The sequence below is a fragment of the Porites lutea genome, chromosome 11, assembly GCF_958299795.1.
Source record: "Porites lutea chromosome 11, jaPorLute2.1, whole genome shotgun sequence".
Classification (NCBI taxonomy): Eukaryota; Metazoa; Cnidaria; class Anthozoa; order Scleractinia; family Poritidae; genus Porites; species Porites lutea.
In genome coordinates, this window is record NC_133211.1 from 17,130,974 (window position 1) to 17,191,921 (window position 60,948).

At 38.8% G+C, this 60,948-nt stretch overlaps 7 protein-coding genes across 7 annotated transcripts; 1 reads left to right on the forward strand and 6 right to left on the reverse strand.

Moving 5' to 3' along the window:
* Window positions 1-1,156: 1,156 nt before the first annotated feature.
* On the reverse strand, window positions 1,157-9,120 carry LOC140952371 (bleomycin hydrolase-like). Its single transcript, XM_073401792.1, has 8 exons — window positions 8,950-9,120; window positions 7,529-7,909; window positions 6,727-6,819; window positions 4,237-4,392; window positions 3,775-3,927; window positions 3,081-3,148; window positions 2,656-2,773; window positions 1,157-2,089 (listed from the first exon to the last, which is right to left on the reverse strand). Exons 1-8 carry the CDS (start codon window positions 9,115-9,117, stop codon window positions 1,781-1,783), a joined length of 1,446 nt encoding a protein of 481 aa, XP_073257893.1. The 5' UTR covers window positions 9,118-9,120; the 3' UTR covers window positions 1,157-1,780.
* Window positions 9,121-10,645: 1,525 nt separating this feature from the next.
* Window positions 10,646-25,518, reverse strand: LOC140952370 (uncharacterized). The gene is made up of 9 exons (XM_073401790.1): window positions 25,158-25,518; window positions 23,570-23,668; window positions 21,599-21,802; window positions 19,565-19,654; window positions 17,696-17,776; window positions 16,808-16,876; window positions 15,455-15,601; window positions 12,795-15,077; window positions 10,646-11,531 (listed from the first exon to the last, which is right to left on the reverse strand). Exons 1-9 carry the CDS (start codon window positions 25,394-25,396, stop codon window positions 11,309-11,311), a joined length of 3,435 nt encoding a protein of 1,144 aa, XP_073257891.1. The 5' UTR covers window positions 25,397-25,518; the 3' UTR covers window positions 10,646-11,308.
* Window positions 25,519-27,592: 2,074 nt separating this feature from the next.
* LOC140952561 (carbohydrate sulfotransferase 3-like) lies at window positions 27,593-30,167 on the reverse strand. Its single transcript, XM_073401988.1, has one exon. The coding sequence runs from the start codon at window positions 30,123-30,125 to the stop codon at window positions 28,884-28,886; it is 1,242 nt and encodes a 413-aa protein (XP_073258089.1). The 5' UTR covers window positions 30,126-30,167; the 3' UTR covers window positions 27,593-28,883.
* A 3,568-nt stretch (window positions 30,168-33,735) lies between these two features.
* Window positions 33,736-36,611, reverse strand: LOC140952749 (carbohydrate sulfotransferase 1-like). Its single transcript, XM_073402191.1, has one exon. The coding sequence runs from the start codon at window positions 35,696-35,698 to the stop codon at window positions 34,460-34,462; it is 1,239 nt and encodes a 412-aa protein (XP_073258292.1). The 5' UTR covers window positions 35,699-36,611; the 3' UTR covers window positions 33,736-34,459.
* Window positions 36,612-37,830: 1,219 nt separating this feature from the next.
* LOC140952046 (uncharacterized) lies at window positions 37,831-43,510 on the reverse strand. The gene is made up of 4 exons (XM_073401454.1): window positions 42,556-43,510; window positions 41,998-42,053; window positions 40,208-40,625; window positions 37,831-38,962 (listed from the first exon to the last, which is right to left on the reverse strand). The coding sequence occupies exons 1-4, from the start codon at window positions 42,710-42,712 to the stop codon at window positions 38,742-38,744; spliced, it is 852 nt and encodes a 283-aa protein (XP_073257555.1). The 5' UTR covers window positions 42,713-43,510; the 3' UTR covers window positions 37,831-38,741.
* A 140-nt stretch (window positions 43,511-43,650) lies between these two features.
* Window positions 43,651-54,783, reverse strand: LOC140952045 (ribonuclease 3-like). Its single transcript, XM_073401453.1, has 10 exons — window positions 54,655-54,783; window positions 52,273-52,366; window positions 51,968-52,179; window positions 50,444-50,519; window positions 50,228-50,312; window positions 48,785-48,889; window positions 47,452-47,600; window positions 45,768-45,850; window positions 44,486-44,520; window positions 43,651-44,004 (listed from the first exon to the last, which is right to left on the reverse strand). The coding sequence occupies exons 1-10, from the start codon at window positions 54,770-54,772 to the stop codon at window positions 43,912-43,914; spliced, it is 1,050 nt and encodes a 349-aa protein (XP_073257554.1). The 5' UTR covers window positions 54,773-54,783; the 3' UTR covers window positions 43,651-43,911.
* Window positions 54,784-54,846: 63 nt separating this feature from the next.
* Window positions 54,847-59,831, forward strand: LOC140952523 (large ribosomal subunit protein mL63-like). The gene is made up of 3 exons (XM_073401947.1): window positions 54,847-54,966; window positions 58,078-58,192; window positions 59,524-59,831. The coding sequence occupies exons 1-3, from the start codon at window positions 54,911-54,913 to the stop codon at window positions 59,698-59,700; spliced, it is 348 nt and encodes a 115-aa protein (XP_073258048.1). The 5' UTR covers window positions 54,847-54,910; the 3' UTR covers window positions 59,701-59,831.
* The last annotated feature ends 1,117 nt before the right edge of the window (window positions 59,832-60,948 follow it).

The following is a 60,948-nucleotide window of genomic DNA, read 5'->3' on the forward strand; positions in this document are numbered from 1 at the left end:
ATAAAATGAAAACGAAAAAATTGATTGCACGCCGATGAGTTTTGAAGCAAAATAAATGGCGCGTCTCATCGATTGTTATACGATCAAAGCTTAATTTGCTAACAGAGCCAGAAAACAAAAACAAACAAGATGCTTGAATTATTTCACTACTAAGTGTAAATCCTCCTTTTTTATTTAGAGAAATATTTTTAAAAAGCAGCCGCATTTTGTATTTAAAAAACAACACGCGTTGGCATGAAGGTTTCAAATTACCACTTTGTACTTTTCATGTTGTTATGCAAATTCAGGCCAATTTTACCGCGATCGCAAAAAGTATTATTTTTCTACGACTTTTATTGGCTCTTTTTGTGCCTTACTTCTTTAGCTTTGTTTTTGTTATTATGGCTTCGACTTTCTTTCACGATTTCTTTTAGAAACGAAAGAAAGCGAGTCTATAAAATTGCATGGCAATTGAAAAGGTTCAGACCGCATACATCGCGTGTGTAAACATGGACTGTCGAAGAATACTTTAATTTTTCAGACTTTCGGCGCGGCTCAAAACTTACACTTCCTATACTTCTAACTGTATCGCGTTTGATCTGAATTATTTTTGTAATTCGTACCAAGTTTGTTCTTTTTTAAAAAAGCCCCTTAAGGGTAGCCTGTCCTATTTTCTCTTCAGAGATTGTCGAGCGCGGTTATGAAAATAAAAACCATGGGGGATTTATTGATGGCTAGCGTAAAGGGGGTGGGGGTTGGGGAAAAGAGAAAATAGACTTTATCGTGCTCCGCGCAAGTTTCACCCTCACGCTCGTCGATTTTTGAGAAGAAAAAGAAAACATCGTCTATATACAGGCTGCCTTAAGTGGAGAGGATAAGCATGCGTGCTTTTAAATTCCATTGGCATTGATCCTGTTTCCATACGAGTAAAAAATAATTTAAAAAGACGCGTCTCGGTGAAACTCAGAGAAAATTTAATTACATGCCCGTTAAGCCCCGTGCAAACAGACGTAACATTGTTGGCAAACAACTCCCAACATTATTGGATGTTATACGCTGTGCCCGTTTGCACACCATGTTGCATGGTGTTGGGAGTTTTTGCACAAAGTTTGAAACCGGTTAGCGTTAGCTACGTGCAAACAGACGCAACAACTTCAAACAGTGTTGGGCCTTTAAGCAGAGAGAGATACCTTAAGGGGAGAGAGATACATTTTGCCTGCAGTGTATGGGCTATGTGGTTTATAAAGTAAAGTACAGTAAGGCAGGTTTAAAGAGGACAGTCTAATTTCGACATCCAAAAAAATGCCAGAAAAGGTAAAAAAATAGCGACATCACTGAACTATTTGCACAATGACTCTATTTATATCCCATGCCGGCATAAAATATACGATAATAGTTGCACACTACATTATATATATTGTTTCACAGGCTCAAACCGTTTGTTGTCAGTCATGATCAAATCAAATCCACTATTCGATAACATAAATAAGCCCCGTTTTACAGATTCCAAAGAGTACAGTAATAAAATTGCTCTAGTCGAACATGCGTACCAGGTGCCAGAAAGGAAGAAGAAGGATATCAGCGAGTAAAGAGGAAAACAATTTTAACTTTCATCCTTGTGAGTTTCCTTCATGTTTTGAGCAATTCGTGGGTGAAGAAATCACCTTATTTCCCTTTCTAGCATCTGATACAGAGGCTACTGAGCAAGACACAGAGAAGACATGGTGTCTTCTTTCATGTGCTTGATTGGTGTGATGCACTTATCATCAGTTAACAAACTACCAAATGTTTATCTAATATATCACAAATGAGCTAGATGTTCCTCTTTCCCACACACTATGCAAGCAAGGGAGCCCATTGGGTCCCAGGCGGGTAGAATCACTGGGTCCTGCTTTAACACAGCCATGATGTCTGCTGGGACATATTTCTTGTCCACAACAACTTCATAAACATATTCCGAAAACCAGCTATCAGTCATCATTAGGTAACCTGGCTTGTCCTTTTCCTCGCCCCAGGAATTCTCCACGCGCCATTTGGTGGTCTTCAACTCTGGAAGGTTCTCATCTGCCCCTGTTTTGGGATCCTCTGTGTCACCAGCAGGCTCATCTCCCTGGAAAAAAGTAATAAAAAAATCACAAATACCTTAAAGGGGCTATTCCATGGGGATACTACTGTTTTAGGTCAATCCTGTATTGAAGTCATTACTAAGCGACCTTATCCAAACACGAAATGCTCCTGTGGAGTTATGAGAAAGAAAGCAAACAAATTTCATCGGAGAGCACTAACTATAATAATATTTTGGTGATTTTTGTAGGCATAGCATTAAAACTTGAAAAGATTGCCCATCATTTTCCAATCCATGTCATCTGTAGCGAAAGACAAAAGGAAACAATTTCAATGCCAAAAATAAATAACAAAACTGGACCATTATTTTTGAAATTCATATTTTTAACAGGTAGCAAATAGCATGACATAGCCCCTTTAAACAGCGTTCATTTGGCTTTTAAAATCGCAAATTCGTTCACTGTAACTGAACATTGACGTTCTGTTTACAATAATATAATACCAATCTATCCTCACAGGATAGCAACTATGAGTAGCCAGCCTTTGTACCAAAATTTTAACTTAGAGTCATAAACCAGGAATTCATGTTTGGGTTTTTTCTTTTCAACCTACCTCCCAGGAGAGACCAGTGAAAACCATGGCATGAGTCATAAGTGAGTCGCCATACAACAAACGCTGAGCTTTGTCTAGCGTTACCATAGAAATACCAAATGCCAACTCATAGTTGTGACTGCAAAAAGAATAATGAAATGAATTTAAACGGAAAAATGCAAACTTTTTTATTGGTTTGTAACTAATGAGGCTTTGAGTTTACACACTAGTTCAAACTTGACCTTGCAAGAGCCTTACATAGGAATCAACCTCTGCTGGAGTCAGTTATGATCGACATGAAGTCTTCCTTAACGTGGCCATATAGAACCAAGCACACAGTAACCCAGTTATTTTTCTTTTAGCAAGTAACTGCCTCAAGTCAGTAAATCCAATAACTGCCTCATAATATACCAACGTTTTCGTACACTAATATAAGGCTAACTCACACATCAAGATGGAGTGCTCCAAGTTTTCTTTCAAAGTGTTTGCCAACATCACATCCAAACCAAACTGCCTGAGGAAAATAATGAAAAACAGTAAAATAGGACTTAAGAATAAGCAGCAATACATGAAGTAAAAAATAATCTAAATACAAAAACAAGTACTGTACAATAAAACCAGTTTTGCAGTGCCAAAGAAGTCTTTAGCTTATAGAGTTTATTCATCCAGTGTAGGTCATCAGTGACATGACTCATTAGAGATGGTATTCCTGACAATGTAGCATGATGTGACAGGCAGAAATAAACATTTTGCCGGAAAGGGCCAGAAGACTGGGTCTCTTAAAAGATAAAATTATGGGTTGCTTTCTGAGATATGCATTGATGTTCACTGCAAATTCAAAATCAGCCTACATGAGCATTAACTCAAGCTCAAAAATTAATTCTTATTTTTTGTTAATTTTGTTATATTTGTCTATAGCCAATTGGCAGGTACTAGTTTCCAAGTACAAATGTACCTCTTCCAATGAGTTGTTGGCAATGCAGCTGATTTCAGCAGGTGGGGGTATAAGTTCCCTTTCTTCCAAAAAAATGGTTTTGCCTTTTGGATCTGGCGGATATCTATGCAATTTTTTCTAGTCCAAAAGGATCCAAAGGTGTCCATCTTAGAGAGAGTTGACCGTACTAAAGAAATAATCATTACCTCATGATCTCTAAGGGATGCTGCTGCAAGTTTCTTGAGGACATCCACAGACTGGTTGTTGTACAAAACAAGTCGGCCATTCATCATGTTGCTAAGGTACTCTACAGTTAGGAGTCTATTGTAAGGATTACGAGGATCATTTACAAGGCACACCTGAAAAGAATATTATTTACAGCAAACATGATTTTAAATTTCTACTGTTTGATATTTATTTGGGACAAAGTCTCATTCAGGCACTAAAGTGGGGATAATCTGTATCAAAAATTTGCATGATTATGCAGGCCTTTGTTTTATTAATTGTAGAACTGTGGAAACATTGGTCTCCAGAAACTACATCAGTTCTATAAATCCACCAAAGACACATCTTGACCGATATTTTTTGACAAAAATGTCTCATGCAGAAAGAGGGCCATGCCCTGCCCTTTGTCCCCCTGTAAATCTGCCTTATCATGCTGTAATCACCTTGTCAAGTGGGTTGTATATTGGTTTAACATGAACATTGTAGAACTGGAGGGGGGTCACTCCTGACAGCTTACAGTATGCTTTACTCTTATCAGAATATTCCCAGTCAAATGTCTTGGGTGGAGTGCCAAGGCAGATGCTAGTAATCCTGTAAACCTGAAATCAAAAAGAACAAAATTCATATGAAGGAGATACAAAAAGGAAAGAAAGAACAGGCTGCATGGATGTAACTTGTTCACTATGGAGAGGATTATACATAATATTATCGTTGCATGCAAATTGTTCTCCCCTTTCATTGGCCAAGAGCTAACCACATGACCTGAAAATAACTGCCTACAAATAGTGGGTTGCTCATGCACAGTGTCGTTCAAGTATGTTTGGCTGCATATAATATTCTGCTCAGGCATAAATGAAACCACGCTTTTCTCCTTCTTGCGATTGCATTAGTGACCGAATGATAAAACAAATTATTGAACTCAGTTATTGCAAAATATTGTGATTTGTCAGTGTCTCGCAGATCAATTACTTGCCTCAGCTGAATAATTGATCTTCTTGCCACTGGCAAATACACACACCATATTTTGCTCAACCTCATCCAATAATAATTGTTTATTATTTTCCGCACTCTATTTAAGAATTTGCTCATGTTTAGCGTGCGTATATCGAGTTATGGATGCACGCGGGAAGTTTGGAGAGCACGAAAGATGCGTGAGAGTTGCACGAGGCGATAGCCGAGTGCAACTCTAGCTTCTTGAGTGCTCTCCAAACTTCCCAAGTGCATCCATAACTCGATATACGGACAGCTAAAAGCATGAGCAAATTCTTTTATAACATAGCTGACAAAAATGCTTGCTTTTTGATTAATTGCAAAATTCTTGCAACACGCGACACAATAACAAACGGTTCTATTGCCTGATTACGAACACGCCACAATGGTCTAGTTTGAATGAAAAATATTCTTTCCGTAAAAGTGGGAAAGACGAAAATTTTCTTCTTTATTCGTTAACGATCAATGGAAACTAAACAGAAACAAAGGTAAAAGAGTCTTAAAGTTCACCTAAAGTTAAAATACTAACATGTTTGTAAGAAGTCGTGAAGTATGGTTTGGATTTGCTGAAAAGATGTTTACGTTGTGCTCGGCGAAATCCAGAAAACATGTTTTTGGCGAAGACGACTGTCATCCTTCTTTAAACTTAAATTCATTTACAAACATTGGCTGGTCATTACGAGAGAAGACCTGGCAGCAGTTGTTTTTGTGAGTAATAAATTTATGTCTTCTTGTGTTATTTGTGTTCATATTGCGAGAGAAATTTTCCTGCTTCATTCGGATTGTCCGGAGATAACAAAAGTGCATAACAAATTTAACCCATTCGCTCCTGGAGATTTTGCCAAAAAACGCGTTTTAAAGCTAGTCGAGTGGTTTTCTGGTCACTGTCGTGCTATAAAGGGCTAAAACTTACCACAAACCAGTTTACAGGTCGTACACTTCATGGCCTTCTGATCCAGATACAAAATATCAGCTTGCGAAGTTTGGGCATGCGCAGAAAGCAAAATTTTGACATAGTTTTTGGGTTTAAAAGTGACACAGCAGTCTTGACTTTTACTTTTCGCTTTCTCTCCTCCCCTCTTTTTTCGCTTTTCTTGCCTCATTTTTTTTTTCTCTTGCTGGGCATTTAGTAGGCTTCATTTTAGTGGGAATAGTTTTTAGGAAAGCTTTTAGGATCTTAGGATAAGGTGAAAGGAAAGGTAGGTGGGCAATGGAACAAGATTTTCATGGAGATTTTCAGGTCAATGTTACATGGTTTTTTGCCTCTTTCTCCGGTGTCCTTGACTGAATTGTGCTCATTCTGGTATGGTTTGAAAGATCTCTTCACTCTGCACAAGTTAGCGGACAAAGTTGTCCTTGACCGTTAAAACTGATGACGTCACAAAGGGTAGAAAGCACGTGGATCCGCACGGGCGGTTACGGGCGGTTCAGGGGCAAATGGGTTAAAAACAACAATAAAAACGGAAATTTTACCTTTAAATGTTGTTGATGACCAGTTGGTGTCTGTTCTGTTCCCAGCGAATGTCTTTCGGCCAAAATTTGCTACAGCTGGTCTTCCGACAAATTTGCAAAACGCACAAATTGCAAGTTTTTTTAATTCGGCTTTATTTTTGCTGCTTGTTGGATCAGGACCTAATAGGTCAATGCTGATAGAAAAATTGGGCAGTTCTTCGCTGATTTCTTCCACATTTTAAAGAGAAGGAAAACTGCACTGCAGCTTAAAAGATGACAACTTTGCAGCCAGGTAAAAAAAAATGCTCACGTCATCTTATTTACGCACGGGCGTGCGTAAATAAAGATTTTGTTCATAGCGGCTCAATAGGACTTATGTAGGGCAAGCACGCACGCTATGTAATAATTAATAAATTTATTAAGGTACAAATGTTGGTTAAATATACTGAGGAAACTTGAAGGTCATGAGATTCACAAACAAATCTACAAACCTCAGTCATCATTTTGGCTTTAGCTACTTTCATTTCTTCATCACTACAGTTCTTGTCAACTAGTCCCTTCAAGGTTACTGCATATTCTCGTAGCTATAGAAAAATTAACATAATAATTATCATTTTTGAGTGAAATAATACACCCCAGTAAGAGGAAAACCAGAACACACACAGTACCCCTGGGAGTAATAATAATTATTATAGTTTTATCATTATAACTAAACTGGGGAAATCCAAATATGGAGGGACAAGAATATTCATCAGAAAATTAGAATTGAGCCTCGATCTAAAGAAGAGCAATCTGGGGATGGCTTATCCCTAAAGGAGACCATACTAAGACTTACAGACAGAGAACGCTAAGTAAGAGCTATGGTTGATTGTGGTGTTAATGATTGCTAAACATGCTGACATGAAATGCTGTCTACAAACACAGTTTCAATGATGACTTTTGGTCTTTCGTATGGATAAAAATATTCGATCTTGGACTAAAAAATCTAAGTGAGGAAAATAACACCACTTTATGACTCAACACAAAATGATGAACTTCGCCATCCCTTCTAATGATATGGAAGCTCCCCTTCCCCCTGTGGTAATTAGAAGGTGAATTGATTTTGGTTTTAATCATACTCGTCTGTTATATTCTATACCTTGGCAAAACAAAAACACAACAAAACATTTTACGCACCATGTGCTGATATAAGCAAATTAATAAATACATGTAATAAAAAACAATTGATGTGTACTTGTGTTATTTAAAAAACAATAAAAGAGAGAGTATAAATTCAACAAAACCTTTCCATACCTTGTAGTTCATTATTTTTCTCAGCCGCATTGATCGGCCAGCAGTAAATGCCTCTGGCCAGACTTCTTTGGGAATCAATCCATATTTTTCCACCAAGTTTATAAGCATATCCCATTGGCCTCCATCATTCAGTGGATTGGACAACAGAAACATCATCAAGCGGCCATCAGGCTTCTCTCCTTTCCGGGCCAAGTCTTCATATACATTTATGAAGAAATAGGACCTTTCTATTCTGTCCCAGAAATAGAGATACTGTTGACTAAATTCAAAGTCCTCCAAGTTGAAATGTTGGACAAATTTCTGACGGATTGCATTCAAAAATGCAAAAATCCAACACCTTCCTGATGCACGCTGGTTTGTTATTGGTTTGACTTCTTTGACCTAATAAAATAATCCAGGATAAGTAAAATGAGAAATTTGGGATATTACTAAAAAGTTACTCACATCAGTAAATATCACTGTTTTTCTGCCAACACACAGTGGTAAGAGTACCCATTAGTACAATCCTATTTCATTTTCTTCTTGTGTTTTCCCTCTATTTCACTCTATTCCCAATATCCCACTTTTTTATTACCTGGTTCATGGGCAATCTAGCCCAAAAGGTTTTTTTTAATACAGGGTTCCTAATCTTTTAAGTGAGTAACTTGGAAAGAATGCACCTTTTATTCTGAACTATAATGAAATATTTTAATATTTTACAGCACAAACGTGGATAGGTTAAATCAGGTTGGTGACATTCATAATTAAAAGTATTTGAAATAAATTATTTATTTTGCTTTTCGTTTCTTATTGCGACCCTAATGGATGAGGATTTCTGGCTAAATTTGATGAATTTATCCTCCCCGCTTCAAGACTCGGACCAAATCTTTTCTCCATCCTTTGCCCACATTCCTCACCCCACCCCTACTTCCACAGAATTACATTGATGGGTGCAATAATTTTTGCCCACTGTTGGTGCTTTGAGACGGTTATAAGCCCCCACCCCCCCCCCCCCCCCCCCTCCCCGCGGCCGAATATAAGCCCCCTTTAGCATGTATTGAAATGAATTTGACTTTTTACGACTCAAATAGTATTTTAATCAGCACTGCTATGTAGCTTGTCTTGAAACACTTGCTTTTGTCCGGTTATAGCCCCCCCCCGAATATAACCCCCCCGTTTATAAGCCCTTCTAAACCCTTCATAACTGTCGACGAAAATTCTCCCAAAAAATCTTGAATAATCGGAAGCTTACGGTAGTTTAAATCTTGAATATCTGAGATCAGTGAGAGTACAGGCTCGACACGATGGGGTGAAACAGAGGTGTAAAGAGTAAATTCAGGATGGCAGTCTGAGGAAAAGTATGTATCCTTAGTTCATAATCCTTCCTTTCTATTTTTTCTCGCCGAACAAAAAGCTTAATACTGGAGTGATCGTTATATTACCTTGTGTTTGTAGACGTGATTTACAGTTTCTGCCACATTTCTATCCAGACAGACCTCAAGAGGATCGTACTGTGTCCCTACATTTTGAGCGATAAGATTTTTCTCGTCGTTCAAAAAAGCGTTCTGCATTTCTGCCAACAAGTCGGTTCCCACACCGGCATCAGCCATATTGATGGATCAGGGAATGCCCGAGTATCGCCTGGCACTAGATCAATGTCCGTTACGTCATAGGTCGAAAATTCGCCTTGCAGTCAAAGGAAATAGGAGACGTATTGAAACCCTGCCATCCTGACCCTGTTTAGAACAAAAAATTCCTAATATACATACCCTGTTTGGGACAACATCCTCAATTTTATTACCCTGTTTAGGACTAGGGACAAAATTCACGCCGTCTTGTCTGGTAAAGCCTTTTATTGGCAATTGCAATAGAGCAAATTCAAGTTATTCTTATTTTAAAAAAAATAAATTTTGAAATAAATCGTGGATCGTGGTGATGTCATTGTGGGCCGCAGACTGTGATAAATTTCACAGAACATAACCCCGTTGGCTGTACTGAGCACAAAATTTAAGTCAACTACTCCGAGTCTGACTGAGTCAGTGACTGTTTTGACGAGAAAGTGAAATTTTCCTGGAAAATGAAAAGCTTTATCCCAGTGCTACTATGATAAAATGCACGCTGTGTGCTGCTCTAAAAAATGTACTCCGAGATCACATAAACATCAACTGTACGGAGATATCAAAAGAAGATACTAACGGCTATGGGAAATGTAAATACTTTCTCGAGATTTTTATATCTTAAAAAACGGACAACAAATTCGACAGGAATACGCGCGAAAAATCTGTCTGTTGTATAAAGTTCTGCTAAACTTACACACATTTTTCCTGTACTGAACAAAAACAGTACCTAGCCGTATCTTGGTCCGCTACATAGAAGCTATACCAATACTGAAAAATCATCGTTCACATTTTTGAGTGTAAAATCCCTGAGTTCCCCTCACTGGAGCAATATCAATATGTAAAAGGTTTTCAAAGGTTTCACGCCGGTGTGAAGCTAAGATATGCGGCCTGTCTCTCCTTGCTATTTTTACATTTGAGCATTTACATTATGATTACAACGCTCGTTTTGTAATAAAAACGAAAAAGTAGCATAACAGCACCAGCGCCTCTGACAACAAAACTTATCTCCAAGCCGCATGGGCTCCAAGCGACACTCAACGCTACTAAGAACGTTCTTGTTTGTCCTGTCATAGGCCAAGCACTTAACCTCGTTTTGATACAGAGGCCCGGGGAAACTCGGAAATAGCCTATTTCATAGACGTTTTTTCAATTCCATAATGCTCGTTTTCGCATAAGAATTGTTTTCAATTTCTCTTGAGGCGATTGTAAGTCCCAAGAGAAACTGAAAACAATGTTTATGCACAATTTTGGAGGGACAACAAAGAGTATTATGGTATTTTGAAACAGGCCTATTCAAGGGCAAAGGGGGGGGGGGGGGGGGGTTGAGGAGGAACGTGTGACGATGCTTTTAAATTGCACATCGTTATTCTGTTCGCAAAATTAATCCATTTCATTCCTTGTTCGTAGGATATCCATTGGTGCGACAGACAGACAATAATAACTTTATTCAGTTATTATTATAACTTTATTCAGTTACATTATGGGATAGAAAAAACACTATTATAGTCTCATAAGTTAGCGATCTCACTTGTCAAATGGAACACTGACTATAAACACAACATGTTCGCACGCATAAGGATGTTGGACTGTTATGTCCGCTCTGTTATAATTAAAGCTAAAAAATTTCTATTCCATTCCATTCCGTTCATGCAAAGGACTTTAATGATCAAATTCTAGAGTACATTCTTAAAACTAATCACATCGCTTTTTTTATATATTTTAGAAGATACCGTAATCGGGTTCTATAAAAATGTTAAGTTGGATAAAAACTTTTCGAATGATCGAGTATACAGTCACATCGCAGCCTGACAGAAAAATGTTTCTTGGCAAGAAACCCAAAACTTATCTAAGATCTTAATTTTATCAATACAACTGACATTCAATTCCTGTTCAGTGATTAGCCGGCATTCTAGGAACGGCGACTTTTCCTGACTCTCTAATACCGGAAGTGTTTGCAAAATTAATCTTCCTTTTTGTATAGCAAGTTATCAGGTAGAGTCTCAAGTCTACAATAATAAGGTATAAGGTTTAGGCCACCGGATACCGTTTCGTCTGCGAGTCTAGACCTATTCCTAAGCACGAGATGTTAACACTAAGCTAGCATACAAACGAGAAAGGAATCAACTTTGTGCCACTCAGCAACAGGCTTTGGCCCGTACCTAACACACTATCAGTTAACTCGTTATCGTCTTGGTTTGTCGCTTTGTGAACTGCTGCTGTCTGAGTCAGACTCCTCCTCGCCACTACTGCTGGACTCGCTGCTGCTGCTGTCGCTGCTACTTTCACTCTTGCTGCTGTCATTCTCTGAACTACTTTCACTTTCACTGCTACTTTTCTTTCGAGGTTTACTCTCAGTGTTCTTTGTTTTGCTCGCCTTCTCAACACGAGGCTTCTCCTGAACCGCTCTAAAGAGAACAAACAACAGAACAGCGAGTGATCAAGACATGTACTTGATACTGATACTTTAGTTATAAAGCTGAATTCTATTTTACCTTTACATCATTATGATAACTATTATTATCATTATTGTTATCATTATTACTCATTTATTTGTTTTTTGTTGCTATGTGTTGCACGCCGAAGAAATTATATCAATTTCTGCGACTTCTTAGCTCGTTTATTTTTTACTTTTCTGAATAGGTTTCTGCGCCATTAAGTAACCTGTGATGTTCTTTTCATGTACCTTGTAATAGACCTTATTCACTATACCAGCCATCTTTGCACGCCCTTAAGGACAATATCACGTGATTTCTCAGGGGGCAAACAAGTCATAAAATCTACCACTACTTGAAATCATGGTCGAGTTTGTTCATTCTAGAAGACAGAAAATGACGATCTTTTTATCTTAAAGACGATAACGGCACATATGGGTGGACGTGATCATTGCTACTTTTTTTAATGCAGTAGCAACCCTAAATGTCTTTACAGCATGCAATAATGACGTAAAACTTGCCAAAAACTAGAACTGTACATTTTGCAAGTATAAAACGTTGTTTCGTTTGGAAAGAATAAACAAACTCGACCGCCATCACTCGTATTGGCAAATGTTATTACTTGTTTGCCGCCTGATATACCATGTGACATTGCTTTTATATCATCAACCCTAAAGCGCGTGCAAAGATGTCGAGTATCGTGAATAAGGTCTGTTTGAGGCAAAATAAAAATGTGGGTTTTTACTGTTGATTCCCAAAAAGGGGTGGGTGCCCCCACTAGCTACACGCAGATCACATGGCATCTAACAGCCCAACTGTTTCCCGCCAAGTTTAAACCAACTATGCCGCTTGAAATTCTCGGAAAACAGTATTACTTTGGTTGATTCATTTGGGGTAAATGGTTTAATAATGTTTGAAGTAATGCAAATAAATAATAGAGACTTGGAATTACGTTTAAGGAATACGTGATATACAAGCTGACAAAATCTCATATTTGGATGAAAACTGTCCAAAAGAATTCTTATGGATGAACTTGACATGAAACTACATACTTTTGAGCAGATACAATGAGTTGTAAACGACCAGTAAAGGGAAAACTTCGGGTAAAGTGGTGTAAACAGACGTCTGCTCTTTGCCGTAAACGTGATTCTTTAAGTCTCTATTGACGCGAAAGGATTTTACATATCTTCTTTGGTTTACCCGTTAAATACTGTTAGTGACAACTTCATATTTTACCTTTTGGGTGGAGATTCATGGTCATCTGTATCTTCCGATTCAGGCGAGGTCTGATGTTTTCTCTGATCAGGTGTGCTTTTCTCGGGTTCAGGCGATGCACTGGGAGTTCGGTGACGTCTCTGAACAGGGCTTCGTTTTCTGGCTAACTGACTTGCTGAGGGAGGGTTTCTTGCAGGCGATGGACTTGAAGACGATCTACGCCTACGGGACTGCCTGGGAGGAGCGCTCTTAGGGCTGCCTCTCTGTCTTCTCGCGGGACTTCTGCTCTGCTGCTGAACAGAGCGTCGTTGATGGATGGGACTCCCTGACTGGTTTCTTCGGGCAGGAGGGCTTGGACTTCTTCTTCTGTTTCTCACTGGGGATGGGCTCCGTGAAGGCTGATGTCTACGAGGTGCCCTCGGAGGGGAATGGCTACGGCTGCGACTTCTCTGATGTCTTCTTTGCTGTTGATGTGACCCACGTGGAGGACGTGGACTTTCAGATCTCCGTCTCTTGGCAGGAGGGCTCGGCCTTCTTCTGTTTCTCACTGGGGATGGGCTCCGGGAAGGTTGGCGTCTACGAGGTGCACTCTGAGGGGAATGGCTGCGGCTGCGATTTTTCTGGTGACTTCTTTCCTGTTGGATTGAGCTGCGTGGAGGATTTGGACTTTCTGACCGACGTCTTTGGACAGGACTTGGGCTTCTTTGATTTACTGGTGGGGTAGCGCTTCTAGTTTGTTGACGTTTTTGGGAGGGAGCGGGTTGTCGGCGCTGTGGAGTGCGACTGGGACTTCTCTGCTGACGCACATTGGACATTCTTGATTGATTTTTTCTCGGAGGAGACGAAGTCGGTGTTCTGTTTCGTCTTGGAGGTGTAGTGCTTCTGGATCGCTGACGTCGTTTATGTTCCGGGCTTTGCGATCTTTCTCTACTTCTTCTTCCTCGAGATCTACCGATGCTCCGACTTCGATTCGTCTGTCTGGCACGAGTAGTTCTTTGAGGTGACCTCCTACGTACGGGAGATGGACTCGGGCTTGCACTTTGCTTTTGTTGTCTCAAAGGTGCAGCGTTGTCCGAAGACCGCTTTGCCGGCTTCGCTGGAGGACTCGGAGTGTGGGGTTGTGGGGACTGTTGCTGACCTTTTCGACGCGAGGAAGAAGCACCCGTCTTCCCTGGGGAAGATTGTTGTTTTGCCTGTTTCAAAGCTCTCTTGTCCGGGCTACTAGCAGAAGACTGGCCGTCAGAATCTGAATCCGACTCGGACCCAGATGAACTACTGGAAGAGCTCTCCTCTGAACTGGGAGGGGTCTTTTGCTTGGCAGTGCGCGCTTGATTACCTTTTCTTTGTTTGTCTCTAGATACTTCAGTCTTTTTTGGAGGTGTTTCGCTTGGTGATCTCTTTCTCAGCCTTCTCCCTTCCAAAGGAGATTGTGATCTGTCCGTATTTCTGACTTCTTTTGGAGGACTTTCAGACCGCTGTCGTCTGGAATTTACGCGTGTATCCTCTCCGCGCTTATCCTCAGCAGAAGGTGAACGAATCCTCTGTGCGATATTTTTCTCCCTGGGAGAACGTCTCCGGTTGTCCTCCTCGGGGCTGGCAGCTCGTTTCATGCGATTCTCGGACTTCCGTTTGGGGATGCTCTCTTTCTGCCGAGCTTGTCTATTGTCTTCTCTATCACGAAAGTCCCTTTTTCGTGTGGTAATTTCTGATCGCTCAGGGCTTGAACTGGATTCCCTACGCCGTCTTTCCGCTCTTTCTTTCACAAGTCGTTCGCGCTGCACCGGATGCCTTTCGTCAGAAGGGCTTCGCACGTTTCGCTGCCTTTCTTTCCTTCTTGCATCAGGTGACCTCTCTGCAAAACTTGACCAATCAGGGCTGCGATGTCGCCTTTCGGGAGCATCATTTTCTGGGGATCTCCTACTATCATTTTCATTGCGATGTGATCGTAAGCGGCTTTCTCTTAACTTATCCTCTGGCGAGACACGAGCAACTTCTCGACGACCATAATGGTTACGACTCTCGCGTCCCTCCTTGGACAGCTCATTTCGAACGCGTTTTTCACTGCGTTTACCTAAACGATTACCACGCTCAACGTCTTCTGTAACCTCATCTGATCTATCCTTGTGGCGAGATCTTGTTTTCTGTGGGGACGCACTATCTGTTGAAGGAGACTTCTCTCTCCGACGTCTGTTTTTGTCTTCATTGTCCCTTGACGGGCTACGGCTTTCTTTCCTGTATTTCTGGCGTTTTTCATCTTTCTGCTTTCTCTTGTTGGGCCTGTCAGGGCTTTCACTTTCCGAGCGACTGCGAAATAGAGAAATAAATATTGCTAAAACAACCTTTAATTAAACGCATTTGAACTTAACGGCAAGGAGAATACTCTAAACAAATTCATAACCTATAAAAAAAACTTATAAAATTCATCGCACCCACACGAAAGTTGAAAGTTGCCAAATGGCGGCGACAACTCTGCGGTTTCAGTTCCCAAAAACTTTCAAAGCATTTTTCAGTCAATCAACTTTCGAAACGTTTAATAAATCAACGTCTAGGTAACGTACCGATCTTTCAACAGTGAAACTAGTAAGAGACTCTTTCTCTAATTATAAACGTACAAATTTTCCAAAAAAAAAAGAACAAACATAACAGAAACGTTAATAGTGCACAGGATTTGACAGTCTGACCTTCTTGAATCACTCTTTTGCCTTCTTCTTGGTTTATCGTCTTCTGAGTCGACAGATCTTCTGCTACGTTTCGCTTCCTTTTCTTCCCTTTTCGACTTTCCTCTTGCTTCCAAGCTCCTTCTTCTGGAACGATCTCGAGAGTCATCTCTTTGAATGAAACAAACTTGAAATCAGTGCTCAAAATAACAGTTTCATTTCAGTTTTACTGCAGTTCAATTTTATCCTTGACTCAATTTATTTTCTTTTATTTCAACCACCATGTCACGCATTTACAACAAAGGAAGAATAATAAAACATGATTCCAAGAAAATAGTAATGAAATCAAGAAAAATTAGAGGTCGACGTTTCGATGTATCCAACGTCTTATCAAGAATGAAAAACGTTCAGTGTAAAATTTGTTAAAAGACAGGTCATCATATTTGACACTTGACTCTGTGTTAACACTGTTTATCACCTTAAATATTAAAAAACCAGATGTGCCTTGCAATAGATTGAACATAGAGGAGAGCCAAGTACAGATAAACTGAATTGGTATAAGATTCTGGCAAACTACCCACCTTCTTCCCCTCTAACCCAAATACTTAAAGTGAAAGGTTGGTGTTGATGCTGGGTTAGGGAAGGGGTGGGTGGGCAGTTGCCCACCTTTCCCTCCCCTAACCCAACAATTTGCCCTAAGTGAGAAGTATTCACATTGTAATAGACCCCTGAAAAGCTATTGGAAGTGCCCCAGATAAATTCAGAGGAAAGCCAGCAATGTCAGCAACGTCTTGGACAATGTCTCTTGCCCATCAATGTCTCAAGTTTATCTCTTTCAGCTGCAAAATCCTGCGGCATGACCATTCAACATGGTATTACTTGGTTTTTTAGCATTTCAGAAATTGAACTTCGAAAATTTCTGTTCAATTTTTATTTTGACCAATTTTTGGGAGTGAGGAGTTACCGTTTTCAATTAGCTTTAATCAAGACAAGGCCAAGCTGACAAAAATTTTAACTACCTCACAATGAATTCACTTCTCTTAATGGACTAACAGATTTAATTTTCAAGTAACCAATTCACTACCCGTCAAACTCAGAAAACTGTAAACGTCTGAAATATTTCAGCAATGTTGACTGTGTAGTGACCAATCACCATTAAGCCCAGGAGTGAACATGCAGGCAAGCCACAAAGCCCCAAACCAATTACCATGGCTGTTTGTGGGTTTAGTGGCAACACAGTGACATTCCAAAAATATTTCTGGTGTTCACGGATTAGTGACGTTCACAGTAAAATAATCTGTGGCGGTATGCTTGACCTGGAAAGGCTGTGATGGTGAAAGAAAAGCAATTTTCTTTTTCATAATAACGCTCCCATACCTTTTTGGTTTATCTTTATCCTTCTTCCCTGACTTTCGTTTGTCTGAATCAGAATCGAATTCTGATGAGCTGCAGAAATGTGATAAAAGGCAAATAAACAAAAGTGAAAACAGTGATGAATGATTTTGACAACAAAAAAGCATGAATCAGATTTATGCAAGGCACAGTACACACTAAATCTGCATGAGTGAACCGAAATATACATTGTAAACAGTTTTGAAAATTGCTTCCTTTCTAGAGAGACAAGCAAAATCAGGATCATATTAACATATTGGGAAACCGAGCTCGATATAGGTTCATCAAACTTGGCATATCAACCCAGATAGATCAACACTTGACCTTGGAAAACCCTACACAATCTGTTGTACACAAGATCGAATCCAACTGACTTGGTCCCCATTTATCATGCTTGAGAAGTACTCAAGACTGAAACGACAAAATCCGTTGTTTCAGAGTCATCATGATGCCATTTCAAGGTACATGTAACGTACATACTACATGTAAATTCTAACAAGTGTTTATTTAAAAGCAGAATTGGCCCTACATCATGCTTTCACAAACCATTATTGATAAGTTCTAGAATAACATAAAATTATTTACATTCACAGTTAATACAATGTTTATGGTAATAATTTATTACTAACAACAATTATTGTTCTTCATCAGTAGTCAAACAATGACAAAAGAATTTGGATGTTCAATATTGTACATGTTGTAGCTAATTTTTTATCTCATATTTTTTATCTTATATTTTTCCTTTGTTTCAATGTCATTAGCATACATTACCATACCCAAAAACAAAAGAAAACCAAAAATTAACTGGGATAAAAAGTAACTACAACATACACACTTACTATTTTATACTTACCTCCAAAGAGATCACCTTACCTGTCTACTGGTGTTTGCTTTTTTCGTTTCTTTCGCCGTTTACTTTGGGGAGAGGGGGATGAATGCTTTCCACTACCTGAACTGCAAGATAAAAGTAAAAAATATAATTGTACACAGGGACTAAAATACTTAGATCCCAGTTACTGTGAAGACATATTTCTCTTTCCATAAGTGACCCTACAAAAATGGTCCAAGATGGCTTCACATTACAACAGAGACTATTTACATGGTCACATCATAGGGTCTCATTCAAAGGCTCAATGAATAGAGCATTATATAGAGGATATTACATGGTGGCGCGAAGATATGAATTTTATTTTCGAGTGGCAAAACAATATTTTACGAACGAGCGCAGCGAGTGAATAAAATATTGTTTTTGCCACTCGAAAATAAAATTCATATCTTCAAGCCGCCGTGTAATGTTCTTTTTATTATATAGACAAAAAGACATCGATAAAATAATAGAGGGAAATTACTGAAATTATGTCATCGATAAACTCACGTGTGAGATTATGGAAAATAAACCACTCGGGTCCCAGATGTAGTTTTTATGAATTTTATGAGTCGTATATTTTCCAGTAAAACACTCGTGTCTAAATAGTAAAAAAAATTATTATATGGACATGTCTCAAAAGGACTGGAAACAAACAAATTCAAGAATTTGATTGGCTAAAATCGATCTTGCATCTAGACCGGCATCTAGACCGATCTTGTCGTAACAGTTGTCCTCAAAAAGTTACAAACAAAGAATATGAAAAAATTGGCTTGTTCCTGTTAACAGGATATACTAAATGGAAGAATCATTGGCCCATGAGGAAGCAGGTAAAGAAAACGAGCAAACATTGGCAAATTTGAGTCCTGCCGAGGAAGCTACGAGCAAAGATGACGGAAGCAAATAAAATTATTTATGTTTTTGTTCCTTTGCTTTCTTATTTGGCTATAATTTATAATAAACATCTTATTAACCGAGCTAGGTCGGTCTGTATGGGAGAATCTTGACCTCGGTTGCTGGTACAGACCTTACTGCATTTGGTCTGTACTGGCGATTCTCCCATACAGACCTCCCGCTCGGTTAATAAGAGCTAAATATGACTAGGAAAACAATGCTACAATTGAACCTCCACTAACACACAAGTAAAAGCCACCTCTCCACAACGGCCACATTTTTGGTGGACAGACCATACATTGACTCTTGTTTAAACCTCTTTACAACCACCACCTCTCAACAATGACCATTTTCTTCTGTCCCCAAGGTGGTGGTGTGGAGAGGTTCAACTAATAATAGTGTTTATTTATACAGGATTAAAAAGTATGGCAGAGCTCATCAAATGCAGTTGTGTTAAAACTAAAAATACTATCAAACTAAATTATTAAAGCAACCAGCAAAACTATCTAATGTACATGTACTTAGATTTCTGTAACACAAGACATTTGCATCTAACTTCCTCTGTAGATTATTATTTTTTTTAATTTTAACTTTTTTTTTGTTTCAATATTTTGCTACTGTATCAATGACTAACTTTTCAAACTGTTAGAGACAGTTAACAGGCAAACAGGCAACTTACCTTAGGAACAACATTTTCATCTCAACATTCTTTATTACTTTGTGCAACACCATCACTACTGGTGAAAGTTAACTATATTATAGAATTGTCTTTTCTACACCTCAAACGAAAACTTCAACATCTGCAAAGATGTACCGGCCATCACATAAAACATTTCTGGCTTTAAATAATACTACTGAATAATATCTATTTGAATAATATGCTCCCAGACTGTGTGGCTATCTTGCTGTAGTTATGTTGTTGTTTCTTCCAAGAATTTTCCAGCAAATCCTTTCCACAAGAATAATAAGAGTTAACTGCATACCTTTCTGACTTACTCCCTTCATCTAAAGACTCAGATTCGGGAGAACGTTTCCTCTTTTCCTTTTTCTTCACTGGTGCTCCCTCCTTCAGGCTGCAACGAAACAAACAATTTACAAAAATCAATGTAGGGTCTTGGTTACACACAAGCAGCATAGAGACTGTAACAACAAGGATCTTGTTCTTCTTGAATATCAATATTACGAATATTGTATTGGTTCTGAAGGTGCCCAACCTGCCAATGATTCTAAATAATAAAGTTTGCAAGCAATGGAAATGAAGAAAAAAAAACATAAATTTTTACTATCATAATTTTATAAGCCTAACTTACAGTTGAAGCTGTCAACTAGCAAGGCAAACAAAAACATGTATGTTATCAAGACCACTGGTCTTACCTTTATGTAACCAAAATGAAACTTGGCAACAAATGAGCAAATACTCTAAATATAGCGTTGGGAAATAGAAAATCAAGAACATTATTTAGACTGTAAATTTGTGAACTATTATGGTAAAAGATTTTCTTGTCCTCTTCCTGTTTAATGTTTACATAACAAAAAGTAGAGATGCTTATAACTAAATGGAATATGACCACTGAATGTTTGGTTAAATTCATTAACAAAACCATGCTAAAATAATGTTATTTGTGTATCTACATTTTATTTTTGCTGTACAATGTTACCTTGTGTACAAGGCCTGGAAAAGGAAACAGTGTTAGGAACATTGACAATATAAGATAGATTGTATGTTGTTGTATTTTTGTCTTTGTTAATTTTAGACCTAAAAGTGAAAGATGTTCACATGAATACAGGACATTGACATCCTTGGTTTGAGTATATGACAAAAGAAGTAAAGATGTCTTTATGACGTATAGCTCATTTCATTAGTACCTACATTCACTGTATAAACTTCATGTTAATACATCATTTACTTCCACACAAAGAACCAAGAGAACAATAAGCAAATATTACATGCCACAATAAACATGTATATCCAAAAGCCAAATGTTTAAATCTTTATTAGGATGAGAAAAAAAACAAAACAAAAACCACTAAATCCAAGCTGTATTCACAAGTACTACTAACAGTATGACATTTGAGGAGAGAGAACACAGGAGGGTATGGCAAAAAATCTTTGACATTAGAAAAAGTACCAACGACAGATACAAGCGCCGATCATTAGTTCCAAGTTGAAGATTTATCATTATGGTGTAGTTTTGCCCATGAACCAGCCTACCTTATATTTAGGTCTAATTAGCTAACAGAACAAAGTGACAATGTACAACAGAGCTATGTGTACAAAGGTTATCAGCACTTTTTAGGGTTGGGTAACATTAACAGGAATCAAGTACATGCAGGGCTACAGCTGGCTACAAAATGTTTTCTTGTACCTTACAAAACAGTGTTGACAGTACAAGAAGAGAACTGTGGTGGTACAAAATGTAACAGCTTCTCTCACTACACACAGTTAACATGCATTTCATTATGTTGTATTTCAAGAATGTCTTGGAACCAAACATTCAGTGGGTCATAGCATCACAAAACATCTTTTATCACATCAAACACTAGCTCTTTTTGACAAAATTTTGATGATGTTCTATTTCCCTTGTACAGTTAAGAGAAGAAACCTAGACATGCTGCATCTATGTAAATGTACAAATAATGTGTTTGGCTATCTGAAAACAGTCAAAATCTACATCCATTCACAGTTGAACGGTAAGAACTTGATAATGTCATTATTTTACAAACATTTACAGGCAGTTTAAAAGCTCAAGGTGCTGTCAGTACTTTGCAAAGCAGATTGTGGCTAATGACATGTACACAACCAGACAAAGGAAACTGTTAAAATAAAATGTAAACTGCAACAATAATAATTTCCATTTGAGAGCATGTCTCTTTTTCTCATTTCTCTCAGCAAATGGGAGCAGGATTTGAATTTAAGTATTTTTGATTAGCTGCTGGTATTTACTTCCAAACATATAAAGCTCCCACGACATACAGTGCGTAGAACCTGACCAGAACTTTAACAATATTCTTCTCACCTTCGCATCTCTACTCTTTCTTTCTGCTTTTCCATTTCTCTCTGTACTGCTTCCCATGCCAACTGTTCTGATTTCCTTTGTGCTTCTTTCAGTTCTTGATCAAATGATGAACCACTTTTGTAATCATCTTTAATTCCCAGAGCTTCTTTCATTCTAGCATTTTTTTCTTCATTTGCCTCCGCCAATTGATGTGTTTCTGTGACACTGAAAGAAAAACCAATTAACTAGCATTAAATGAGGGCAATCATATGAGAAAAATACAGCAAAATAAACCGCCAACATATTAATATAACGTAAGTATCTCTTAAGTGCTTTCCATACATCTTTAAACCATCCTATAAAAGAAAAACAGAAGATCTGTAACTATGATGTATGGTAGAAAGGCCACACCACTGACTTTGACAATGCTTCAATCATCAATACAGGGAATTTGTGTTAGAAAAGTACTAGAATTCCTGCAAAAAGCAGCTGTTAAAGCTGACCATAATGCACTTCTTTTTCTGAAATAATACTACAATACTTCAAAGAAATGTAGAAATTACATTTTTTTTCACATCGCTGGAATATTCTCCATGCATTAAAATATTTCCTAGTTTCAATTTCATCAACGTACACCATCATGGGTTGTTGAATGCTCAGTTATTTGTTTAATTTTTTGTAAAACGTTTGGTAAAAGTCTTAATTTTTTTTATTTGCAAATATCCAAAATCTAATTAACAGTCAACCAAAACATGCACAAAATTCCATGTATCCAAGTGCCCTGGCTAGTTTCCAGTACTAAATTCACAGGAAATCCCCAACTTTAACCTCTTTGTCTCGCAAAATGCTTTATTAGACTATTAAACATTGTTTACTGTTACACCTATGCATTACTGACCACGCATGAGGTCCAGATGGCTGAATGGCCTTGTTTTTTTTTTTCTCAACTACAAAGAACTTGGCCATCTTGACCTAACGCTTGGTCAATAACGGCTGCAAAGTAAAGCTTCAATAATTCATCGGGAAAATAAAATAATGTCAACATACAGTGTAAAACAAAGAATCATTACTTATGCATATTGATAATAATGTATTTATTATAATATTAACGATAATAATTTATCACACAAACATATTATTCGGATTTGAGTTTATAAATTTCTGAAAAAGAACAAGAAAAAAGAAAACAACAAAGAGAATATGAGACAAGTGTTTGGACCTACAAAATAAAAACATTGACCGTAGAACACATACACTGTACATTACATTTTAGGAAATACACAGATCTGTAGCACATTGATGTCTTATGCTGTACACCTCTTTAAGTGTGGATATAAAAAAAATCATTATAGCACACTCATAACATTAATAAATGTCTATCAATGTCAAGGCTGTCAATAGTAGATGGCAGCTGGCTTTTTATCTGCTTACTAAAGTAAAATCAGCTGGCTATTCTAAGTTTGAAAATGAGTCAAATGCAACAAATAATATCGAAGGATTTCTGTGATAATTGAATAGCTTCTTTCCCTGGGAGACCAGTTACTTAAAACCTTCATGAAAGCTCTCACTGTCTACTCCTCATAAAAGAAAATAAAACATCCGATCACTCACATGAAAAATTATCATAATAATATGCTGCAAAAATATATTATTATAATAGAGCGGTTTTCACTTGACTGTTGAAAGTAATTGAGGAATTGGTTTGGTTTTGGTTTTACTACGCCCTTTGGTTGGCTAGTGTATTTACTTTGGTTTTGGTTTTACGACAATCAAGTGAAAACCGCTCTAATAACATAAAACAAGGAAATTTAGCTGTACTTCTTTTAGAGCAGCTATTATGGGGAAGACAGAATATTCTAGGATGGATTTCAACTTCAAAAAATGTCTTACTCTCTTACCACTTTACATTATCAGTGTGTTCCTGAAAAAAATAATAATAGTATGACAAATAGGTTAACAATAAGGGTGAAATGCCAAGAAAAATCTACATACTTGGATGGTAATTTTTTGTCCTTGGATGTAATGCCTTCTTGTTCTGATAATTTCCGCCGCAGTTCCTCCACCTTGGCTTGAATGTCATTTTCATTATATCTAAATTTAAAACAAGTTAAGAAACACATGAACCTCATACATTTCAGTTCAGAATGTCATGGCACTACACCAAAGGTAACTATTGCAAACTGATAATCAACAACCTCTAAGTACCAGTGCTGCACTGCTAAAGCTAATAGAATACCTACCTGACCTACTTCTATGTTTACCTGCATAGTGGTTGAAGTGGGTTCTGAGATTGTAAACCCATGGCAGTCTGATGTTACGCACAACTAAGCAGGCTGTGTAAGGTACATGCAAGCAACACAAAACACATTTGTACCCACAACTGTGGTCTAGCAGTGCCCGGTGACCACTGGTGCCTTAAGTTTGCCCTTTGGCAACAAGAAAATCCTAATTTTGCAGAAACCATTATTTTTTTGCTTTTGTGCTGTGCTGTGGTGTGGGCATTGTTCAGCATCTTATTAATCTTTTGTATTATGTCATTTGGTGATTGCACCTGTCCGAAGCACCAAGAAACTACTGTCAAAAGCTGAGCGCCCTACATTTCAGTGGTTCAGAACAATGACCTTTCATCCATTTTTCTTTTTTTAGAGCACAGCCTTGGAATAGCAACCTTTCACACCATAAAATGACATGGTACCTACCCATTAATTATGGTGCTGCTGCAAACCCAGGATGATTCATTCAGGGTGCAAAGAAAGTCAGTTTTACAGTTTGCCATTCAGGCAAGTTGTAGCTATCATGTACTAGCCCAAAAGTCATTTCAACTAGCCCCAACAAAATTATTGACCTGCAGGATCGGATCGATTGCAGTTCTGTAATTTGAATTTCCCTCAAAACTTCACTTGCCCGTCGGGCAAGTTATCAACAGAATGCACTAGCACAATAGAAAAATCCACTAGCCCTGGGCTATCGGACACTACTTTCTTTGCACACTGACTCTGTCTTGACATTACCTTGTCCAAAACGTTGTTCAGCCACATTATAACATTACTTTTGCATGGTAGCAAAAAATGCAAGAAACGTTAGCCAAATGCACCTTTTACGATCGAATGCCATGTATGTTTACTTAATACTCCCCGTAAGGTGCTTGGATTGAATTCTGTGATAAATGCACTCTTGGTAACTTTTTGGCTTTTAGAGTTCAATCAAACTTTAAACAATGTTTATGGGGATTCTGAACACTCATCCATTTGGACTAGGTGCTGAAAGTCTCCACTTTACCTCCTGACTTCCTAAAGTAGACTGAACTCATGTTAACAATAATTTCTGACTGACTATGATCCGTAATTTGTATATGAAGAGAAACACTATAAAATTAACAAGATCTGAAATAGGATGAAGATGCAAATACTGTATTTGGACCAATGCGCGCTTTACTATGTACATTGACGGTAAAAACTAACAGTTCTATGCCGCACGGGCTGTAAAGATTGCCCAACATCTGGGGTTACTGTGAGCTAAAATGAATTTTGTCTACGAACTTCACTCTTTTGCAATTAAAATAGCCCTTGTTAAACCTTACCCCTGCTCTTCCATCATAACCTGTACTTGCATACACTGAAGTTCAATCTGCCGTTTTCTCTCGTGCTCCAAAATTTCCTGGTTGGGTTTCTTCGTGTTCATCTGTTCAAGTTTATCGACATCTTCCTGCGTGTGATACTCAATTTTTTCCTTCATGCGTCGAAGCAAGGACAAGTTCCGTTGCACATAGCCATTTGTGCCCGAACCACGAGCCGTCTGCAAACCAATGTTGTTATACATTCTAAGTAGTTCGTCTGCTTCACAAAAAAGGCCTTTTTTTTAAAGTTTTACATCGCAAAACAACTTCTACAATAATGGAGAACGTGGATTGTAGCTCACGAACGTGCTTTCATGCCACTTGATATCCCACGATTCACTGCGATCGTAAGGATAGCGACGCTCTCGTACCAGGGTCCCTCGGAGCGTGCGAGCGGGATTCTTGAATCTACTCGCTCATCACCGCTGAGGGACGTTTATTCCTTGGTGCGGTCACAATCCATTCATACCTGACTCCTTGTAACTCGTCACGACAAGCTTTTTGTTATTGATAATCATTTCTGCGTTCCTCAAGGTTGTCGTACCCAGGGTGTCTTCATGCGCAGTTTTTGGTTAAGTCGTTTATAGTGACCCTTTTTTCAATACCAATCATTAGCGCTGAAGCAAACGTACCAACTCCGCGGCTTACTCTGCGGTATAACGAGTACCTTAAGCATTCGCACAACCATATCTCCCCGGAAGTGGCAGTTATGGACAGCTGTTTCGTCCTCATTAGGACCTCATCAGCATGGCATAGCCCCACTGCCCAATAGATTGCGTAAGCACCGGGGACGAGATTGCCTCACTGCCGGGATGATATGGTCGTGCGCATGTGTAAGGTACTGACCATACCGCGCAGTAAACCGCGGTTTACTCCGCGGAGTTGGTACGTGTACTTTAGCGCGATCGGAAGCACCCCGACGCACGCGAGAAAATAATTAACCTCTGGTAGGAGCCCATGATGCTTCGTGGGCTCCTGTCTCGAGCTCTGGTACCCAGGATGAGGTTGTCGTCCAGTTCAATGATCGGAATTTCTAAAACCCCATTTGCAGTAGGCCTGCGTCGCAATAGCCTGTGTACCCCCTTCCCTTAGTAAAAATCGGAGAATTCTCCGGTTCTTTCTGATGGGAGAGGAGGGGGTCTGTACACAGTCTTGCGTCGCAAACTTAGTCTAACCCCGGTTAGCAACACCTGCGAAGCAGCAGCGCCGATACCCTTGCTCTAGGCCCTCAACGAATTACCGGAGAGGCGTGTCGAATTCAACTTCAACCTTATTGGAAAGTTGACAATTGCTTTTTTAACAAGCCAGTAACGGTGGGTACTCAAATCCAGGTGGGAGCCAAGAAAAAGGATATCGGCGCTGGCTCGCAGACGGAGTTTAGTTCCGTCTGTTACGCAGGCTACTTCGCACAATACTTTGCACAATTCAAGGGGGGGTCTTCGGTATAGTGCTTAGTATCCTAACTTCGTTGTGTAAGACGCTTCCCCCACCCCATTCCCCTTCTGAAAAGGAAAAAAAAATTCCAAAGGAGGTAGGTCTAGAAATTTCTCTAGGTAATTGACCAACTTTCAAGTCAGTAAGCTGTCCAGGAATACGCTTATTTTGAATGAGTTTTGTTTATAGTCATTGCTTTTAAAACTATTGCCATGGAAACATGATTTGTGTCAATTGTAAGACCAACAGATCAGTATTCTGACAATCTTCAAGAAAGTCAGTCCCTTTTAATGAATTTTTTTTTGGTAAAATGGAAAAAATTAGATCCCGTGAAATATGCTCGAGTCTTTTTTCGCAAAATCCCACCAACGTAGTAAGTATTCCTCAGTATCAGAAGTAACAATATACAGCAGATCAGGCGTTTCATGGCGAAGAGAAAGGGCGGAAAATTAAAGGGCGGCAGTGCCATGCAGGCTATCCCAGAAAGCGCAGCCCATCCTAAAGCCCGCTGTCTAATCCTGTAATCTGCGTCTGCGAAGAGTTTTAAATAAAAAGCGACAACATTTTTTGGTGCCTCTCAACCTTGATGCATTTCTCACACGGTAAAAAGCTTGATTGGTGTGTATCATTTTTTGGCTTTTAACCGCTCCAATTTCTTGTTAGAAGATTGATTCTAAAAGCCGGTCTTACGATACATGTCATACATACCAGATACCAGGCAATGGAAACGGGATCGAAGAAGGGGAAAATAAGGCCAAGTCCTCAGTAAACTAGTACTTTTTCACAATTTATATTACCCGTTCCTAGCTTTTGTAATACAGTCCCAATTATCATAATAATCAAAATTTTGTTACTCCCTTATCGAATATTTCTTTATCACAAATTGTTTGTGAAGAAAGTCCTGACTTTGACTTTTTCCATGTCAGAGAAAAATTGAATTGCTAAATCTAAAAACGACGCTTCTACATTAAGGAGGCATTATCTACAAAACACAAAGAATACTTTCCCTCGGCACTCTTAGAAGAAAGAGTTGAGCGCTGGAAATTTTAATTACTTACGATAGACTCAGTTTTCTCTCTCTGGCTTTTCTCCGATCATAACTCTCTTTCTAGGTTTTTTAAAAGCTCGTATTAAATCTGAAATCAAAAGGTCAACAAAGTCAATTTATAAAAAATTCGACCGCGCTGCTCTATCTTTTGTTGTCGTTTCAACACGACCCATCCCTATGTTTGTTTGCTTAGTGACCGTGAAACATGCATCTCTTCCAATCGTGTTTACTCGTGTTTGATGTATTTCTTCGGCTTTGTTTAATCTGCAACAATGGCGAGTTATGGAATAATTGTCATCCGTATACGTTGCAGTGGCAGACTGTTATGAAGGAGGCAATTGTGTATAAATTTTAACCTCAGTCAGATAACGTATTTCTAGCGATCTGAGTAGTTCACTAAATCTCTGTGACCATGCCAGACAGTGTACATTGGCACTAGCCAAGTTTGACGCTGTCCCAGTGGAAAATGATCGCGCAGGTGTCGTTAAGGCTTAATTTCATTTGATGGAATCATAAAGAAAAGAGGCGATTTCCAGAAATACTTGGCTCGAAGAAACTTGAATTCCAGCTTGTCCTTTGGGTAAGCAGCTCTCGCAATTTGCTTGCCCGGGGCCACTCCTTGCTCATCTTAGTTCACGATTTCTTCAGAGGATGACTTGCCCGGACCCTTGCTGTTACTTGCCCCGCAAGAAAATCTTCTTGTCCCGGACTACAGGTCGACTTTTTTTCGAGCATTGCTATTTTTAAGCGAATTATAAAGCGAAAGTTTTTCCCTCGTAAAATTCCACCGGAAAAAGGAGATTTGGTGCAGCTACATAAGCAATGATAGTGAGAAAGAAAAAAAAGCCACAAAATTTGGTATGAGATTTTTCATATTTTCTTCACCCAAACATTGCAACCATTCCGCGCAGTGAATAAGGGACTGATAAGTACTACCAAAAAGGTTAATTGTACAACTTACTCCGCAGTAATTATGGTTTTTTCGCTTCTTATAAAACTTAGCAATTACCTTTTTAATTCCTTCCTTGAACCCCTGAAAAATGCAGCACCATGCTTTTTTTTTTAGAAAGTAGCTCTTTTAGTTCTTTTAAAATTTTTTCAATTTATGTCATCTTTACCCTCCCAATTCCTCGAGTGAGTTTCACCACCATATAATTGAAGGAAAACTCTTATTCCAATGAGGAATCTATTCACCATATTAAATCCAATTAGAACCACCCTTTTACTTGGTAATCTTTCTTAAACAAAGGGATACTGATATTAGACAACAGCTCATGAGACCGATCCACAGGCCTGTAGCCCATTATCTGCATTAAATTCTTGCAATAACGTTCCATGATGTCAATGTCAATGAGCGGAACTTTCCAACGCCATCGATTCACAGCCACAGTGGATTCGTCAACGGTGCAGAAGGCCGGATGGTATCCTCTGCATGCCGACCTTAGTTCTTCGTGATCACTGCTTGGATGAGTCGTTTTATCCAACCAGGTTTTCACGTCCTCTGGGACCGACAGCCCTGCGAAATCGAAAAGGCGTGACAGCCCTGTTAGAGGATCCATTGCAAAGTCTTCGTATCGTTGAATCATTACACGCTTTCGCCAGCGAAAGGAAAGAGACTTAACAAGCGCCAAATTTTCCTCAGTTTGCTTGCAATTTGTAAAGCTATAGGCCCGCAAATTTGCCCTACTCACATCCCTTACAGAATCTTTGAAAAAATTAACACTTCGAGAAGAAGCAATGACAGCGCGGGGATCTCTAACGAGAAAAATGATCTTGCAATCAACTTTGGCTGAACTGCACGACTCTAGAATATGTTTAATGCTTGCTCCTGTGATGCGACTGAGCAGGATTTTTGCCACAGTCATCTTGTAGTTGCCCCGACAAACCTTTCCCAGAGATCCACTTGTCAGTGGAGGACAGAGGCTTGGGTCCCATCTTGAATCGTTAATTTTATATGGGCACAAAGGTGGCGACGCAATTGCGTGGCTAGCACGGGGATGGCTCGGATGACGATAGAAATGTTCCAAATCTTCAACTACTGGCCTGCTAAAATTACACCGAAAAATGCCGTTTAAGACCTCGGACATGAGGCTGCCATAATCAGGATCGTCCGGGGAAGTCTTGCGTTCTTTTTGAAATTGACTAATTCTCTCAACAGTTTGCAGCGGCTCATGCAAATAGAACACAGAAGGATGGTGGTTGAACATGTCTCCAGTTATTGTGGATCCGGAACGCCCATGAGAAACTATTATAATGTTTCTTCGAGTTTGTTTTGAGTTAGCGCCAAGAGAGGACAAATCCAATTCAAAGTCAAGACTTTGTTTGTCCTTATGTTTGACATGTAGGGTTGATGTTATAAGCACGTTTTGACGAACGAACCAAAAAATAAGAAAAAGGATTGTCAACGCAATGATTCTAAAAACGGTTTGTCTCCGAGTGCGCACCGTCATCTTGTTGAGATCGTTTTAGCCAAAGGGATAGTCGACAGAACTGTAACACTTGACCTTAGCCTTACAAAGCACAAATATAGGTTTCCCGTTGTTAATTGATCTAAAGAATGCTATTGTCATGGATACGAGATCGACAGTGTTCAAATGTTAGACGTTGTTGATTATACTAAGAAATCTACTTAAGATAGTATTCAAAATTTTTACAATAGGCACAGATTTGCACTATATAAAGAGAAGTACCTAAGTGATATTTTATTTACAACGTGGATAACATTCTTATTGTCTTTACCCTAGCTGGAGTGTCTACTACCCAAACTTATTTAAGTTATTGAGAGTTTTGATCCGTGTAGGTTAAATTATACACAATCAGCGGGAAAACATAATTAAATTTTTTTCAAAATACGCTTTCTCACTGATTTTAATGATTACACCTTTAAGAAAGATTAATTGCTTCCACTTAGGTGCGAGCGAGGTAACTTACTGGTAAACGCAAAAGTCCTGCCTCAAACTTATCACCTGAGTGATGGTGTTTTCTCCCTTAAATCAGTCTTAAATCAAAGGACACTTATTTTACAACTTGATTAAAGGGAACAGACTACAGACGATTGTTGCTCCTGCAAATATCTAACTGTTGTAACCGTTCATAAGATATCTAAAACGGGCGTAATTCCACAATTGGTTTCTGCTCCATTATGTCCTATACCCGAGAGGGGGAGTGGGGGGGGGGGGGGGGGATGGGTCCTCGACAATGTTTTATTCGCGGAGGCCCTCTTACCCTTTAACATACCATTTTTGACAGAAGAGGCACCCTTTCGAATACCTTCTTTTAACAAACGGTACCCCTTTAATTTTACATACCGTGTAGCATGAAAATTTTGCGGGAGTTTTATTTTGCGGATTGGCGATTTTTTGTGGTTTGCGGGAACAAATTTTTGCGGTTCGAGATGACTGAAGTTTCTGGTGGGAACTAATTTTTGCGATTTTCTGTTCAAGTAGCAGAATACTTGAGTGGAAGAAACCTTAATATGCTATTTTCAACTTTTATATATTTTACAATATGTTGAGTCAAAGTTCACTCTACTTACATATTTAATGGAAAATAATACGGTAATCACTATAATATCTTACTGCACAAAGGGACTGAACAACAGCAAAACAAAACAAAAGCCTATCCCTACCATACACAACAAGTCCATTAAAAGCAGAGTTTTTAATTTGACTGAAGGGAGTTAATTTTTGCGGCGTTTTATTTTGCGCGTTTTTTTTTTCTGCGGGAACTAATTTTTGCGGATCGAGGTCAATCCGCAAAATTCGCAAAAATTAGAACCCGCAAAATTTTCATGCCACACGGTACTTAGTTTAGGCCTTTCTTTTAACTACTGTAAATGCATCGTCTTTAGAGCGGTTTTCATTTGAGTGTCGAAAAGTAATTGGTTTTGCACTTTCTACACGATGCGATTGGCTTAAAAGATTCGCGCCACCTTTTCATCCAATCAGAAGTAAAACCGAAGCCAATTGTGACGCGCTCGCATGCATTTTCCCGCGCTTTGCGTCAGCCACATGTAATTACTTCGAGTTTTGATTGGTTCAGTGTATTGTCTGTGTCCTATGTGATTGGCCAGAGTAATTACTTTGGTTTTGGTTTTACGACACTCAAACGAAAACCACTCTAAAATATGAATAAATCACAAAACCAGAAGTTTTCTTGACTTTTTCATGGCCATAAAATGCACCTGTTAGCCCTTTTGGGCCCGCTGTTCACAGACCGAAATGACAGATTTCCCTTCCCTTTCATATACTTGAAGCCTGAAAAAGGTAGCGCCCCTTTCGGGCGGAGCCTCCCCATATAGGCCATTACAGGGAGTACTCCCGGAGGGTCATATACCAATTACTCAGATGTATTAATCTAGAGAATCATTTTTGGCCAAACTATTAGTATCTTAGTAACTGACTGTGACCCAAAGCGGAACTGTACGGGCTTGATTACCTCTCTACAAACAAAATAAACTTTCTGAGAGGCAAAGAGTTAGCAGAATAGCGGGCCCACTTTAGTCCCCGCGAGTTGCTTCTTACTTAACACCTTTTGATACCAAGTGCTTAAGATTGATCATGCCGTTACGTCTTTCATAGACGTCATATTTTTCGCTCAGAAATAAATGAATTAAGAACGATGAAAATGTATAAAGATAATCCGGGTGATATTTCGTAACTTATCAGTTTTTGTAGTTTTCATATCTTTTATTGATCCAGCCTGTTTTGTACTGTGATATGTGACTTAGTAACGTAAGGGGCGGACATATCTTGTTAAATGGTGTTTCGATTCACGCAGTCGCAATCCGCACTACACATTGCGCTTTCGGGGATAAGAAAAACAATACATAGTTTATTATTCAGTCATAGCAAGGTTTTTCGTTTTCGTTTAAGGTTTACACGGTTTTGATAGCTGTCATCTTTTTCTAAACAGAGACTTGCATGATCATTTTGGCTGCTAATTATCGAAACTATCAACATGACTGTGAAGAGAAAAAGCTGGGTATGCCTTACGAATTTATGTTTTTATTTCTAAAGTCGGAGTCGCAATAAGAAGCGTAGAACTTTACGATCAAGTGAAAACTGCGTTCTGATTCCGCTGACGTGTCCGTTGTTTACAATCAAGTGAAAACTAGGTTGCCGGAGTCGCGAGCAGAAGCAGAAGAACCAAACCAATCACAAAGCGTGGTAACGACAACGACTCCGACAACGAAGCGACGGAGTCATAAGCGGAGTCGGAAGAAAATGGAAACCAGGGCGTAAGGCCCTGATGGAAACGTTCTGATTCCGTTCTGACTCCGATTCCGCCGTTCACGACATCACTCCGATTTTTGATCGTCACAAGGTCATAAGCGCTCCTACGACTCCCTGGCTGGTGAAAACCAGCCTTAACCTTATGAATTTCTTTGTTGGCATAAGGAACCAAGAGCTAAATCGTCATGAACTAAGCTTACAGGGCCTGCGTAGGGGGAGGGGGTGGGGGGCCAGTCCCCCCCCCGAACTTTTAAAAAAAATAAATAATAAAATTAAGACATATACATTTTCAATTAAAAGGAATCTTTGATGGAATACGAATAGTTGACTGGCGGACCTAGCAGAAGCATCCAAATTTATGGTTGGCCCGTTTCGATCCTATATCATAAGGTGAGCCCAAGAGAGAATGAGGTTCCTCCTTCTCTCTTGGTTGGTAAGCCTCAAAACGACTATCTTTACAAAACTGCACTTAGTCGTAGACTTCTGCGTTTTCACCAGCCAGGTGATGTAGTGTATGCACAAACAATGGAGTCTTTTTTATCAAGGGTCTTAAATTTCCACGGAGCTACGATTTCTTAAAACCAATTGAACTCGATGACATGGTATAGATAACATGAAGAAGTTTTAGGAATTACCTCAGCAGAGCATGATATTGATAAATGCAATTTTTTCCCGATCTGCAAGCTTCTGATGGTAAATCCTGCAATCATTGCAGCGGGAAAAGGTTCTTTTCGGCAGCTCGTAGGTTAAAAGCAAGGCTCCATTTAACAATGACTAAATAAAGGTTCTAAACAGTCGCAAGGGGAGACCGGACAAACTTTTGAAGTAGATGAAGTACGCGAAAATCATGATGCTGCTGTGCATGGTTACAATTTTTTTGTTACTAACTCCTTTCTCGTTTGTTAAACTATTTAAAAAAAATGATTGATGCCGAGTTGTAACTGTATTAAAAATTATTGAGTCGACAACTGGTCAACTATTTTTAAAGTCCACAACCCCACAACCTCCCTCCCCCAAATACACTTCAAAAGAGGTGGATCAGCCCCTGCACTTGAAAACCGCTCCGCGAGCCCTGGCTTAAAGTGAAAAGACCAACTACTTGCATAAGCATAGAGTAACTTTGATTTGACATTATAAATGTAACTTATTTGTTCTTAAGGACGATAGTTCACAGATAGGCAATTCGCTTCAAGACGCATTCTTAATGGACCAGAAATTAAGGTTAACTTACACTAAAATAAAACGCGGATCATGTACTCATTTTAATTAACTGCTCTAATTTTGTTGAGATGGATCGTTCACCATTGTTTATATGCTTGATGTTCTCTCTCAAGGACGCTTTCGTTTGTGTGCCCTCAGTTCCTTTACGATTTTTCTTCTTATTTTTTTCTCTACTTCAATACAGAAGAAATCTTAAGTCTAAAACACTGAAGCAGAAGAAGCTTCGCAAAGTTTGCAGCCCTGAGAGAGCTCCAATTTTCGATTTTCCCAAGCTGACCCTTGCCTTTTCTTGGCTCAAGCTAATGAATTGTAGATTGCTGCTAAATAATTCAAAACCACCGCAGAGCTTCATAACTGTCCTCTAACAACTTAACCGTCAGATTTTTCTGTAAATCGTGCGACCCACCAACGGCTTTGTAGCCTAGCACACTCATCACGTGACTGCAATATTTTTCAATGACACTGATGACGTCAGACCCAACTAGCCAGCGCCATCTTTCCGCTCCTTCCCATGAGTCCTGTCGCCAGGCTGCAGCTTTTCTTTCACTCTCAGTTTCAGGACGATGAGAAGCGAGATCCAGCCATTTTCTCAAATTTTTGTCGTCGGGCAGCCCGGCAAATTTCAATAAACTTGGCAAAGTCTTAAGCGGATCTTTTGCCAGATCTTCATAACGTAACAACATAAAACGCTTTTTTTCATCTGAGGACATAGATCGAAAGAAATTCAAATTGATTTCTGTCGCGCTGCATATTTTTTTAGACCACTCATGTGTCCCAAGCAGGGAATCGTCGTCGTCTTTAAAAAATCCAAAGGCCTTCGAAGAGGGAATTATGCCACGCGGATCGCGAACCAGGAAGAGAAACTTGCAGTTTATCCGGTCATTGTCACAAACTGACAGCAACTGCTTTACGTTTTCGTTAGGCATCCTGCCTATCAGCGGCTTTAGCACTGTTATGTTGTATTTAGATTTACAAGTCGCTTCCAATGTTTCTTTATCCATTGGTGGACAGCTTTCAGCAGACCATGATGAATGCGTCGTGTTGTAAGGGCAGAACGGTGGCGAAAGAAGCGAGATACTTTTTATAGGATTGTAGTTCTTTCTGTACCTTCTCCGGTAATATCTTTCCAGGTCTTGCACGTGTTCAGGAGACACGAAATCGCATTGAAGTATTCCTTTCATCCATTCAAATGCTTTCCCTTGATAATCTCGATCCTCAGTTGCCACTGCTCCATGAAGTCGCTCCACTGTTTGATAAGGCTCGAACAAATAAAACACGTTTGGATGGTGATTAAAAATGTTTCCAATGAAAGTGGACCCTGAACGGCCGTGTGTCACAATAATTAGGTTTTCTCTTTTCTTTTTGCTTTCCCGGCCCACATCCAAATGTTCTTCTTTATCGGGTTTTCGAGGTGCTTCAAAATCTTTAAAATTTTCATTGTATTTTTGTCTCACGCTAACTGAATCATCAAATTCCTTAAGAATGAATACACTGCCGAACGACAGAGCCAAAAGGACAATGAAAATTGGTCGAAAGCTGAACCGGCAAAGAATCCTTCGGTGCAACATAGATTAACCCTACAAAAATATATGATACAACTACTCTTAATGGTGAACTCAAACAGCTTTCGAGAACTCGTCTCAGTATTAAGGTTTTAAGCTCCTGTAATCCACACCAAAACTGAAGAAGAAAATTTGATATCAGAAATTCCTTACAGTGTCTTATTGATTCTATGACCACGTTCTGACAGCCGCGGGGGGACCACCATTTGCTAATTGAATCGCAATTCAAGATCAAACAATTTATATTCTTCACACAAAACGGAAGAAACCTGTTTCGTTTGCTAGACTAGTAGGCCTCACTACTCTTTGTTTAGAATCACTTGTCTTTATTTGCTTTACGAGTTGCTAAAAGTTTACACAACTACCACAGTAAAAGCTGCAAATTTACAACGCTGATTAAGATTCTTTAGGAACATTTCATGAGAACCGTGGAGCTTTGAATTTTAAATAATTTACTAGGAGACAGCCAGGGGCAAATGGAAGATAAGATTTCATATTAAAGTTTTTTTCAAGCACACGGTGCCTTTACGCCATACATTTTTCTGGGCCGTTTTCGTTGAGCAAGGAAAAGAGACATTGAAGGTTTAGTACCACAGGTTTTTTTCTCACGTGCGCGAGAAGCATTTTCGTGCTCATAAATTTTTAACTTGTTTCTAACGACCGGCTTGTTTGTTTAATGTGGCTGGATATTGACCATGTTCCTTTTTTTTGCCAATATCCAGCCATTTTGACTGAACATGCTGGGTCAATAAAGGATTTTTTATTAAATGACCAAGAGAAATTGCGGGAACAAAGCGGGAAATCCAGTGCCCGTTCGGGTGTCCATGCAGAACACGGAATCCGTTTCGTCTTGCTCGCTCGCGGAACAGGCCATATAATAGAATCCTTTTCGTTATAACATGACAAATGAACAAAAGTGGTAATTTTTTGTTTGGCGATTACAGACTTTGCCTGCGTGCAGACGTCTCCTATTTCCTTTGTTGCACGCGGAAAAGGGACGTCTGCGTAACGCCGTTGCTAATCGTGTTCCAGCGTCCTGCTGGGTTCCCAAGATCTTGGGAACACGTTGTGATAGGCTGACACGCAGTGCGCATTGTTTGACTTAACGCTGATTGGTTGTTATCGAATGTGGTCTAATAATGTATGCGGTGATTTAAAAAATTTATGTAAGCGGGGTTTTCTAACCAAAACAAATCAAAACATGTGCGATTGTGTGCTGTGTTTTTCGTCAATCGAAAAGCAGAGCGATCGAAATCTTGTGCGGGGACGCGGAAAATTTAACGTGTACGAGGAAATTATTTCTTTACAATTTACTGTGCACGACACATCACATCATATTTGTAAACAGTGTCTGAGAAAACTACAAAAGCGGCGTGAACTTCGCACCAGGCAGGCATTTCGGAGAAAGCCAGCCAAAGAAACTAAAATCTTTATTTAGCCGTAACAAACAGAGGTCAAGAAAATTTAAACCCTTTACAACTGCATCTGAAATCAAATCCTATCGGAAACACCCACAGAAGCATAAACCACAGGAAATGATTACTCAGTATGCATGTAACAAACCTGCTTCATGACCTCTAAATGGAAGACTTAGCGCGGCAAAAATGAGATTTACTCAGTCAAAGGTTAGAATGCTACATGCACTGTGTAGTGCTAGTAATCTTCGCGCGAGAGAGAAAAGAAGAAAAACCTCTGTTCAAGCCGACTCTCAAGGTCACGTTTCGCCCGTATCACGAGCTTATGATGTTTTGTTTGGCCTGTCAACTCTTATTTCTAACCGGATATTATTTCACAATTTATGCGAAATAGAATACCCTGCCAGCGGGACGCTGGAACACGATTAGCGACGGCGTTACGCAGACGTCCCTTTTCCGCGTGCAACAAAGGAAATAGGAGACGTCTGCACGCAGGCAATTACAGACTATGAAAGCCTAGTACGTGCTTTCTCTGTTTGGAGAACTAGTCCTATCCAGTCCAGAGTCCAGTCCAGAGCACCCCCCTCCCCCCCCCCCCCGCCCCCCAAAAAAGAAAAAACAAAACAAAAACAAAAACAAAAACAAAAAAATTACTCCCGTAAAAAAAAAAGGTCGGTTCAGTCCAGTCCAGAGTCCAGACCAGAGTTCAGTCCTGGTTTTTCCTACTGGCCTTATGAAATTTGGGGAAGGGTGCATATGATAATTTGTCAACGTAAAATTCCTTACAAATTCTTAATAATGAGCTTTTTTTCACTGAGAACTCTTTTCGCGCCCGGGTGAAATTATGTTAACAAATGGCGCCGACAGTATTTATTCAAACAGTTAGAAGTTGTTAGTACACGTTCAAATAGATTTTGTTATCAACATCGCAGTGATAATGTCTGAGTTTAAACACTGAATCAGTAGTGAAAGTAATAACCTTAGCTTTGAAGCACTGGTACTAAGCCATATCTCCTATTATGAGTACTCGGATGTTTTTCCGAGCCGCCTATGTCACTGGCCTAAAAAACATCTTTCTCACATACATCTCTCTCGTTTGAATTATCACGTATCCCACCACCCTTTCCTGACGGAAACACTTCTAACTTACTACTAGTGTTACTGAGGGTACGTAAGACTATAGCTGGATAACAGATTACACTGAAACAAAGAGCGACGCGTACTCCTACCAGGTTCCGACGCCGTACTTCACATCACCGAATCGAATTCGAGTTTAGGCCGACTCAAATTAATTTAGGCAGTCTGAATTGATTCAGACGCCGATCTTTGTTCTTATTCCACTCGAACTAAATTCCAAAGGAAAGAAATGTGCCTTTCGGTTCAATGCATTATAAAAAATATGCATGCAGTTCGGCTCACAGACGGTTGAATGAATGAATGAAGAGTCGTGGATGAGAGGACAACAGACGTGCCCTCTTTACAATACATTTTTAACATGTGAACAGTAAGCACGGACGTCAGCATACAGCCAGGCGTCAAGAACGGCTGAACCAATCCAAATACACTTAGCAGTTTCTAATTGACTCAGACGCCGTACTTCACAATTCGATTCGGCTCATGTGAAGTATGGAAGCCTACTTGCAGCACGCGACTAAAGTAAGAGAACCAATAAAATTTCCGTATTCTCCACAATAGCTTCCATAACAACCGATGGAACTGCTTCCAAATTTAGCATCGTTTACGAACTGTGAATGTGAGGAGTAGAGGTACAGAGATTTAAGATGTCCCTCATGACGCCTAAAACCAACTGGACAGCGGCCATTGGCCAAGATGCAGAAGCTCCCATCAGGCCACTCTGCGGAAACACATACAAATAAATGTGTTGAAATTTTAAGTGTATTTCCTTAGAATTTTATTTTATCCTTAGTATAAATTTCATTTTCTTGGTTTTAAACTCGTTATCATAAATTACCCTATCCAAATACAAAAGAAATAATTTTATTAAATATATTTAAAAACATTGAACAAAAACATATTCAACCGCAAAATGTCGTTACATAAATTCTCTTCATCGGTCCAAAACATTTTTTAGTGGATTGATAAATTATTGATATTATCAGGAGAAGGCTAACAGTCGATAATACAATTCTGTAAACCTACGTATTATATTGTCGTTAGACTTTCAAAAAAGTCTTTCGTCGAGTTTCATATGGCGCGCTCTCGCGACTTCGTCGCTCGCTGTCGGCCGCTTTGCGGCCAAAAAAGGCTCGCTCCGCTGGCCAAGAGGTCGACTTGTAGCAAGTCTATATTGTCGTTTACAGCGTGTTTCTTGTTCCTTTTAGGAATAGGCCTAATTCTTAGATAAGTTATCGGTCACCATCTATGCAATTTAGAGAGATTCAATGCAGTCATCCTGTCAGGCCCTGAAATTAATCAACTGTTGTTGACACAAAGCCGATTTTGAAGCGGCTGAGTTAGTTATAAGTCGGTCAAGCAGTCGTCTGATCCAGCGGTACATGACTGACATCAGTTTTTTTTCAGATTGGAGATGGCGCTATTAATGGTTGACCTTAATGTTATGAGCCACACGAGGGGATGAGCGTTTTGGGTTGGTGTTGTGTCAACGAGCATTATGGGATTGTTTTGGGGGAGCGATCCCTTCTTTCATTGGCAATTATAATTGTGCTGGAAACTGGGTCATAATTTGTCACCAAAACAGTACCATAGTGCAGTTCGAGACAACACCAAACCAGTCCCACGTGCACAACACGTGCACTCAAAATGGCCAGTTCACGAAAACGCAGGCAATCACTCAGTTACGCTAAGGACACTGTGGATAACTTCTGGCCAGACCGACGAGGGTACAACAGCGCTTGTTTCGTTCCCCTCAACCCTTCTCACAAATCACCGACAAGTATCCGCTTGTCCTGATGCAGACGTATTGTTTCAGAGATACGAATTACTGAGGGCCGCCTGAAAGTCCTGCATAGTGTTCAACGTGAGAAGTACGGTCTAGAAATGGAAGACTCCAAAGAATTATAATTCTACTAGCCCTGGATATGATCTTAATTTTAAAAAAAACTATTTCTAATTAACTCACCTTCCCTGCTACCTTCGCTTCGTTCCTTTGCGTAGTTCACCGAGACTCGTAGTGTATTTATTTCATTTTCCAGCTTCTTAATCCTCGCCATAACCTCGTGCTCCATTTCTTCTATTTCTTCTTCGTTTTCTTTATTTTCTTCAGCTAGGCTTTTAAGATCCTTCCTTACTGTAACTGTTGTTTCCGACCACACTCCAGCCAGCTCATCCACATGTTTTATAGTTTGATTCAGCTTTTTCGTGATGCTTTGTATTAAGCTTGATTGATTAGCAATCTTTTTGAAGATCTGCTTGAATTTAACCTCATTCCCAGTTCCCTTGGTGACGCTGGTGACTTGATGGCTAAGGTTTTCAATTATCTCAGACTGGGCTTTCACCAGACTTGTTACTGTTTCAACATTGTTGGCGAGTGCGGTGAGCTAAAGAATCAAACGGATATGGTATCAGTGAGTCCCTAAATACTGTCTGACCTCTATAAATAGGTTTTTGATAGATTGTGCTCGCAAAAGTGGCATAATGTTCAACTGGCAGTGCTCGTATATTTCTAAAATTATACCAATGATTATGCTAGTTTTAAAGGGACGACTTGAACATAGATTTCGCATCGTAAAACAACTTCCATTTCACTTCGCACCACAGCAGATTCAACAATAAAACAAAACAGGTAAGATTTTATCTCTTATTTAATTTCTATTTGCAGTTTACAAATAAGAGCGTGAGTTCCCTATGGTCTCATGAATGTGACAGTAAGTAGAAAAAAAATGAAAATGATTTTGTAATTCAAATCTGCCTGTAACACTCACCTCGGGCCGAACAACTGGTTACATTAGTGATCAATAAAAATAAAACTGTTGTGCTACAAAACTAGCCAAAAGTGCAAATTATGCTAGCGGTGTTTTTTTCGGAAAATGGGTGAAAATTATGCTCGTTATGACGAATAATGCTAAAAATTATGCTAGCGCAATCTATCAAAGCCTATCTAAAAAGCGGCTTAGCACTAACCAGTCTCTCGCCAGTCTGAAACTTTGTTTTTACCCTTGCACGCACTGGGATTTTTGTTTGACCGCTCGCGCGTTCCTGACATGCGCAAAAATACGGCCGGGCTGTTTTGCGGTCAATTTCGTACCTCAAGTCTTCGTCCCTTACCGCGCATGCTGGCCTGGTCAACGAGAACGAAGACACTGAGTACGAGGGTGTTTTGCAGTTCACTCCTACACCAAGCCATTCTCTATTTTCCAATTGCCCATAATACACTCTGTTTGCTCCCCAAATTCTGCATAAACCATTGTTTTTAAATGCTCCTGGGAGTTTTGCATTTTCCCAAGAGCATTTTAAGACAATAAGTTATGCAAAATTTGGGGGGCAAACAGAGTGTATTATGGGCAGTTGGAAAATAGTCAATATGATGATTTAACATAACCTGTTACAATAACTTTTAAATCTGTGGAGGGAGTTCTATAGTGTTGCCATTCAAACGAAACCCCTTTGGCCAAACTTTTGTATAGTACTATTTATTTGCAAATATTTTACGAAAAGAAATGAATTTTATTAATTTTCTACATTTGCTACCATTACGAGTGAAAGATATTGTCATGATCTTGTTAAATGTTTTTGTCTTTCTACACAGTGTTTGCCGAATACGCTGGGGCGAATACACCACAAGTATTTGAGAGCCCGCGAGATATCCCTAATATGGAGAGTACATTGTTCGACTGGCCAGTCAGAATATTAAGAAGCGCGTAACTCAAAGCAAAAGCTAGTTTTTGTACTGTTAGGAAAGTTCGTACTTACCGTTTCTCTTTCAGCTTCTCCTTGGCCACTTCCTTCGTTACCGTAGAGAACAATAGCTGTCATTAAACACAATTGAAACGAGCAGGTTAGCTTTTCAGCATATAACCTGTGCTAGTTCACTTAGAACGAACTGCTGTCAATTATTCAAACAAGAATAAATTTGTTTACCTCATTCTAAAGTAAAAACTATTTCAAAGTGAAATATTTTCTCCAAGAAAATTGCAACAATTTATTTCAAAATATATTGCTCTAATAGATTTCTGTCAGTTTGATTTGCTTAAGTCTGTGAAGTAACGATGTTTATTTTAAGTCAACCGACTCATTGTTTTCAGTTACAATAAACTGAACTATCAGGGCATAGAAGTGGTTTTAAATGTCTATTGCCCATTTTAAAGGTCGGGTTCTTAGGCGATTTTAATCGTTTAATAAGGTTAACTGGAATACCATAAAAAAGAATCCTACATCAAGGCAGTGAAACCTGTCTTTTCGCTGTTACACAAGCCTTTGAATTGGCGTGATGCCATAAGAGTGTCCTAGCAGAACTACTACTGTCCTTACCTGCTTGGTGTGGTTTTGGGTGAACCATGGTCACAAGATGTTTTTTGTCACTTTGTTCTGTAACCTTTCTTGCCGAGGATTCCCAAGTCAATAACACTAAGACACAGAATTTTGCGAGCTTAAAGGGTTCCATGGTTTCGGGTGACTTGGAAATCATGAAGATTGCTATTGCTTCATGGGGAAGAGCACATGAACTCTTTAATGTTAACAAGCTGTGTCATGATCAAACTCAAAACAGCCAGCGCGTAACATTTGTCACAATAACTTTCTTGTACAGTTGCAGGTACGCGACGGACAATTTTTGGACGCCCACTCACAGAAAAATCAAGAACCAGTCCTCAGCTAGTGGATCGGCCAATAAAATCGCGATCATTGTACCACTCGATGACCCGATATTATTGTCAAAAAAACTTTAAACATGTCGCATTCCTCATTAGCGCGGGTAAACATTTAAACCTGGCATAAGTTACTGGTTGTTTTAACACATAAAAGAAGAGGCGCGAGGTCAGTGCTCGCTGAAGCTGCCAGAACTCTCCGATCGGCGAACAAATTCGTTTTTTTCAGTCCCGGGTTGGTATTAGCCTCCCACGCAGGTGTTTTTAGGGGAGCTCGTGCGTGGGAGGCTAGGTCGGTATGCGCAGGATAAAAAGAGTGCCCTTATATGGACGTTTGCCCTTACGAAAGTAGCGATCTGCGTATTTCTTTTGATGGATTTTCTACTTCAAGAAATGAATAATATTTAACGAAGCTCCGCTTTTAGGCTTGACTAAACCTATATATTTAGTAGTATTTTAATTCTCGCGCTTTGTGGTACATCGAGGTAGGAGAGTAATATTAAGGGAGATAGCATAGGAAAAGCCCGGTTTCAAGAAACAAATTACAACGTTTTCAGTCGACACACTTCAATAATCGTTCAGCGTTCAGCGTGTCTTAAAGTGGTGGCTAAGAATGACCAAGTAACTTTCCCGACGAACTTTTATCAAAGTAAAACCGTAAATCGCATAAGTGATTCCAACTTTCATACCTAAAAGATCACGTGAAAATTAAGGATCATGACAAGCACGACACACCTTTTTTTCAACCAGGAGCCCATTTCAACATATAATTCCTGCACCTAACCTTCAAAGAAAAAAGGACAGATACACGAACTTCTCTTCATTTTTCATTTCAATTTTTTTAGATCTCCCTGAATCACGATTTTTAAGTTTTCCTATATTACGTCGATGCTTGTACGTTCAGAGGCGATAATGATTTGTACAATTTACTGAAAAAGTAACGGGTCTAGAGTCAAGAGGCGAAAAATACAGATTCAGCCACATTATGATGCAGGTAGAATAAACGGACTTGAGTATCCTCTCAATGAGCAACTTTGTTGAATTGTTTGCGTTCCTTAGGGAAGGGTTGAAGCATTCCTTCCTGACAGTATTTCATTAATGCCGCTTTTAAAGCCTGAAAAGCAATAAAGAAAGACACTAATTAAATTCTTTGGAATGATATGATATGAATAAGCTGTAAATGGAGAAACGCCAAGAAGGGTACAACGCAAAACAAGAATTTTCATGATTAGGCACGGCTGTCTTATAAACTGTATTAACGAGCCTCTTTACTGGAGAGATAAAGTACTGATTAAGCGGTTATAAGTTTAGCGACGAAAGTAATTTAGTAATGCATTGGTCGAGTTCTGCTACTCTGATAAATAGAGGCTCGGGTCAAAGGTTGAATTCACATGGGAAGAAATTAACGCTAATGAACGAGAATAGATTTTGCTCACTGCTTTATTTCGGTTCGTCCACTCGCTCCAGTCCTGCCAAGCCTCAGCTCGACTGTCTTAAAAGAGACTGGTCACAGTTAAGCGTTTTTTTTCGTTACCAAGACTGGCTACCCAGCTAGAAAGTAAATGGAGTAAAATGCACTGTGGCTAATTACTTACCTCGTTTTTCGCTCTAATTTGACTGTAGCTCGAAGCTGAAAGTGAATCATAAAAGCAGATATAGTTAGCTATTGTTATATAGCTGGCAGCCGGTCAAGGTTGTTAAAACAGGTATGGTACTTGGGTTGAAACTAGCCTGAAGAGCAGCCAGGCGTTTCTTTACAAAAGATTCTTCAGTTTTTTGGAAACAAGTAACAAAAAAGAGGGAGGGGGGGAGGGTGTGAGGAGGACAAAACACCCACTAATTGCAGGCGCGTATTTGGTTGGTCTTAGAAACTGTCGCTTGTTGATGCGCGAGTAACGTTTTGTCGAAAACAGAGATCGCCAAAGGCACAACTTTTTCAGCACTGGTACATCAGTAAAATGTACCAAACGTATACTTGTAACTCCGGTGAAAACGAGTCCCTCAGTCGAGGAAAGCGAAGCAAATCCGCCAGTGATATTTCCGCTTTTTTAATAATCCGTGTCAAAAACAGTTGGCGTTGATTGGCAGGTAACAATCAACTTGATACCAACCCACCAATCAGAGCCTCCGTCATCCAGTGTACGGGTTCGCCAAACGAAGAGTGGCAGTGTGCAGGCGTATTTCTCCTCCTCAACCGCCCCTGAGAAACAGTCATTACACATTCCCAGGTTTTGGTTTTGGCCAACTGAAATGTGTGCTTGCGATTATTTGACCCTACACGTGATACCTGAAAATTAAGATTTGAGGCATATCTGGCATTGTGTGAGTAAATATCAGACACCTTTATGAGGTACTTTTGAAACACTTCTGGGACATTGGCTTCATATTGTGAGATTTTGTGGGCTAGCAAGGGGATTCTAAGTTTAAAAATGTTGTCACGATCGTAATTAAAAAACTGGTTCTACCTTTTGCCAGTATCTATGAACACAGCACTTTTGAATTGGTTGTTTATCACATTAAGGGTACAATTACTTGCAGTCCTTAAATTTTGCAATTTTGGTAACTGCGTATTTTGTGAGTACATGATTTTGCCAAAATTTGACTGAAAAAAGAACAATTTTGCGAGTTAAAACTACTGCCCCAGTAGCCGAAATTTGAGATTTGTCAAACAGGCGCCAAAATCGCAAAATCAAGTTCCCTAAGTAACAGTAGCCTTAAGGTCGCCATACAAGGAACAGGTCCTTACAGTTGTACCAACAGGTAATTCTTAAAGGAGCTCTTGAGTTTTACCAGTTTGAAAATCCCGCATCTTTATGTACCAAGTTATTAAATAAACGAATGTAGTACATACATCTGTAGAATCTACAAGTACTTTACCTTCTGCGATCATCTTATCTCCAGTGAACACACCAACCACGTAAACAGGTACAAGTGTGTTTAAACCACTTTGCTGAATGAGCCTGTTAAACAATAACATAATATGCTAAGCATGAACATCAGAAGACCTATATAATAGCATACTCTGGAAATTTACAAGAACTCTGAAAGCAGCTTAAATTTAATTTCTCACCCCAATTTGTTTAGAGGTGGCTGAATACAGTTTCTCCGACATAGAGTTGCACACGCTAAGAAATTTCACTGACACAATTGATTCCGCGCGCGCAAAAGTGTTGAGCATGCGTACTTAGGGGAAATGTGCGAGCGCTTGTTTTGCTGACTTTCATAGACAATGTAAATAAATGACGATATCTCAAAATCAACTCATTAGAATTATTTTGACGAAATGAGGCAAAACTCTTGTCAATATCGCACTGCAGTCATTGAAAGCCCGAAAATAAAAGTTGAACAAAGGATTTTTGTGACACAATCAAATTTCACATGATAGCTATTAATGATATTTTTGTTAAAAATTTCAAAAACTGTTTGTTACAGTTCGGTCAAGTTGTTTTTAGGAAATGAGGATCATAATTTGTAACCAGTGTGCAAATTCATACGAACATCTAATGACTAGATTTTTCGTTAACCTACTGAATTCATAATTTTAGGCTTGTTATAAACCATCCATGTTGCCATGGCAATGGTCTAAATCTTACGTTTAACCTAATAAACGTAATGTCTTATAAATATAATATATTTTGTCCGTGCCAAATTTGAGCCTGATACCAGCAACGAGTCTCAAAAAACACACCCCAATGAACAGTAACGACTCACGACCGACCAAACTGTGTTAAGCCACCTTAAGGTTGGTTCCAATGCTCACAAAATTATACTTCATAAAATAGAACAAAATAGACAAACGCTTAACTCCGGCCACTAAAGATTTTTAATCCTGCTACTTTTCTCAAATTATTTGAAAACTGAGGGTCACTACATGTAAGTGCACTATCTTGCACTATAAACAAAGCATATACATTCCTATTTTTACACAGTCAAGAAATTTTAAATGTAAAATTAAGAGAGATTTTTATTTCTGCTTTCAGTACATGCACAATGTACATGCAAGGTCACATTTTACAAAGGGTCTGTTATTGTGGGGCAGTTTTTATTCTTTGTTTCCCCAGGGCTGTCACTTAGGGTGGGGAGCAGGGGGGTTTCCCTGGCAACTAGCAGTGTGACCCCTGCCTACTTTCACAAGAAAACATTTAAGGAAAGGAAAATTTAAGAACTTCCTAGCTGCTCAATTTCCTTCCTACTAATTGAAACATGAAATCTTAGTTATCTGAGTAGTACAGTAGCTCTTCCAGACCTCTATTTTCATTAGCCTAAATAAGCAGTAGCTTCTTTTGTTGTTTGGGCTAGGGATATTGTTTGTGTCGAATCATCGTTCTCCAATCACAGACCATGTCTGGAGAGCTACTGACCTTTTCAAGATTCTTCGACTCCTTTGCCTACCTTCTCCAAAACAATGAATTATATACATGTACATGCGAAATGCAAATTATAAAGTTAACTAAGGCCTTGGTCAAACAAATTGGCATTCAACACTTTGTTCAGCCAAGGCTAAATTTGCTACAGAGAGTCCAAAAAGAGTTAAATAAGTACTGGTGTCTTGTGAGGTTACCTTGCTTCTGGTTTCTCTTTTCCCTGAATGGCAAAGATGTTCTGCAGGACTTTTTCGGGAAAATCAAAGTGAAGAATTTTATGAAGCTCTTCTCCTTGAAGTTGAGTAATAATAAAATCTTCCACAAATCTCCTTGCTTCAGAACACCCCTTAAGACATTTAAATCAAGCAAAAGTTAGAAAACAACATATTAATAGCTATTACTTTTTTCATTGCTACATGTATATGTAAATTATAAGCGTAACTTTTCTCTGATCTTATGTTAATGAATAAATATTATACAAAACATTATAAATTTGCACACAGAGTTGCGAAAAAGCACACTTACAATATAACTAGCAGGATGAAATATGAAATTAATGTGAAGAAAGGAACTGATATACCAGACAATTTTTTCATACAACAGGTTTCACAATTTCATGTGCCATTATGAGACAAGCTGAATGAGAGGTTACCTTGATTTTGAAGTACAATTGCTGAAATGAGAAGCTGGGTAAGGCTGCTGCCCTTCAGGCTCCTAAAATGATAAGTTAGGAGCCCAAGCCCTATTTCTAAGAGCCATTAACAAAAATCAATGACTTTGTTAACATGTCAATCTTCTAGCACACAAGTGGTGGCACAAATTGGTTGATCAACACCACCCACATCAAACCTTTCTTGCAACAAATCAGGTTGTTAACAGGTTCAAACGTGGATGGCAAAACTTGCAACATCGCTCTTTAACTCATTTTGCAGAAATGTTGTAAAATAAGTTGCATGTTTTGGTTGCCCGTTTCACTGAAGCTTCATTCGTATAGCAACTTTTTCATACATACAGTAGCGACCTAACGTTTGTAAAAGCAAAAAGCTGGGAGAAAAGTCCTGAAGGTTTTTCTAAGACTGTGAAATTCATTCAAGATCATTTTCAGATGGGAAACTTAAACTGCACTCCAGCGGAAGTCAAGGAAGCTAAAATGGTTACTTTTTATTTGTGAAAAGATTTTATTTTGCCTATGGCCAATGACCAAACATTTTATGTTTTTGTTTCACAAAACAGAATGAGCAGGGAATTTTGCCATTCGTTCACTGGAAGTTGGCATACATGTAAGCATCATAAGTTTTAGGTGCCCCTACGAGTTCCTTGTTTGAAGTTGTGGTCACCTGCTGGCAAATGGTAGGTGCCTCTGTGACTGGGCGCCCATTAGGCAGCAGCCTTGCTGTGACACATGTTTACAGCTGTATTTATAAAGATTGATGTACAAGTCAGAAAAACGGCAACAAATCAATGTTCTGCTTGTATCTGTGAGTCTTCTTATTAGTACCAGCAGTAAAAGAGAAAATTGCGATTAGGTACCTGATCAACATATATTGCTCCCACAAGTGCAAAGAAAGTATCACAAACCACATCCTCCTTCCTGAAGTCAAGATGCTTCTCTTTATGCAAGTCATCTAGGTCATGCTATAAAAAATAAAATATTTTTGCTATAAGGCTATTTTTCAGTTAAGTCTTAAATAAAAGATATTTCTTCACTGCTTTGATTTTTTATTACTATATGGACATAAAGGCAGCAATTTCTCAACCAGTCAGGAGACAACTCATTCCCAAAGGATGCATAGAGAAGATGATGTGATGCAGTATGTAGACATGCCATGTTACCGGTATTTTATTATATATTTATTCATTCTGTTGCTTGCTTACTTGATCATTCATTCATTTCTACATTCATTATCTTTCCAGTCTTTTACTCTCTGCACCTACACTGTATAAACCCATGCTTGACACTGGAAATACAATGTGTGTCCGACAAAAGTCTTACCCACAGTTCAACAAAGAATGAGTTTATACCAGTACTATTATATCATTTTAAATCTACATATTTACTAATAATTGTGGGCAACAAGAGGAGCCCGCAGACTATTCTTGGACATCAGCACATTATAAACAGTATAGAGAGGTTTTTCCCAATCTTTTCACATTCTTGGGATATGTGTGTTCTGCGTACTAATATGCATGGTATGTGGCCGAGAAGGCCCTGGTGTTGAGTTTAAGATCCATCGGATGTCACAGTAATCATGTGAATGCAAATGCAAGTGATGCTACTACAATAATTGTTCGATTCGAAAATGCACGTATCACATTCAGGTATACACGTAACATACTAAATGCAAGACTTTTTTATTCACCTCGCTAGCTGGAAATCTATTTACCGAGGGAAATGAAAGTAGAGCAGCCTGATCTCAGCTTAGTGCAGGATGAGTCTTCGGTAAGATACTAGTGATTGAAAAGTCTATAAATCCATTCAGGTTACATTACCGTGCATGGTTTTTATATTATAAGCATGTTAAGTTGCTTGTCATCTGAAAGTTTTTTCATGATTTTCTATTACATTACAACAACCTTTGGTCATTGAACATGAACTGAATATCCAATTGAATAATAAGACTTCAAGTAGTCATGACTGTATATATGTACATAATTCCACATTGAGCATTGTTTATGTCATGCATTGCTGCTTTCATTGTACCTTTGCCTGCAAATACAGCAGTCTCTCCTCACTTCTCATTATTCGCAGGCTAATTGTATCTAAGCCACTGTAAATAAAATCGTTGAATCTTGTTTACTGTGTGGTTAATTCAGTTTACATGTTCATGATCTTCCATGATTCCTTTCGTTGACACTGGAACTAACAGGGCTTTCCCTGATTCACGTACATTACTTTAAGGTAAACACACATGTTCGCCTGCACTTCCTAACCTTTAGTTACTGCTAGTAAGTAGGGATAATATTGATTTTTACCTCAAGTCTTATCATGTCGGGTAGAGAAATTTGTTGTGCTAATTTAACTATGTTACTTCGCCCTAAAAGAAAATCATGAAAGCACCTGCAAAAGAAAGGGAAAAAATTATACGATAATTGAAGCTTAACCAATTGTGTAAAAAAGCACAACCAGCAGAAAGGATGTACATATATACTATTATGTTAAGTTATCTTATCTACATGGGAGGAGCTTACCTGACCCCTAAGCGGGGAAGGGAAGGGTAGGTGCTACAAAGGTAATCCACTATATACAATGACGACGCTGTCAATCCTAAAAATTAATGTAGAGCTAGGATTAAATATTATCACAACTTAAAAAAATTAAAATTAAAATAAATTAAAATGCCTAAATAAAATGTTTTTACAATAATAATGATAATAATAATAATAATAATAATAATAATAATAATAATAATAGTAATAACAAGAAGGCAGCGAGGCTGAGTGGTCAGTGTGTCGGACACGCAGTCTGGCAGTCCCAGGTTCGAATCCTGCTCTGGCCACTTGCTGGATTTGTTTTAGGTCATCCTGAGTTCAAATCCTCGGCCACGCTTGTAAACAGCCAACTGGTTGCCTCCTGCCAGTTATGTTGTATTTGAATTATTTGTTTCTAGGTATTTGAGTGGAGTACCTGTAAACTACCTGGATAAGCTAAGTGCACTTTCCACTATAAACAAACCTTTAAACCTTTATTATTATTATTTATCAGGGCTAATGCAGCTGCAGTACACCCAATGTATCCAGACCATAGTAATTACAGCATAATGAAATACTGACGAGAGGTCTTGGGATTGTCTTACAGGAAAATGTACAATATAAAAGTAATAATTATTCTCCTCTAGAAATTAAATAACAATAACTATAATACCACAACTTTGGCCCTTCAGTACCAGGAAATAAACTTTTATTAATGTGAAAATATTATTCAATGAAATTAATGTAAAAACAGTTAAGCTTTGGAAGCAAACATTTTATTTTTCTGGCATAGTAATTAAAGATTTTTGCATCAAGAAGGACAATCATTAAGGCCAAGTTCTATAGTGTTTTATCAAAAACAACATTCTTTAGTGTGTCTAAAGCTTCATTTTCCTTGGGTGAATGTCTGTTTATGAGAATAGAACATCAATAACAATTCTTATTGTTATGAGCATTATCTTGCCAATATTGCATTGAATATGGAGGCACGCTTTAATTCAGGAGCAATTAATACAATTAAAAATTTAAAACTCGTATTTCAGAAGTGGCGTTTATGGTACATCGCAAATGCACAATGTTCAGTCAATGGATTGGAGTGCAGGAAGAAAAATTGAAAGAGTGAAAGCAATAACATCAAGAGCTGTCTGGGTTGACACACCTCAAACCTCCACAATAGCAAAAAAGCAAGCATTTGGAACATGAACCTTTTTTCCAACACTAATAATCTCTGTTGATTAGTTGCTGCATATGTTTCTCTATTATCTCGAATGATTGTCGTTTCCATTAAGCTGAAAATTAATTGGCATCATTGAATGTCCTTCTCTATGTAAAAATCTTTATTGACCGCACAAAATTTAAGACGTTAGTTTACTTTTTCTGCAGTGATTACACATTTATTTTATCACCTGATATTTTGACGCTAATGAAAATTTATTTCCTGGTAATGAAGGGGAAAAAGTAATAATGAGAATAAAACAGAAGCTGTCATGGATGTAGGACAAGTTTGTGAGCAACAAAACTAACCTAACAATGACAACCTTGCATTATGTTCACTAATCTGAATTGATGCTTCATTATCCCCACTATCATCAGTAATTGTATCTGCCTTAAATGATTCATGAGTTAAAGCGATTAGGAGGGTGTTGTCATCGTTAAATGTTAAGCCAAGTCTGCTCTTGAAGGAAAACAATTCTCTGTTGTAGTTTTGCCTGAAAAATTCCTTCTTGTCAAACACTCTATGAAAGGAAACAAACATCAAAGACAATCAGTTGCCTTAGCCTTTTAAGAATACATAAAGAGGAAAATACATGTGGAGGAAAAACACTTACTTTGGCTCAGTGGCTTCCCTCTGTATTAGTTTTTGTCTAAGATTCCTTTCTCTCTTTCTTGTATTTCTGTTACTTCCTCTGTAGTATCTCACACCTTAAAGAAACCATAATTTTGTTTCACTATTCAAAGGGGCTACACTGTACGTCACCAGGATACTGCAACAATATCCTTTTATATGAACGATTTAATGGTCTGAGCCCACATTTTGATGGAAGACATCAATACTCTAACGTACCCCAGAGACGCCACACTCATGATCCAGTTGAACATTTTGGTGTTATACTGAGCCTTTTCCTCAAAATTATTGTTTTCTATTCCTGTTTATTCAAATAATTAATTGGCCTATTTCAAACATGATTGCTTTGAATGAAGACACTTCAGGATCGTTAAGAGAGTTATATCATTTTAGAGAGGAGTGGTTAAAATGGAAATTTTCAGTTTTAATCTAAAAAAACTGGTATCTGTTTGGTTTGTAGAAATTCTGCAGGACACTTTTACCAAGAGTTAAAAAAACAAAAGCATGCCTTCAAGGACATTCAAATATGGTTATCAACTTCAGTACTTAATATTCAGAATTCTTCATTTTGAAACATGTCCTTCAAAATATTTGTCTGTTTACTAAGGATGTACAAACATAACGCAAACTGCTGTGGTTTGTTTTGATTGAAAGGCGATTTCTGTGACTATTTCAAGGAAGACATGACGAAAGATTGAAAGCAGCGAAAAACCCAAACAACAGTAATTGTTGTTTGGGTTTTTACCAGCTCTGGAAAGCATTCAAACAAATTGCCTTAATTTTCCAAACAGTTTGCTTAACAGGTTGACTAAACAACATAAAAGGCTTATATGATCAAAGTTTTTTAACAAACTGTTTGGAAAATCAAGGCAATTCGTTTGAATGCTTTCCAGAGCTGTTAAAAATTTTTGCCCACCAATTATAAAACTGTTAAAACGCTTTGAAAAGCTATTAACAAGATGTTCATCAGCCATTAATTTTTGCTCTTTTAACGGAAAAGCTTTAGTGTCGCCTTTTCCTGGAGATGGTCACACTTTTTTGAAACGTTACGTTTTACCATAGTCAAAAGTCTCGTAATGAATGAGTCTCAGCTTATAGTCGGATGTTTTTTACTTATTTTTCATTCTTGGTTATGCTGATTCTACGCGTTCAAAGTTTAGGCTCTCGGCATATAGCCAAGATCGGCTTATAGCTGAATAAAATACATTTGTTGGGGTGGCTCAGTGGCTCAGTAGTCCCGACTGACGAGCCACCAAGCAGTCAAGCTTCTTAACCCTGGGATGTACAAGGAGGTATGGTTGCCACCCCCCCTCCCTCTCTCTGAGTTTTTTGGATTTTTTCCCTTAATGATAAAACATCAGCAACTGACCTTAGTGATGTTCAGTTACTAAGGTTCAGAGAATGACATCATAAGTAGCAGGTGGTTAAGCCATTTTTGTGGGAAAATTCATGTTTTTTCAACTTCTTCCAACAATAAAAGCAAAGCTGGTTGATGAAATGATGTTTTAACCTGATTTCTAATACTTGGTAAAATCCAAGATAGCAGCCAAGATGGGAACCATTTTTGTGACATCACAGTCCTCCAAAATAAAATATACCTCATCTTGTTGAGAAGATCAAAGGCTTTCCACTGAAGGCAAATGGTTTCGAAATACTGCAACATTAAAAAACTCTGGGGAGGGGTTCCATCAACCCCCCCCCCTCCCCCTTGTACCACAGTGGGGTTATGAATTTCAAGTAGGTCCGAGGGTTAACTATATAACATCGACTGAAGAGCCACCGCACTACCAAGCCACTGAAATACATACTTTTCTCATTTTTTAAAACGCTTACCTTGACTGATGAGCTGCGAGACACTGAGCCACCTAGACATGAAACTATATACCTTTACTTGCTGTTAAAATTTTATACTTTTACATCCTTTTATGTCGGTCAATATGTGTCTTATATCTGGGTGGCTCTTCAGCTTAGGTAGTATAGTTTAGTGGCTCAACGATTTGATGGCTCCTCAGTCGGGACTTCCTTTTTCTGAAGGGTCCAAATACTGTTGACTTCTTTGAAGAAAAAATCCGAAGCTCTCTATTCGAAAACCAGCCATCCTTAGCAGGGTCCTACGCCTAGAGCAAGCTGATAACATACGCATAAAGCTGGCTGGTTGGGTTGGGATTTAGTGCTTTTTCTGTCCACGCCGAAAATAGTTCAAAGCGCATATTCGTCTGAAGAATAGTTCTTACACACAGACAAATACAGAAAGATATTTTGTGAACAAAAACAAAATGCAGTCTGGCTTCGTAGTCTTCACATAATTTGCATTGCCTTTTTAATAGGGTACGCTGCAGTAAGTCGAAAAAATAGGACCCCATACCTGAAACAACGCAAGAACTGTTCAAAAGGCCATTCTGAGTACATTCTTTCCACCTCAAGCAGCACTTTTGCAGCAATGACGAACACGCAGTAAGCTTGGTAAAGGAACAGGCCGCCATCTTGGAAACTGGAACACCGCTGATTTCCTATATGGTACTTCATGTAACATGTATTTTTGTAGTTACGTACTAGTCCCCTCTCGAACAATAGTTGCCATCTTGTTCTTTCATGCACTGCATGAAGTTTCACGAGTTATTATGTGGCTAACAACAGTGCTATGTAGGCGGTGGACGCCTGGAAGGTTATTTGCAGGGTAAGAAAACCTACAGCCTTAAGATCGTGAAGTTTATGCAGAGCTCTGATTAGTCGTAATACCCTCATCTTCCTGTAGCTGTTAGCTGATTTTGTGAAGCCTGTCGAAGTTAGCAACATAGTGATGTTATTTTAAGCTTATCTGACATGAAAACATAAACATATTTTGTGCGTATCATTATGTACGAACGTCATTTTGGTTTTCTTGGAAGAGGAAAAAAAAAATAGTGCTTTAAATGTGAATCAGGCCCGCCCAGGGGGGTATTGAGAGACCAATATAGCCGATATTTCCTCATCAGATAACAGTGCGCCTTAAAAAAAAAATCTTTGATACTGATAGCCTGCAAACGCAGACCAACGCAGACACATTTTGGGATGTTACTTCTCTCCACCCGAAAAGTAACATCTTAGAACCAGAGCCACCCAATGATTTCTGTGACATACAACTGTAGGACATTATCAGCCAATCACAGTGTAGCTCTTAAACACCAAGAACTAAGTCGTGAGAGTTCTTGCATGATTCATGCACGGTGGATATGTTTACAATTCAAAACAACTGGATGGTTAGTGTACAAAAGTTAATTTGCCAGGATTGTGGAACCGATTGATGAAATAAGCACCAAGCTGATTCATATTGAAGAAGAGATTAGGGGGATATTTTTATTTGCCTATGGATTCAATGATGTATCACACCTTACTGTTTTGATCATGTTCAAAACGATAAATGTGAACAACAGTGAACATTGCAGGGAATCTTGCTTATAGTCTGGAAAATCCTGATCCAAAGGTTATTTGAAAAATCTTGTCAAAAACCTAGACATGCAAGCTCACGAGGTTGTAAGGAGTCACTGGAGCTTTACTTTTATCCTATATTCTGATCGCTCAACAACAAAGCAAAAGGTTTATATCTCAGAAATCATTTAGCTGCTCTGGTACACAGTCGTTACTTTTCAGGTGGAGAGAAGTGATGACCAGAAATATGTCTGTGTTTGCAGGCTATGATACTGAATACCAGCCCCTAAAATTGCCTTAAACATAATACCATTTACCTAAAAACGATTCGTCAGTTTACTGAGAGATAACAAACCCAGAAACAGTGTACAACTTTTGGTGCACGGCTATTGATCATGAGCTTTTTCTGTTCCCTCCTTTGCCAGCCTCTGGCGAACTTCTGGTGAGGATATTTGATAACTGTGTCAAGTACATTCATATATGAAAAAATTCAAAAACTTGTGTCTAAGTATCAAATACCAAAACTTCAGGAAAACAAGGTACTGACCTATACCTGTATTGTGACACCAAAATACCGTATACCTGAATAAAAAAGATGCAAATACTCAAATACCCAAAACCGCTGGCCAGGCATGGCGACTGAAGGTTAATAACTTAAAGGAATCAGTTTACTGCTAGCCATTACTAGCGATTACTACAAATTATGTATATGTATGCAATCATCTCTCTTATAGTGACCACTTCTGGTAAGCAATGGTCCTGCGTAAGTAAGTAAATGACTGTTTTGTTTCTCAGTCAAATACTGTTTCAAAAACTCTCTCATAAATAGTTAATGACTGCTACCACGTTTTTCAAACAGAAATTTGACATATTCTTTCGTTTTCTGTTTCCCGCAAGTGACTACCGGGCACGATCATGTATGATCTCCACATTCTCGCATCTGTGTATTTGTTGTTAGGCTAGTTAAGAACATTTCTTTTTTTCTTCGTTGACTTATGGGAGACAAAGTGAAAGTGTTTCTTTAGTTCTCTTGTTACTTTTAGTTGTATTTAGTTGTATTTATTTCCTGTAAACATGACCTACCTAGATTAGCTTAGCTACCCACGAGCTTTTACGTCAAAACACAATAAAAAATCTGTGTGTGTTTGTATGATTATGATAGTAAAAAAAAAACATCCCTTGAATGTCACAAAAGTTCCTGTTTTGATAGTATAGTCGCAGCCTTTACGCGCTAAAGTTTTTAACACACAAACTTTATTCTAGAAATTCGACAACTGGTGCAGGGAAACAAGTGAACCGATGTGAAGTATAACGAAGTACAGCGGTACTGAAAAATAACAATTAAACAAATACAAAGTCAAGATCAAACAACCTACAAACTGAAAGAAAGCAATAAGGCAATCTAGAAATGTGAATGAAACAAACGAGATACTTACAAGACGATAGCGAGATAAGGACGAAAAACTAGGACGAGCAAAACCCAAACATTAAACTGTACTGACCGGACCAAGCGCAGCTAAACGAAGAACTGATGCAAAAAATTACAATAAAAGCTAAATATACGATATGCAGAAAAAACCTAACACGAAGGACAAAGCTACGCGGACAATGAAAAACTAATGAACCAAACAACAGCACTAAAGGCACAAACACAAAAATAACTAAGAACGCGGCGAACATAAAAATACTATAAAGGTAACGGAAAACATTCCTGGCGCTTACAGATAGTACTGACCAAGGTTGCTGACAGATTGTAGCAAATGGCTGTTACACAATCTATGGGTAAAATAGTGGATTGTGACATTAATGCAAAATTTTATGTACAAAGTTTCAACATTCCCAAGTGCTATTTGATGTATAAGATTATTGTCAGGTGTCTATTTGCCTAGCTTTTAGCTTGTAAGGTAATAACTTTATGTTATGTTATGTTGACCATTTCAGTTTGAGCTTATTTTCTTGATTTTTCCCATGGACAACCTTCCCGTAAGCGACCACTTCGTCGTGCACCAAGGGTGGTCGCTTACAAGAGAGTTGACTGTATATTTAAACACCTCATATTGCAAACATAGGATGCATTAATTCTTTTCTTCTATTTAAGTATAAACCATAAGTGATCTTGGTGGTTTAAGCAATCTGACTGGTTCACTATCTTGGGATAATTGTGACCAATATTCCCTCCCTTGTGAGTGGAGAATGTGTGATGTTGACAACAGAAACAAAATAGCTGCCATGAACTTGGTGTTTTGCCAATGGTTTAGAGTGAGAACTTTTGAAAATTTAAGATAATTACCTAGCATTGAAATCAATTTCAAAAGGTGTCAGTGACAAGAAAGAGTACTAACTGTGATATAATTCATAATTTTGTGTATTTTAATAACAGGAGAAACAGGCTTGTTAGGCAAATTAATCCCGCTACTATGAGGAGAAAGAAAGCTCGACTGGAGAGAAGACTTTCATACATAGACAGTCTAACAGCAGTTCCTTTTCTAACACAGGTAAGAGACACTGTATACCCGGGAGGAGGTACTTTAGGACTTTTTGGGTGGGGATGTGCTGCTGGGACCCTGGAACCCTAGAACCCTTATCCTATACCAGAGCTAGTTCAAGTGAATTTTGCTACCCTGTACTAGACTAAACTCCCCAAATCCCTCCCCCCCCCCAGCCTAGAGTTGCTGTTTTCCAGAAACTAATGAGGTCACTAGCACAGTCCAGGCAAAACAAAACCGATTTTGATTTTTTTGTATTCTTGAGTGGCAATTCCCGGTTTCCCTAATGTAGAATAAAATCTTCAGCCAATTGATCAGTTTAAATGAAAAATGATATCTACATGTAGACCCAAACTCTCTGATTTATATACCCTCTCCCACAGTAAACTGCTTGAAAACCATACCCTTCACAGCGGTGCATACCTATATAGCCCATAATGGCAGTACCCACCGTACCCCTCTTCCCCCATCAGTACATAGTCGACAATAACACAAATTTGCTGCTCTCCACAAATTGGTGTGCAATTTGAGGGAAGATGAAAACAACATTCATCAACTCTGTGGTCTAAGAAAAATTAAAGGGAGCCCAGTGCTCTGAACCTGTTAAATCCAGGGTGGCCAGCATAGGATTTCTAAAAAAAGCTAAGTTTTCCTTGTTGCCCTAGAGCAAAAGTAAGTTGCCATGGACTACTGGGCACAGCTAGAACACAGTCCTGAACGTCCAGATTGTCAAGTGTGTCTGATACATGTAATGCTATAAAATCCTCGTTAGTTTTTCGGCGTTGTCCCATAAACTCTTGTTCATGTAATTCTGCAAAGTGTCCTATGAAAACCCAGATCTCTTGTCGTGTTGCAAAATGTTTCACGAGTGAGCGTTTTCAACACATATTCTTCTCTCCACTGGCCATGTAATATCCTCTATTACTTAAAACAGCCAACAACCATTCGCCTAACTTGGCAGAATTGTTCACCCTGATTTTTTTTCAAAGTTTATCTGTGTTGTTTATAAATTTTAACGATAACGTCGGGAGAAATATTTTGTTTTTCTGTAGCTCTAATGTTGTCATTTAGACGATAATTTTCTTGCTAACGGCGGGTTCTGTAGCGAGTAATCGGTAAAAGGTCGGAAAAGTAAACAAAATTGACTAAACGTTTAATACGCATCCCTTTAATTTTTAAATTTCCCGACAGTAACAATTTTAACGCGCATCGTTTTCTTGACCTACGGCAAGGCATGTTTGGAAATCTAGAGAAACACTCCTTCTGGTGTTCGATGTATTGCTCAGTTAATAACTTCGTTTGATTTATTGTGATAACGATAGCTTTTCCACTTTTCACAGCCTCAAGAAGCGGGCCATTCCCAGGAAAGGAAAATAAAAGAGTGGAAAATGTTCAAAGAAGCTGTAAAAACCCACAAGGACAAGAAGATGGGTGCCATTCGTGCGTTTGAAACTCAGAAAAGCAAACCGAAAGGAATTTTGCAACATTTGGATGTCGCAAGAACTCAACATGAATAAACTTGCTTGCATTTCAGGCATACAGTGTTTTCATCCCTTTGAAGAAGTCTGTCCGTGCTAGCTGTAATATGCCAGAAGCTAGTCTGAGAAACAGCCGACATTTGGCGACGCGACCACTGGTTTCCCCGCGAAATTACGTCTGAGAAACGAGCGCAGAAATTCCACACTGATGACGTTCACTACTAAGATCTGGGTAGTACTTTTGATTGGTTGAAACAAATTTCCCATGCGACACGACTAATCAGAAGAACCACCCAGATCTGAGTAGTGAACGTCATCCGAATGGAATTAGACTACGAGTAGTCCCCCATTTTTTCTCAGGGATAGTAGAGAGAGCGAAACGCGAGCGCGCGTGAAAATCACCCCACGCGAGAAAAGATGACACCGGTGTCGCCTTTTCTCGCGTGGGGTGATTTTCACGTACTTGTGATTTTCACTACTCGTAGTCTAGAATGGAATTTCTGCGCTTGTCTCTTAGACGTCATTTTGCGGGGAAACCAGTGGTGGCATCGTGGAATGTAGTCTGTTTTCTCAGGCTAGTTAGGAGTGCGCCGACGTTATTCTCGGTTGGAGAAAGCTGTTGGAGATGATTGTAGTCTGTTTTTCACGATATACGTATCGGGTAGACTATTTTTTCAGGAAGAGAACAGAAATATTGTTTTAACTTTGAGTGAGTTAGAAATTTACTTAAATTCCTTCTCGTGCCCCCTCAAGTAAAAATTACTTGGTAATCTAAATTTGTTGTCAGTGTCCTTTGTGATATAGTGAAAGAACAAATGAACAAATGCAGGCCTCAATATCAGAAAGTCAATCTTGATTAGAGAATAGGAGAAATGCTAGTAAGTACCACCTTCATAAGTTAATGGTAAGCAAAGGCCTAGAGGAAACGCGACACCTGCTTTGTCATTGTGGAGTTAATAAATTCAAGAGAGCGGTAAAGGGTAAACTAAAAACTAAACCGAACGACCCGCCGAATTATACGTTTATGCTGAAAGTTTATTTTGAGAAAAAATATGATGTATGTGTTGTGAAGTATTTTGAAAGTTATTTTTAGGACGGATTTGTCTCATCTTTTAAGTTTAGTTTTTGTTTCATAAGTAGGTCAAGGTTAGTCTTGATTTTGTCCGCATAAGTGTTTCCCTGATTTCATCTTTGGTTTTTACTTGTACTTGAATTTTTGCTCAGCTCGCGAATAGGCCGTTTGCAGCTAGCCATTCACGTGGTACAAAACCGCCATGCTGGGGAGCA

Bases quoted from the DNA above. Each gene is read 5' to 3' on its own strand.
- LOC140952371 (XM_073401792.1), bottom strand. From the start codon at position 9,117: ATGGCTGATGCCGGTGTGGGAACCGACTTGTTGGCAGAAATGCAGAAC. The intron at 3,928-4,236 runs GTGATTACAGCA...TATTCTTTTCAG, and splicing joins TATACAACCCACTTGACAAG to GTGTGCCTTGTAAATGATCC. The intron at 2,090-2,655 runs GTAGGTTGAAAA...ACTTTTTTCCAG, and splicing joins TCACTGGTCTCTCCTGGGAG to GGAGATGAGCCTGCTGGTGA.
- LOC140952370 (XM_073401790.1), bottom strand. From the start codon at position 25,396: ATGTATAACAACATTGGTTTGCAGACGGCTCGTGGTTCGGGCACAAAT. The intron at 23,669-25,157 runs GTAAGGTTTAAC...TTTTAAATTTAG, and splicing joins GTTATGATGGAAGAGCAGGG to ATATAATGAAAATGACATTC. The intron at 16,877-17,695 runs GTAAGGTGATCT...ACATTTCTGCAG, and splicing joins AAGCAAACACCAGTAGACAG to CTCATCAGAATTCGATTCTG.
- LOC140952561 (XM_073401988.1), bottom strand. From the start codon at position 30,125: ATGACGGTGCGCACTCGGAGACAAACCGTTTTTAGAATCATTGCGTTG.
- LOC140952749 (XM_073402191.1), bottom strand. From the start codon at position 35,698: ATGTTGCACCGAAGGATTCTTTGCCGGTTCAGCTTTCGACCAATTTTC.
- LOC140952046 (XM_073401454.1), bottom strand. From the start codon at position 42,712: ATGATTTCCAAGTCACCCGAAACCATGGAACCCTTTAAGCTCGCAAAA. The intron at 40,626-41,997 runs GTAAGTACGAAC...TTGATTCTTTAG, and splicing joins GAGAAGCTGAAAGAGAAACG to CTCACCGCACTCGCCAACAA. The intron at 38,963-40,207 runs GTGAGTTAATTA...GTGTTTCCGCAG, and splicing joins AAGCGAAGGTAGCAGGGAAG to AGTGGCCTGATGGGAGCTTC.
- LOC140952045 (XM_073401453.1), bottom strand. From the start codon at position 54,772: ATGGCGGCCTGTTCCTTTACCAAGCTTACTGCGTGTTCGTCATTGCTG. The intron at 52,367-54,654 runs GTATGGGGTCCT...GGTTTCTTTAAG, and splicing joins CAGTTCTTGCGTTGTTTCAG to GTGTGAGATACTACAGAGGA. The intron at 45,851-47,451 runs GTAACCTCACAA...ATTGTTTAACAG, and splicing joins AAAGAGAAACCAGAAGCAAG to GCTCATTCAGCAAAGTGGTT.
- LOC140952523 (XM_073401947.1), top strand. From the start codon at position 54,911: ATGTGGCTAACAACAGTGCTATGTAGGCGGTGGACGCCTGGAAGGTTA. The intron at 54,967-58,077 runs GTAAGAAAACCT...TTTTAATAACAG, and splicing joins CCTGGAAGGTTATTTGCAGG to GAGAAACAGGCTTGTTAGGC. The intron at 58,193-59,523 runs GTAAGAGACACT...CACTTTTCACAG, and splicing joins CAGTTCCTTTTCTAACACAG to CCTCAAGAAGCGGGCCATTC.